The sequence below is a fragment of the Haliaeetus leucocephalus genome, unplaced genomic scaffold (assembly GCF_000737465.1).
Source record: "Haliaeetus leucocephalus isolate CR32 unplaced genomic scaffold, Haliaeetus_leucocephalus-4.0 Scaffold206, whole genome shotgun sequence".
NCBI classification, from domain to species: Eukaryota; Metazoa; Chordata; class Aves; order Accipitriformes; family Accipitridae; genus Haliaeetus; species Haliaeetus leucocephalus.
This window is the reverse complement of record NW_010972642.1, coordinates 1,480,994-1,543,060: the sequence shown is the minus strand read 5'-3', so window position 1 is coordinate 1,543,060 and position 62,067 is coordinate 1,480,994. Positions and strand designations below refer to the sequence as shown.

The 62,067-nt window shown below is 39.7% G+C and overlaps 2 protein-coding genes across 2 annotated transcripts; one reads left to right on the top strand and one right to left on the bottom strand.

Moving 5' to 3' along the window:
- Positions 1 to 2,348: 2,348 nt before the first annotated feature.
- Positions 2,349 to 19,173, top strand: LOC104831016 (solute carrier organic anion transporter family member 1C1-like). Its single transcript, XM_010566330.1, has 14 exons — positions 2,349 to 2,480; positions 4,826 to 4,967; positions 6,214 to 6,290; positions 7,601 to 7,710; positions 8,222 to 8,388; positions 8,503 to 8,601; positions 9,967 to 10,195; positions 11,073 to 11,263; positions 11,785 to 11,980; positions 13,092 to 13,254; positions 14,617 to 14,801; positions 16,054 to 16,118; positions 17,965 to 18,082; positions 18,957 to 19,173. The coding sequence occupies exons 1-14, from the start codon at positions 2,349 to 2,351 to the stop codon at positions 19,171 to 19,173; spliced, it is 2,091 nt and encodes a 696-aa protein (XP_010564632.1).
- Positions 19,174 to 31,117: 11,944 nt separating this feature from the next.
- LOC104830899 (solute carrier organic anion transporter family member 1C1-like) lies at positions 31,118 to 50,774 on the bottom strand. Its single transcript, XM_010566103.1, has 14 exons — positions 50,664 to 50,774; positions 49,899 to 50,040; positions 49,658 to 49,790; positions 48,075 to 48,202; positions 47,710 to 47,856; positions 43,038 to 43,136; positions 42,007 to 42,243; positions 40,707 to 40,871; positions 39,141 to 39,336; positions 36,674 to 36,839; positions 34,923 to 35,104; positions 33,411 to 33,475; positions 32,120 to 32,237; positions 31,118 to 31,340 (listed from the first exon to the last, which is right to left on the bottom strand). Exons 1-14 carry the CDS (start codon positions 50,772 to 50,774, stop codon positions 31,118 to 31,120), a joined length of 2,112 nt encoding a protein of 703 aa, XP_010564405.1.
- Positions 50,775 to 62,067: the final 11,293 nt, after the last annotated feature.

The window sequence follows — 62,067 nt, the reverse complement described above, 5'->3', positions numbered from 1 at the left end:
TTTCCCCCCCCCCCCCCCCCCGATGAATTTTACTTTCTTTTTCTTCTCTTCTTTTATCCTTTATCTTGCCTGGTACCCTAACCTCTGCCTCTGGATGCCTTTTTCACTGCTTAATCTCCTCTTTGATACTTGCTGCTCACACTTTCAATCTGACTGTGCTCCCTTCTTGTGCCTTCACAGTCTTTCTCTGAAACATTTACTGGGATAGCCTGCTAATATCGAAACTTCTTCAGTTATATGTATGGATACCTAACTGCCTTTCTCTTTTCTCTACTTTGTCTCTTCTTTCTATCTTCATGTTTCTCTGCCTTCATTCCTTCTCTCCTTATATTCAGATTCTAAGTCATGTTGTACCTTCTAAAAAAGCCAATTCTTTAGTCCTGTGAACTGCAATGACATGCTACCTCAGCATCTTATTGTAGTCTTTAATGTATCATAATAGCAGGGAGAAACTAATATCTTCAGATTACATGGGAATGGGTAAATTTCAGAGGACCAAATGCTCAGAAGTATTTGTGTACTACCTTTTCTTGAGCGCCAAGAATCTAATTTCATAAGCATTTTGGTTGGTAGTTGTGCAGACCTGAGGAAATTATTTCCTCTACTTCTTGTTCCTGTCTGCCTGAGGAGCCAAGGGGAAGGAAAAGCTATTTTCATCCAGATATGTGTTCTGACCCAGACTTACAGCACAGGCACAGAAGCAGTGGTATTCACATAAGTGAAGAGTGTCTGAAGCTGGTACAAGCAGTGGGAAACAAAAGGAGTTATTCATGCCAGCAGTAGTACCTAGGGACATGCTCATGAAATTAAGCCCAAGAAACTCCTAAATTGTTTAAATCTCTGTTTGTGTATTTGTCTTAAACATTCTTAGGTATTAACCCTCTTCCATTTGAGTGAAGAAAAATGTTCTTCACCGTCATGCATTAGAGCAATGCCTACCCTTTAAACTCTCTGACAAATGTTACTCTGCTATATGGCCTGTAGCAGAGCAATTTGCAATTGCAGATGGACTTTTTCCAGCACTGGAAAAGTTCATCCAACTTTTTTCAGATCCAGTCAAGCATGGAAAAGCCCTCTTTGTATGATTCCCCCCCTCCACCACCACCCCTTTCACCTTTTTCTCAAATGAGGAGACTGCTGTGAAAGGTGAAATAAATCAGTTCCTGTGAGCTATGAGTTCTGAGTTCTGACTTGGGGCCATTAGTTTCAATACTTTTATCTCCCCTGTGTGTCAAGATCTGCAGATCTGAAGAGAGTTTGTTTCAAGTGACCCATTTTTTTCCGAGGGGCTCTGCAGTGGCATCTGGATCTTCCTTCAGAAATCTGTTCTGTTTGTAGTTGGAGTTGCACAAACGGGCAAGTGTTTTCATTCTTTAAATAAACTTTGCAAATAGATACATAGGCTTCCCTTACAGCTTTTCACTGAAGTATTCTTTTTAATTGCTTACTTATCTCTCAGAAATAGTGTTTTAAAAAACTGAGAAAAGATGTGAAGTATTGTACTATTCATTGCAACAAAACCAAATGCAACTTAATCATGAAACAAGGCTTTTGACAATGAAAAAATATGTTATACTAAAGAAGGGGTAAGATTTGTCCTCTGTGGCTACAGGGTGTTCTTTTCCCAGGGGAACTGGAGCAGTGCTGCTGAACTGCTGAGTTGCAGATGATTTCATGCATCAGGGGATATAGACAGCACTCTGCAAACAGGAGCAGATTAGGATGCCCTGTATACTATTGCAAGAAGAAAAAACATATAATCTCCTTATAGAAGGTCAGGTAGCTAAAATAATCAATTATTTTGTCATTAACAATTGTTTCCAACAGGCCAGTGTGAAGAAGTAGGATGGCACAGTGTTACTACAGAGATTTTTCTTACTAAAAGGACGACTGGGTCCTAAGCCATGTGGCCTCAAATTCAGAGCTTCACTAGGGCTCTGTGTGCTTCAGCACTGATGTTTTGTTGACCCTTGTAGTTTATTTCTGGACAGAGACTTTGTCTCTTACTGTTTTGTGGAAATTGTCTTTTTAGCATTAAAAGTCATTCTAGACTGAAAAAAGGGGGGGGGGGGCGGTAGGGAGCAGGGGGGGGGGGGAAGACCATTTCCCTTGAAAAGAAAGATGTGAAAACAAAATACTTCAAATTTAAACAAATATATACTTTGAAACACCCAAGTCATTGAGCCAAATCCTTTCCAATGAAAAGATTCAGTTTCAACACCTCAATGTTTTCCTGTTAACTACTGTTTAATCAGAAAGGTCCTTAAGCAACTCTATTTTGGCATATTTGCTTTTGTATTTATTATTGTTTTCTCTTGGGTTCAGATCACTCAGTAAAGAAGTCAACCATGACAGTGGAAACCGAATCCAGCAATGTCGATGACTCAAATCAGGAAGCAGAACCTGCCCAGCTTTTGGATGATGAAGCAAACAAAAATCTACCGGTCAAAAAGAAGACTTCCTGTTGCACAGGCTTGAAGGTTTGGTGCCTTATCAATATCACCACAAATTACCGTTGTCATATGTTAAGAAATGTTGTTCAAGATAGGACATGACAAATTACTTCATTCCTGTTCCCTCTACCTTTTCTGGAACTGGATACACACTGGAGGTACAAGGAAGGGTTGGATCTTGTCTTTGTCCTAAAGAAAATAAAAAACCCTGATTCAACATATTTCCTCTCAAGTTACTCATAGGTAGATCCCCTTTTTGGAGAGAGGTAGCAACCTCCAGTGGAAGACTTGAAGCATCCTAAAATAGACGGCTATGATACACTGTTGTCTGCAGGTTGCTATCACCACCCATTCTCGTAGGCCCAAAATAAGGTGAGGTGAATTGTATTCCAGGACTTTTATCTAATCCAGGGCTGTGTGTCAAACAGTCCACTGATTCCCACAAGCATCCAAGCTTTCAGGAATGCACAAGAAGAATTGACGGAACAAAGCAAGTAAACTAATGAGAATTTTGCTTTTGTGTTAAAGCCTTGGTGTTTATTGCTTCTGGCTGAGCTGCAAATACTACAAGGGCAAGATTTCTTTTGACAGTGATGTGTTCGGGTTTATGTTTTGACTACCTCTTCAGCCAGCTTCATCTCGGGTTAAATTCCATAGGCCTGATGGAGTTACAATCAGGGACACATTTCTTTCTATAAAAAGGTCTGTAAAATGAAAGATTAATGGAAAAAAACAGGTAATTGCAAGCTTCTCAAACATCCAAAATAGTTTGGCTCAAGTATCAGGCAAAGGTTGTTCTATCTTTTTATTTTATATGACTCACATTTGCCACCCATATACACCTGCAAAAATAGAATCTGATTTCTCTGGGAGACTCGCAGGACTAACTTCGCCATCATGTATGTGGGCAACGCTGCACGACTGTGGATCTATGTCTAACTTTATGGCAATTAGAGTTTAATAGACACAATACCTTGGAGGTACTAAAAGACAAACTGTTATTCTTCCTCACCTTCCTGTTAAATGTCTTGTGGTTTACCTGGGGATTGCATTTTCAAACCCAAAATATCCAAGTCATTTTTGTTTGTGTTTTCATGATTATCAGGGGTTTGTGATTTCAGCCAAACCCCCCGAAAGCACTGTTGGCATAGCACAAGAAAGGTGGTTCTCACAGACTCTTTGACAATTGAGATCAGGAAATACAAACCATGTCAGGACAAAGCCCACACTTGTGAGATTTTTCTCTTTGTTCTTAGACAAAAAGAGAATAAATATACCTATTTTCAAGCTTTTATTTCCAGTATTGGCTTCATTCCTTACAGTAGATAGTATTGCAAAGTCTAAATCTATATTTACTTTTATTTACTTACCCAATGTTGTGTTGTATCGGAACTTTTACCTAGTGAGCAATAAGTCTATTTGTTTTTTAGACTATGTTGAAATAGTTGGATAATATTTAAACAAACTTAGTTTAACTTTTTATCAAATACATCTTTATTTGCAAAAGCCACAATGTGTGTTGATGGAAGCAACTATAAAATTATAAAGAGTATTAAGCTTTCCATTATGAGGTGTATGATATACAGGCGACATAGCCATGATCCACACATTTCAAAATATATCATCTGAGACAGACATGAACTCAACCAGTCTGTACCACCTTCCAGATACTGGGACACCATAAAAACTTGCATAAAGCCTTTGTTTTGAAGCCATAGCTATCTATATATTTGAGTTAGAACCAGTTATGAACTGGCCTAAAATAAGTGACATGTGACCCAAGCAGAAGTTAATTGGGGCTAAGATTAATTTTAGGTTGGACTAGTATTAGTACATCTATCCTGATTAGGTATTTTACCTCTGGCAAACTTTACATTTCTGCAACATCTAGAAATCCCACCATTTTTGCTGCCCAACACGGGGCCTCAGCTTTTTAATAAATTTAATGTCAGGATATAGGTAAGACAAGTAGTCCCCAGTGAGTTGTTTGCAAATTTAAGTTCCACAGTCCATAGACTTTCTGCTTTGGAACACCTCTGGCCAGCAATGCAGGGAAGATCAGGCTTTCTGGTCATTAAGACAACTATTGCAAACCTGAACCCTAAAGCAAGCAGCTGCCCTCAGTGCAGCACCTAGCACCAGCCCTCTCCAGCAGGGAAAACCAGAGCAGGAGCAGACATTGCTGAGAGACCACCCTGGCGCTCCATAGCATTAGGGTACATGAAAATTCACACAATGTTGTCACTGCAATTTGAGTAACAAACCTACCATGATGATGATCGATTGCTCCACACAGTTTTAAATGTATTTGATCCCTCTGTGACAAGTTTCCCTGCCTCTACCTCCCATTTTCTGTCTTAATCTTTCCTCAGGCATTTCTTGCTGCTTTATCATTCAGCTACTTGAGTAAAACTTTGTCTGGCACGATTATGAAAAGTTCCATCACTCAGATCGAACGAAGGTTTGACCTGACGTCATCTACTGTTGGTTTCATCGACGGGAGCTTTGAGATGGGTAATTGATATTCCATAACATGCAGAAAACTGTTCAGAGAAATACAAGGCACAGCACTAGGCACTAATTTTCGTTCATTACCTTCCAGGAAACTTGCTGGTGATTGCATTTGTAAGCTACTTTGGAGCTAAACTTCATAGGCCCAAAGTAATAGCTGTTGGATGCTTTACTATGGCTTTGGGAAGTCTTTTAACAGCAATGCCTCATTTCTTCATGGGATAGTAAGTACTAATTAAGATTTATTTGGGTAACCTAACATTGGAATTGGATACTGCTTTCTGGTTTTTGAATGAAACTTGGTGTATATTAAGTCTTAGATTTCCAAAGGCCTATCGAGCCTCACCTTGATGTGCAATGAATCATGCTTGACACACACATCACTGTTCATTAGATCTGGTTGGAAAACTATGGCTCCTCTGAAGTAAAATTTCAACTTCCCCAAAAAATAGGAAAATCACAGTGCTTTAGTTTTCAGTCAGACTTGTTCAGAAAAGAGGCAAGGGAGGAAATTATTTTACAAAATCATTAGAATTTATTTTTTCAGGAGGAAACATCTATGAAAATCTTATGAAAATTCAATTTTCAAACAAAACATATTGTTCTTTCTTTGAAAATCTTCATCTGTGCTACTATGCTGGTGCTATTGCTTTAATGAATTATTTACTATTCCTGAATGGCAAACTGTAAGAACACCTTATTGGGAAAATCAGTGTTAACCTAAGAATGTGGCATCATTGGTTGCTAACAGAGATGTCTGGATCATATAAGCAGGAAAGCCAAACCATTATGAACCAGAATAAAATTATGAGGAATGTAGAATTCACGTATGTGATTTCCAGAATAAGTTTGTACTGTTTTCAACAGGATCTCAAAGCTCTGAGCAGGTAACTTCATATTGAGTGATATCTCTACCTGACTGACTTTATAGTAACAGGTAACTCTCATGTAAAATCAGGGATTCAGAGCTTACTCTGTGAAGAAACCAACCCACAAAGATCCTCATTAGAAGAAATGTTGCTCCTTGAAAGAAGAAACCAGAGCCTTGTTGTGTAAGATGATGCATTTTGCTCTCCTGTGGCAAACAGCTGCTCTTCACACAAAGCAGCCTCTCAGCTTCACGCAGAGCCTGCAGATGGATCAGTGCTGGTAGAACTGACCCCAGGGTTTTTTCCTGTTCCAAATGCACATGGCTGGTTAAACTGATTTTCTGTGGCTGGTTAAGCTAATTTTTATTCATCTTCTCCAGGCTCAAAGAATTACCGCATGTTGCTTATACACAATAATGTTTCTAGCCATAGCTTTGATACAGTGACAGCATATAGAGTAAGACATATTTCTGTTGCTCTCTTAAATGTATTAGAGTAATTTTAGGTATACAACTGTAAAAAGAAAACTGAGGAATGCTTTTTATTATGATAGTGGACCTTGTACTAGCATCAGACTTTTATTTTCCACTCCTTAGGCCAAACTATGTATCTTGCTCACCTACATTGGGAAACTCACAGTTTCTCATGAACCTGGGCCTGAATTTTTATGAGCAAATTGTTCTGCACTGTATCTCCTGATAAATGCTCTTTGTTTCAACCTGAAAAATAAGCCTGCTTGGTCTAACAGAGCCAGCCCAGTTCCTAGAAGCAGAATGTGTGCTTTACCGTGTTGTTCTGCTTAAGCTAATTGTACTTTGCACCTCAGCAGGGCTCGTATCTGGGAAGAGGATCATGCTAAAGCATCTGAAGAGCTACCAGCACATGAGCTGCTCAGCTGCCTCCCTGCAGCATTGCCCAGCTCCCTGTAAATACAGCTAAAGAGTGTCTTTTAGCCACTAACTTTATCCCCCCGCTACTATACAACAGCTCTTTCTAAAGCCAATGCCAATTAGCAGGCAAACAGGTACCACCTGAGGATGGCTTCGCCTCACTCCTCTACTCCCCCACCACCCCAAAATACATATAGGGGACTTCCACTCACACTCAAGAGATTCTTCTTTATCGTCTTGACTGTGGGGTCAGCATAGGGAGCTCACTTGGACCTGACCCGACCCCAAATTTTGACACCAAAAGTTCAATCCTATCTGAGTTACTTTCAAAAGCCCTTTTGAATTTTCCAGCTTAAAATGTTATGTCTTTTAGACAGATGATTCCAACTTTTATTTGTTCTTCATTTTAGTGTTTTGGTTTTCCAAATGTGCTTAAATAATCTTTTTTGCTCCTTCAGTAGCAGTTTGTATTGATATTTAAACAAAGATACTTTTCTGTTTAGAGAAACAGCAGTCAAGTGGTTCCTGCCCTACTACTCTAGTATTTCCCTAGTGCACATTGCTTCTAAACCTACTATTGTGTGTTTTCAGTTATAAGTATGAGACAGCATCACATACAGCTCCTTCAGCCAACTTAACATCAAGCATAAATCCCTGTTCCCTACATCAAGGTGTGAACAAAACCTTGTTGGAAGTCTCCCAATCTGGTAAGGAACTATAATTCTAAGTACAAATACAGGAGCTAGTTTTATCCTTGGTTGCAAGTGCAGTAAATCATTGGCCTATGCAAGTCACTCGGTTATATTTCCAACTTCAGTCTCTGCCTGTCTGGGAACACTACCAACACTTAAATGCACTTCGTGTATCTCTTTTGCAGAAGAAACATCCAGCAAACACAAATTATAAGGATCCAGATCCCCCGTTTCCTATGTTCATACTTCCAAATTACAATAAGATCTCCCTAACACTGAAGGGGATGCTGAGACGGTGTTCGAAGGGATTCAGTTGCCCAGGACCTGGAGTTAGGGATGTGCAAGAGATAGCATACAGGACACGAAAGTGCATAGAGTTAACTGGAAATAAATGGAGTTTTCTATGATCTATCTTACAATATGGAATACAGCAGTTTTACATGTTGCTTTGCATGGGACGTAGGTAGTAGAGAAAGAAGCAAGCTGTGCCCCAGAAAACACCTCAAAATTCTCATGTTAAAGATATATGTTACGTGCCAGGTAATATATTTATGACAATGTCAATCTGCCATTTTTTTTACATGAGCATTTTTTCTCATGGCTGATACCTGTATTTTAGAAACTGAATACAGTGGAGGTGGAGGAAAGTGTTATTAAAAGATTATTATAAGGTATAATGAGGTCAACGGCCTTTAATTGATCTAAGGAAAATGCTGTTAATGCCTTAAATACTAAACTATAATCGTTTTATGTGCTGAATTCCCTGTGATTTGCACTGTTTCCCATTCAACTATTCTATTACAAAGATGTAAACTCTCACCTGCAGGCTGTGAGAAGGAGCCATCATCATATATGTGGATATACATCTTCCTGGGAAACTTGTTACGTGGAATTGGTGAGACACCAATAGCACCATTGGGCATCTCTTATCTTGATGATTTTGCTAAAGAAGAGGATGTTCCTGTGTATGTAGGTAATCTCAACATGAAGTAAACTGAGAGATTTGTAGTATGAGGTGAATGATCCTCTGCAGAAGAAAATGTTCAGCCATTAAAATGTACTAGTATCTGCTTCGTTATATTTTCAGCATGTTTGCACACAATAGCCATGATGGGCCCAATGTTTGGTTTCCTGTTGGGATCTTTATGTGCAAAACTGTACGTGGATATTGGATTTGTGGATTTAGGTAAGCAAAACAGAGGAAAAATTAAATTAAGCTAACACTTGTTCATAACAGGTTCCTCTACACAGTTGCATAAGTTTTTATGATATTAATTATGTTAATATAATTTATATGTCATTTATATTTATTTCATTAATTTTATTATATACTTTTTTGCAATTTAATTAAATTACTGGAAGATTTTAGGGTAAAGGCAGAATTAGACAGGGAACATATTTTAGAACTGTGTTTTAAGATTAAATGATTAAAATACATGTTTAACTTTAAAAGTTAGTTCTAAGAACTCTCACAGACCCGAGATGTTTTACTAAACTGGGATCTTAGTGAAAGGATTCTTCTAGCATAGCCGTTTTACAGTTTTGGTGGATTACACACCCTTTCAACTGAGAATTTTACATTATTTACAATTCATGTAATGTTTGCAGTACATTATACACTTTTTTCCAGGCCTTGTTTATTCAGGTGAAAACACATGTATGTGTTCACATCTGCAAAATGCCAGAGAGGGCAAAGCAATCCCCATAAGTGGTGGCCGCGGTCCTTCATCCTGTTCCCTTTCACTGGAAGAGGCAGGAGCCATCTCTGAGGTGGTGTTTCCTGGCCAGCCCACCTCCCCGCTGCTGGACCAGCCTGACGGGGAGTCAGGCAGTATGGACTGGTGATGTCTTGCTCAGGAAAAGACCCACTGTAGCAGCAGCAGTGGATGACCCTGTTTTACTAGCAGGACGGAGAAGTTTTCAGATCTTCAGGATCCCGCAGTTAGATAGATGAACTATTTTGTGTTTGCCCTTTGTTAAGCTAATGTTTGATTTCACTTAAGCATAAGGACAGTGAGCCAATTCTGGTCACGCAGTGAAAAGTCTTATAGTGTTGGTCCACCACCAAACATGCCTGCATGTAACAATCATAAAAACATAACCAACTACTCTCATCTTCCTTGCAATATAAAGTTTAAAGTCATGGCTAATCTCCCCGATGCCACAGAGAATGCCTATATGCTTAATAGCAACCTATACAATTCAGGTTAGCAGAGGATGGTCTCAGTAGAAATGTATCAGCCCTAAAGGGACTCCACGCTTGGGGTCTGTCTGCCACCCATTTGGTTTCTTATGTGTTGGGTAAGGACCTCTGCGTTGCCATATATGCCACAAGACAGCAGTCAGCATAAGATGTAGAAAGGCAGATGAAACATATCACCATTCAGGGTATGATTCCTGATGCCTTCATTGCGTGAACAGTCTCTCATTAGATGATTATCATTGACACTGAAAGTCAGATGTTGTAAAATGTAGCTATTTTAGTAGATAAAGGGTGGGAAGGTTCAACTTCTTCATTTAGGTAACTTGTATCTGTTTCCCTCAATTCTAGGAAGCATCACTATCACCCCGCAGGATTCCCGCTGGGTGGGTGCATGGTGGCTTGGTTTTTTAATAGGTGGAGTAACCAGTTTCCTAGCTGCTATTCCATTTTGCTTCCTACCGAAGAGTCTGAAAAAGCTGGAGGAAGCCAATAATGACAAATCTTCTCATGGTCTCTTGGAAAACATGGGTGCCACAAGGAAGAAACTTACTCCTGCAAAACCTAAGCCAAGGAAGTGGTCAGTAATACTGAAAGGCAAGTGTTTTGCATGTTGTATAAATGTGAAAAGCAATAGGCACAACGTACACTGGGAATGTAACAGTTCTGCAAAATATTTTGCCTCCCCTGCACTTCAGTCTAAACCAGTTAGCTATCCCCAGGAAAGGAGGGGTCTGCTAAAGATTATTAGAAGTCAAAGAGCTTGTTCAAGACTGTGAGGTTCTGCATGCATCACCTGCAATGATTGCCTGAGTGGCACCTACCTCTAAAATTTTGTGCTAGAAGAAATTTGAACAGTGGAAAAGTTGTTTCTGTATCAGGACCTAAAGAAAATATTAGAAGGCTCCTTTTGTGATATGGAAAGCCAAGTTATTCATCTGATCATTATACAGCTCACAGAGACTCTGAAGCACATTGCTGCCTGAGGAAAATACAGCAGGCTTGAATATCAGCTCTGGTTGTGCAGTACTTAGGCTAAGAAAGGGGTGGAAAAGTGGTGGGAAGAGATGGCTTTGCATCATTAGTCAAATTCTCCTGTCTCTGTTCAGATCCCAGGGGAAGACATTGGGCATCTCCACAAAGGTAGCTCTCACTTAGCCTTGAACCTGTGATAATATTCATGTTAAGCTGAAAGAAGTTTTTGCTGTGTGGAGCCCTTTTAGTCTTCATGTGCAGATCTCACTAGAGCACCCAGGCCCTAACCCATACTTCCGTCTTCTTTTAGGAGTCTCTTCCTGTATCTCAACGTCTGGTGTTTTTCAAGAACATTATTTTGCTTTCAGATACTTGCATGCAAATGAAGATCAGTATGACTTGCACTTGGACAGCTGAGAGAAGGATTTTGCCCTAAGTTTTGTTGATTGCTTACCAGTAATTATGCCATGCATCTTTCAAAGCCAACTCATATATCCCTTTCTTTCAGATTTCTATACCTCCCTGAAAAAAGTATTGAGTAATCGAATGTACTTTACATTTTTGTGTTGCTCACTGTTACAGTTCAATAGCTTTATTGGTTTCTTGACTTACAAACCAAAGTACATGGAACAGCAGTATGGACAATCTACATCTAAATCTAACTTTCTAATAGGTGAGTTACACCATGTAATGACTGCTTATGCTATAAACAGCGCATGGGGATAAGTTCTGGCATGCTTTTTCTGGGACTGAATTCCTTGCAGAACAGGCTGATGTAAATGGCAGTCTCTCCTGAACTTGAACTATATAAAGGCAGCATACAAGCTATAGCTTTGGTGCCTATGGGACCAGAATAAACTATTTATATTATATTATATTATATTATATTATATTATATTATATTATATTATATTATATTATAGCAAGGGCACCCCAAATATGCAATAAATGTGAAGTGGGAGTTTTAATTGCTGCAACATCTGACAACCACCTTGCGATGGAAGTGGGGTTTGAGGGTTAGGCACTTCAGAAATAGTATATGCAACCCAGGGATTGGGCTGAGCACAAAGCCACTTAAGAGTCCTCACAACAGAACATAAAGCTGCCAGGGACATCAGCCTGAGGACAGACTTTGGCTCTTGAGCCCATTGTGACTCTTTTATTTTAACATTCCCCTTCTATAATCTCTTTCAGGATTGACATCCTTACCTCCTGTAGGTGTTGGGATTTTCCTAGGAGGGCTCATAATGAAAAAATACAAAATGGGCATCATTGGAGCAACCAAGTTTGCATTTACCATGTCATTTTTGGCCTACATCTTCAGTCTCCTGCAATTCTTTGTTGGCTGTGAGAACCATGTAGTGGCAGGAATTACAGTGTCCTATGAAGGGTGAGTATAAAATGAAGAGGAGTATGTTTTTCTCTGTGGCAGCAATAGTTCAAAAACTGTACAATGACATCAAGGCTAAATGAGGAACATGCTTTTGCAATGCTTAAGAGAAAGTGAACACTACCACGTGTCATTGTGATAGTTTTGTTGGTCAGCAGAGTGTGAGCCTGCCAAAGCACAACACTGGTTAAAGATTAATTAGAAATATATTAGCAAAATTGCATCATTACCTCACATCCAGCCTGCTTAGAGTACCTCATGGCTAGTGTGAACCTGTCTGCATCTCCCTGAAGACTTACCCACAGTTCAATAATTTGTCACTACGGTTCATTTATCAAGCCATACTGGTTCACAGCAGAAAATGTGGAACTCAACAGGCAGGATGCCAAGGGTGTTTGTATTTGTTGGAACCTAAGGACTAATTGTTGCTTGTCCTATACTCTGCAATGTTTTCACTAAGAATGCAAATGGTGGACCAGGGAATATGCTTAGTAAGCACTGAGATGAAAGAGATGGCAAGCACATAAGCTTAACTAACCCAGAAAGGAGAAGCTAAGGGAAGACATCACTCCTTGTTACAGATCTCAATACCCAAAGGATGTCTGAAAGTAGAAGGGAATACTGCATTATCCATATCCTCTAGGAAGAGTTAGGCTAGGCTTTAAGAGAGCAGTATTTTTTTACTGTGGAGACCAGGAAATCTAGTTTCTATCATTGGTGCATTTTTACCAACAGCTAAAGATGTACTTGATAAGACTGTCTCAACTGTTGCTAGCTCTCCGTTCAGTTAGGGGGTAGTCTAGCTGACCTCTCAAAACCTTTTAGCTTTTTCTTTTTCTTTTCTTTCTACACCTGCCAGCTAAAATGAGTTGCAACATTTTTATTTCTTTTAAAATTCTTTATAATCTAGTAATCACTTTAATAATATCAGTGAAAGTAGGATGGAATCTCAAACAAACAGACCAATACTGTAGAGACTCAGCTATGAAAGTGTATGTCCTGGGCATATGAGGTGGGTTTCAGGACAGCAACACTGTCACACAGAAGGGACTACACTGACCTCAACACTGAATTACAAATTTCTTACACCTGTCTGAATTTAACTTCCAAGCAAACCCATTCCGTACCATGAAAATGCCGTATTTTCTGGGTGCCACTCTAACTGCAAATGTGCCTCCAACGTGTGGGATCCTGTGTGTGGAGACAACGGACTCACATACATTTCGGCATGTCTAGCTGGGTGCACGACTTCGGTGGGACATGGAAAGAATACAGTAAGACTCTGTTTCAGTTTCTGAGGTTTTCTACTAGCTTATTTTCCATGTAACATCAGGGATTTAGTAGTATAGTGCATTTAAGGAAAGACAAAGTTACTGGGGACCAGTCAGTAAAATATTTATGATTTCTGGCTACAAACAGCACAGAAGACATAGAGAATTCTTTGAGTTACAGCACATTAAGCAAAAAACCCTAGGTCTTTGTTGTAGATATTGATTTTCATGTTTTGTACATTGAACGCAAGAGGGGAAAACAAACAGATCAAAGTGGTTACATGTTGCCTGAAGGTTGTCCATGGCTTGCATTTCATAAAACTCATTTTGGCTGCCCTGAGGTTTTAGCCAGCAGTTGAAGTACACTAAGATAGGGTAGTATCTTCCCTGATGCTGACCATTAATGTGTAGGTATGAAGAATGATTTGAGGGGAGGCAGCTTGGTTCCTCAGTGTGAGACTCTGGGATGGCAGGATACCGCTAATTTTTCTGGCTGACTAATTTCTGCTCAGCACAGAGTGCTGGGGATAATGCACAGAGTCCCAGAGAGGAAGCTCTAGTCCATGGATATAAGCCTTCCTTGGACTGTGTCATTCCCATGTTTTCTGATGCCAGATGATCACTACAGAAGGTACATGGTCTGGAGCTGTCTCTTGCACCCCAATAGTTTTTCTCTCCAACAGATTTTTATTTGTGGCTGGTTTCTCTCTGCTGTGTACAGTCATCTTCTCCAAAGACATTCTTTGCTTAAAATCTTAAGGTGGGAGACAGGGGAGAAGGGCTCAGCAGCATCTGTGACAGTAGGACTACTGCCTCCCACGTAAGTCTGTCTCTGTAGAGGTTAAGGTTTGTGGCTCACAGGTCCCCTTACCTCAGCACATCCTCAAGCCCCTGAAGCCCTGGCTAAAAGCTATTGCTCTTAAGCTATCAGCACACCCACTGCTGATCTCAGGGGTCTGCATGAGCTGTGTCTTGACAGGTAGCTGCTGTTCAGAGCTGTGAGGTACCTCTGATGGATGAGCGTTAGCAGAGAGGGACCAGTGATCCAGGTGCTTTTCACAGAGACAAATCAACTACCAGGTGGTGTCACCTAGCAGCCAAAGGCACAGCTCCTTGAGCCTCACTTTTCCACTTCAACTGCCCTCCAGGGACACAAAGGCTGAGGCCAGCCTCAGAGGTCATGCAGGTACTCCGAGCATCTTCCAAAAAGGGTTGGAAAAGAAGCAGATGCTGTCCATTGCCTCAAGAAAGGCAAATAAGATAGGAATGGGATGCTTAGGAAGGCTTCAGGCTCTGCCTGTGTCCGAAGGCAGGATTCCCCATGGCATGAGCAGTGCCCTATCAAATCCGCTTCATGTCTTCCAGGTCTTCCATAACTGCAGCTGTCTTGAAGCCAGCAGTTCATGGACAGGAAATAACTCTGCCACCTTGGGACAATGTCCAAAAAGTGAAGATTGTTCAAGGAGGTTTGTTTACTATACAGTAATACAAGTCATGAGCGGCTTTTGTTACGCTTTGGGAGGCACCCCAGCATACATGATTATGTTTAGGTAAGTAAAACTAACTCTGTACCAAAGGTTGAGGCTTCCCAATGAGGGGATCAAAATTATGTTTAGGTTCCTCTCTTTCCCTTAGGAAAAAAAACCTCTCTTGCAGTATAACATGCTTTCTTTAATGAGTTTTGTTATTTGTTTGTAGCTGTTAGCATCAAACCTTACCTTGCTGCTGTCTGTAAGTTGGTTCTAGTACATTGCTGCCAACTACTGCAAAATGGTTTCTCTTATGCCTGTCATACGCCCAGGTTTTCCAGAACACATCCTCTTTCTCTGCTTGGATATTCTGGCTGTATGGATTCTGAAAATGCCATGCATTTGTCAGGATTTCTGGATGTGGGGTTGCCCTAACAGACTGTGCTTATCAGATATCTGGAAATTCAGGACATCTGAGGGCTCTGTCTGAGGCTCCTACGCTCATGTCTGTTGAGGTACACAGGTGCAGGTGTACCAGGATGTGATTTGGAACCACGTACACAAATTAGCACATACTTTTCAGTAATCTGAAGAGAAAGCTCACTCAGTAGAAAAATGCATTAATGGTAAATTTAATGGTAGTCCTAAGGGCATCATATCATCCTAAATGAGCATGGAAAACAGAATGCGAACTCCCCTCCCTTCCTCATCTCTGTGAGACGTCTTTCTGAGCGTTGACTATGTTAATATTTGTAAGGAGATGGCAGAGGCTGGATATATAATGGATTCAAGATCAGTGCCCATTTCTGATGCTAGTAGTGTGGTTCCCCATGAAACAGATGGGCATATTGCCAGACAGCTTTGTGTAGTTCAAGAAGTGGTGTTATACAGAGGAATGTCATTCAAGAACAGAAAGATGCCTTACTAATGCAGCTACTTGCAACATTTTTGTCTTAGGACAATATGATATTTCCCATCAAGTGAGTAAGGTATATCCCATCAAGTGAGGAAAATGTATGCCAGGGAGTTAAGGGAGTTAGAGAGCCCATTTCAATAAAATTAGAATGGACCGTGATCATGACTTTAAAATTTCACTTCTTTAATTGTCCTTAGTGAATGGACTTCCCAGGAGCTATGTGATGGAAAACAATAGATTAATTCACCTTCTTTATACCACTTAACATGTTTTCAGCAGATGTAGGAAGGACTGTTCTTCCAAAGCGTGGCTTTCTGTCATTAGGAATATTAAATTTACGGTAATTAACAGCAGTTTAATAGGCATGTCTAAGCACTAGATAGGCAAATACTTCATACTTATCTGTCTGTCTTTCAGATGCGTTCAGCCAGAGTTGAAATCTCTTGCAGTTGGTCTATACACACTGGTTATGAGAACGCTAGGTAAGAGAAATCATTCTGACTGAGGTGCTTGCTCATTTGGCTTTAAATGACACCAATGCAACTATCATTTGTAAACCAGATGTATCCTTGAAATAGCTGTTAGATCCTGGGCTGTTCCTGAAGATCCTGCTTTTTTCTGAAGGTCCAGTATTCAATCAAGAGTTTATTGGGACACCAGCTAACACAAGTCTGAAAATCTTTGACCTGCTGATTAAATACTGTTGCATTTTGGGAGCCTGGTGTTCCAAAATGGGAAGATTTTCTAAGAAAAATTGAAGTATTATCTTGAGTTTCTAAACAACACTTCAAGCTTTCAAACTTATGATTCAACCAATGCCTTATTGAGATAGAATGCTGCAAAATCAAATAGACATGTTCTAGTAGGACTTCATTCAACACTAATACGACTCTGCTCATAGTAGAGTGTTTTCTTCATGTTGAAAATTCACTTTCCTTGTAGACAGCTTAGATTTCAAGTCCCTTTAAACATGCTGCAATGCTCTTTTCCCCTCCCTTTTTGTTTGAGAGTTACTAATGAGATGGTTGATTAAGATGCCTAGGCAGGCAAGAAAACACCTCTCTGTTGCCTTTTGATCACTCTGTCAATGGAATAGGAATACCTGCATTTCAGAAATGTAGAGAAATGTGTGTAAAGAGACTAGCCACATGGGTTTGCTATAAATCCTAAAAATTCAACAGCTGCTTAAAAATGTCTACAATCAGAGCTAGGTTAGGTCTGTAGTCTCAGGATTGTGATGGGACATTTTGAGATAGGAAGGTATATCCACACTTTGTCCTCTTCTACTTTTCTCATCACACAATGGAGGGGCAGAATTTCTCTCCCTGCTCTCAGGACAAGCAATGCCAAGGGGATTCCTGGAGCAATTTCAGCCATAGGAAATAAAAAAAGCATTACTAAAAAAGAACTTCCCCCTTTCTATAGGCTTCTGCTTCAGCACATTAAGCCAGCATGCTCCTTCCATTGCAAGAAGGGGTAGAGCCACTGTCACTGATTCAAAAAAGCTGGCATTTCTCTTCAGTGACTCAGAGAGCAAATCTGATGTACTCCTGTCTTCCTCTAAGGAACCTCCAAACTGAGCATTTGTCCCTTCGTACCCTGACTACAGCACTGATGATTGTAATACACAGGCCTTTATAGATAGATTACTGAGTTCAGAATCTCACAGGAGCCCTAGAGTAGAACAGACTAAGACTATACCTGTTTTTTGCAAAATAAATTATTTCCTATATAAGAATGCAGGATGCTCCTGTAGGAACGAAGATAATGTGAAACATGGTCCTGTACATGCTGAAACCTGGATTCCTCTGAAGTTAATACTTGCCTTTACTTTAGCAAGGTTAGGATTTTGTCCCATGTCTGCCATGTTTTGCAGTAAAGTGTAAGCTCATATCTGGGCAAGTCACACTAAGGATTTCAACTGCTTTACCCTCATTCAGGCAGAAGGGACTATCAGCCAGTGTAGATAATTTAGGCTACGCATAGAAGTGGGAACTATGCATCAAGTTGAGTGCTCCAAATGCACAACCAGTCCAGCTCTCCCTTGCAAGAGCTGAGCATGCACTGGAAACCAGTTTGAGAAACCAATGTGCATGACTACAAGCCATCCGACCACATTTCCTGGGGACTGATCATCCCCAGGGCATGGAGAGGGTGTCCCAGCTTAGAGTTACTCTGATAAAGGAAAGGAAAAACTCTCCATAGTCCAACCCACCTATTGCTGCTGTTGCAGCATGTAACTTGCCACTAAGAAAATATAAAGGTCATTTCTAAAAAGATGTCTTTTCCTGTGATATCTTGTGACATTTTTTGCTTGTTTCCTTGCAGCTGGAATTCCAGCACCGGTTTATTTTGGTGCACTGATCGACAAGACGTGCTTGAAATGGGGAAGCACAAGCTGTGGGCAGCGAGGGGCTTGCAGGCTGTACGACTCCAATGCATACAGGTAGGCAAATTAGGGCACAAAAAAGCCTCACGCATTTCCTCTCTACAGATAGACGTGCTTTGTTCTGTTATGCTGTATTCATGAGGCCACTGATCAAAAATTATGGTTAAATACTCACTCTGGACTCACATTTAGGTAAGTCCATAATTCCTGAAATTGAGGAATCTTAAGATCAAATCTTAAACTCTTAGGGTTTTAGTCATCCTTTATGTTGTGCAAAAATAATTTAATATCAATGGCAGAGATTTCTGGAAATAATTATGTATTTTTAATATGCTATGAGTCAATTTAAAAGACCTAGGATTGTATAATTTACCGTCAAGAGGAAAGTTACCCAAATTTACCTTATTTGCAGGTAGTTTGTTCATACTGGTAAGAATGTTAACTTTGTGCATTGGTGACATTTGAGAGAAAAACAAATGAAAGAAAATCATACTGAGCAGCTAAAGGTATTGGTTAAACACAAACATTATCAGTCTCCGGGAGGAATATTCCAGAGATTTTTCTCAGTTTCACCTAAACCTTGGCCACTTAGATGTGTTTTTTTATTTTTACATATAATAGCCCACCCTGGCAATCTAAATATATTTCTAGCCCTAGAAAGTCTAAGGCCTTAAAGGGATCCAAAAATCTTCAGAAACAAAGGGAAGATGATGGAAGTTTTGCTTTGCAACTGCCTTCATAAGCAGAAAGATTATTATCAATTGTTCAATGGAAGTTTTTGCAAGCAAAAATGTCCAGTTTGTGGTACCATTCACAAAGAATGAATTTCAATGTTTTCCCCTAAGCTTTTTTTTGTATATATGTGATCCTTAAAAACCATTAAAGTGATTTTCTTCAGTGCCTTTGAAATCTTCTATGCTCTATCCCACAGGTATGTCTACTTTGGTTTATCAGCGGTGTTAAGAGGTCCTTCCTACTTGATTGCTATCTTGTTTTTTATATTGGTAAAGAAACACTTTCAAAATAAGAACTCCAGGCCTATAGAGAATGGAGGAAGAGAAGATGCTCCTATGAATAAAGAAGATAATTGCAAGACCAAAGAACGTTTGCCAGGTTCTTGTGATACAGAGAATGAATCATGTATTTAGAAAGCCATTTAGACCAGTGTCACATGAATCAGGACAGCTTCTTTTAGAAACAACTTTCACAATCTTATGAGTAACTAAATAATAAAAAATAACACTGGTCAGAAAGTAAAACTAATAGCAAACCTGTGATCAACAACCAGAAAAACTAACATACAAGTATGGAAGTGCCTTACATGTACCTGGTTACAAATAACAGACAGAACAAGTTACGTGAACTGAACCGAATTCTCAATAAAAGAAAACCTCTCTTGGCATTTCCAATAGAGCCAGTCTGCAATTTTTAAAGGGTCAGAGATGATGGCTGGCAGAACAGCCACATGCCAAAGGCCCGCAAAATGTGATGTTGATCCTGTACACAGATTCATGCAGTAGACTGTCACAGGAATGACAAGCTCAAGGCTAAAAGTAGCTTTCTGATTTCATCAAATTCAATCAGAATTCACAGTAAAGCCAAAGCCTTTAAGCAAAACACTTTCACCTTATCTAAACGAATCATTGTAACAATTTTCCATCGCAAAATTGACAAAATCAGTATTTTTCCAAAAAGCATTTTATCTTAGCTCAGCTGAAAATTTTATGCCTACTTAACATTACAAATAGGTTGCCATAAAGGAAATAATTGTTTTTTAAAATCTCAGCATTGTAGCATTTCATTAAAACCTTTTTTTTTTAGTTAAGTGACTATGAAACATAAGAAATATTCTGAATTTTGTAGTGATGATGTTTTCTAAGCAAAATCCATCCAACATATGCAGGTGGGTTTATTGCTGTGCCATGTACTGTCCAGCAGAGGACACTCAAACAATAACATTACCCCTAGGACTGCTGCAAATACTCTACATATTTGTCGTGTTCAGTCTTTATTGTTCTGGGAGAAGTTCATCATCAGGCAGGCAAAACACTCATCTGTGTTTTCATGCACCTTAAAACTTTCTCAGCTCAAGCCTTTAGCTCATATATTCAAAGCTGCTTTTGTGTATATGTTGGTTTGTGTTTATCACATATGTGCCACTCGGAGATTGACAACTGTTGTTACTTTAAATAAAGACATGTGTAGTTGTGTACCATTTCACAACAGTGATTGAATTCTCCAGTTGATATTTTAAAATAGATGCTCAAGGCTTAGTGGGATATAGTTAATAGACATGTTCGAGCAAAACGCTGAGTTGTTCTGAAATAAGCGTTGTCTGTCATGACAGTCACTTAGCAGTGATTGCAGCAGCTGAAGGGTAAAGACAGGATTTTTTTTTTTTCCCAGATGAAGTGATATTTACTGAAGGCAGAGATTCTCCATCTAGCAAAACTGATATGACTCTTTCTTGGTCTTGTCTTACAATTGCATTTGCAAATGTTTTGACCTATCCAGATACAGCCATAGGAATGACCTGTGGGACCTAAAGGAACGAACCACCTTATTGAACTACTGAACTCAGGAGTGAGTTTTTGCAGGGAAAGCTTAGATTTTTTTTCATTGTTGTTTTTGAGGGGAGAACAATTACTCGGTGGAAAGATGTGCATGAATGTGTTTCAGCAATAATCTGTCACTGCAGCCGCAATTTTTACACAATAATTAAGTAAAATTAAATGCCTACATCTACTCTTTTATCCACTGCTGTAAATATACCCATCACAACTTTTGCTTAACTCCTTGGAAAGGCAGGCTGATTTTATTCAGGTGCCTCCCTTTACACACTGAAATTTTGAACATTGGGAGCAATGCCTCTAAACCCAGAGAGGCATAGTTTACAATTCACAAAACTGGAAGTTGTTGCAACAATTTGGGTGGGGTGAGGAGGCACTTGGTTTTCTCTCTGTGGTTTGGGGTTGTTTTTTTTCCTGAATAGGTGGGGTTTCCTGGCAGAGAGTGTAAGAAAAAAGGTTTTATCTTTCACATTCAAAATGCCTTTTCAAATTGCCGATTTGGCCCAAGCCAGGCCAGGTGAGACCCCTGCAGAGATGGCCTCAGCAGCAGTACAGGTAACTGTCAAGCAGACACCTCCCTGTGTTTCCAGAATGAAAGCTTACCAGCAGCATAAGTTTCCTGCAAACATTAAGCTCTGAGTTTCATAAAAGAGCATGAAAAGGGAGCAAAATTATATATAATGCTCTTTCAAAGTAGAACGGATGCAAGCAAAGAAATAGAAAAGCTGAAAGCATTTGCATTATGAGCTCTGGGAGAGCAGGAGCAAATCAAAAATTTGATTAAAAGTTTAAGAAATTATCTTCCCCTGCTAAAAGAAACACAGCAAAGCTGACATGTTATGAACTGCAAAATAAATTTACTGTGTTCAGTGCTGTGCACCATGGGTGAGAGAAAAAAAGTGCAAAAAGAAGAAAAGCCTTTTCCTGTCTTGCTACTTTCTGTGCCTAAAGCAGGCCAGGGAATTATTTTTGTCTTTTCTGATAGTGCACAGGGAAGTAACTATATTGAATCTTTCCCACTTATTAATAAGTACCTGATTTCCAGAATCAGTATAGAAATACTTCTGGAGATAAGCATGCTTGGCTTAACGTGCTTTTGGGTGAATGTCTCCTTTTCAAGACAAAAGCTGAAACACATAAAAGAAGTGGTTTTCCAAGGCTGTGTGTGGTGTCATGAGCTTTATGTCTGAATCAATGCAAAGCATTGATCATTCAGCTTTTATGTAGTATATGCTACCCCATGGACATTATCGTAGTTTTATTCTGGAGCAGGATCTACAGGCAATAAAGTACATCGCAGAAATATGACACAAAACAAAGACAAAAACTTAATCTTGTCAATTTTATTTTGGTGACAGGTTATCTATTGGTGCAAATCCACCCACTGTGAATAACTTCACTTACATGTCCAAGCTGGCATGTGGGCTCATTAGTGCTCAACTGAAACAGTGTTAAAGATTAGCTCTTTTTTTTTAATTTCAGAATTTATAAAAGATTTCTTCACAAAATGGCTGTCTGTCATCCATTTTATCCAATGCAGCATAACATCAGCTCATGACTTTTAGTTTTAAACATATGAATTTTCTTTTCTAATAAAATTTCTAATAAAATTAAAAAAAATACCATTAATTAATGTACCAGTGTGAAATATTCTGGAGTAACGTGAAAACACAAGGGACACTCTACAGGACTGTGCAAGCCCACCCTGAGTGCCCTCTTGGATTAGGGTCACAGACCTGACCAGGGATGGACCACTGATGTGTTCTACTCACTTCAAGGGTAAATGTCTCAATGCAGTCAGATCTCTCAAGTCTTTCAAAAAGTGAATGTCAAATTGTTTGCTACATTCATCCAGAATCTTAGCAGTTACTCATTATTTTTAAAAGATGGTTGCTAGTGGCCAGTAAGAGCACTAGTTAGTTTTCTTAGTGTACCTTCTCGTGCATGCTTTCTGGAATTTCTTACTTCCACACACACTAAGTACCTGCAAGTATTTACTTGCAAAAGCTTCTTAGTCTCCAATTATTCGTACTATTCTATTTTTTTTCTTCTTGAAAACATATTTTGAAGGAGAGTTCAATAGCTGACTCATTTCTGAATCATCATTAATTTCAGCCCACCAGTCTTTTTTTAATCCTCATTTTAATACATGGGACTTAAAGTTGTTTGTTGTTTTCATTGACTTTAGGAATGCATTGAGTTGCTTGAAAAGAAGCATTATGGAGGGTAAGAAATGTTTTTGCCATCCAGGTCTCATAACTGCCCTTATTCCAGCTCTGTTCGACAAATCCTCCAGGGCTATAAGAAATTCAACAGCTAGTTCTTAAGGTCATCCAAACATTAGCAGGACTAGAAGACCTGCCATTGGGTGAGTTGTCATTACCTCTATATTGATGATGCTACTAAACAAGGGATGCACTTTGCTAGCTTATAGTCAATTTGAACTTGCAATAAATGCCAACATTGGCACTCATTGGAAAGCAACAGCAGACAATGCATTGACCAATTAGACTCTTGTTGTTCCCCAAAAGCTTCAAGAGGACTGAAGGTTTCAACAAATGTAAAATTGCAAGACAAAAGTGCCTTAGCAGCAGGTACTCATGGATGGATGGATGGGCAAACATACAAAATCAGAATAAAAACATGTCAAATCAATGTACTACCTAAATTATTTTATCTCCTAAACTGGCTGAATTAATTGGTGAAAACAGTTGTCATAATACAGTGCAGATAGTACATACAGGAAATCTTTGCAAGACAACAGCTTTTAAGTGTTATTCTGAAAATTGAATTAAGAGGGAAAAGAAAAAAGACATGAGAATACAGGGAATAGGATTGGTTACAGTAACCAGACTGAATTGTCTGGTCCAACTTCTGCCATTAACAAAGCAAATCTGCAAATAATCCAGCCCAGTTGATCCAGGCGACCTCTGGGTAGGGTCTGCGTGCAAGGCTAGGATTGTTTGTGTTGATGCAGGAGTCAATCCCTGCACTGTGCAGTTTCAAGTTGAAGAAAGAGAAAATCATGTTAAGGAGTTATTCTCCTACTTGCTGTCACCTCTTTCCAAGTTGCCGCAACTTACTTACCTTCTACAATGACAGCTCAATGACCAGCACTAGCTATTTTTGTTCCTTTCTGTTTCTTCAGTTTTTCTCTTAGGTAGTGTCTTCTGGGATCTACAGAAACAAATGGAAATCATGGTATTTCCATTACAGTTCCCACTAGTATCTTCAGATCTTAGATCAGTCTTCATCGGCGCTATGTAGTTAGAGGAGAATGGAGGAAAACTGAGCTGGAAATAACTATTATATTACACATAAGCAAATGAATGGTCTGACATGAGGAGTGTTCTTTACCTCCCCAAAATTCACTAGATAATCTGTTACCCTCACACATGAATTCAAGGTAGCCATTTTTTGACACACTGAAGTCGAACAGACTACCTTGGCATTTGGGATGTCTACATTCACTTCCTTGCTTTGTTACAGCCTTATTTCTTTGGCCAAGAAATGCAAGCTTGGGAATCATAGATAAAATAGCATTTTCCAAAGCACTTATAAGCCAAACTTCTAAGTCAAAATTCTGTCTTTCAGATTTCTTTATAATGGCATCCCAACGGATGCAAACTCCCAAAAGCTTAACTCACATTCAGTAATGAAACAGGACTGTGTAAGTGCTTTGAAAACTTCCATTTCAATGACTTGGATCACATTAAGCATAGCTGAAAGGAAGTGCTTCAGGAGATATTTCCTATTCTAAAAAGATATAGCCTTAAAAGCTAGAACGTTATGTTCTTCATTAACAGTTATTAAGTTGCTCCTTGGATGAGCTTTCCATGTCTGGAAAGGATATTGTAGCTTATAAGTGTTTTGGAAACATGATTTTATCTGAAGTCCCCACCTTTTCATTTCTTAACCCAAGAGTAATTTTTGCCTGGAGATAACAGCCCTGCCACTGGAAGTTTAACTTTAATTTGTTTAGCTTTGAATGACAGTAGTTTTGAACAGATCTTTGCCTTCCAGCTTTCAGGACAGGGTTTTGGCTTTCAGTCCAAACACTTCCCCAGAAACTGTAGTGGGTTTGTACAGCCTGAGCAGAAGTGTCTTCTTCACCACTGTAAGAGGTGGCAGCTGGATTCAGTAGGTTAAGTTCACTCAGCTGTGATCATACCTTTGACTGCAGTTTAAAAGTCCTCTTTTTTTCTATATTGCTGGATTATAACATCATGATCTAGCCATTTTACTGATCAAAAATCAGGGCATGTATTTGCAGGCTAAAGCCAGTCAGGGATTGGTAAACAGCCATTATCTTCAGAGAGGTTGAACCTGTTTGTGTGCTGGCTCTGAAATGACACTTAAAAAAATTCCTACAAATTATAACTTCAAATGTTTTTGAGATGTCCTGATTTTTTTTAAGAAATGTATTATTCAGTGAGCCCAGTACTAGATTTTTGGAGAATGCTAAGTACTAATGCCTTTAAACTCAAAATTGTTACCTAAATTGCCTAAAATAGGGCACCCCAAAATGGAACTCTCCCTCTAAACTCATTATTGTCTTTTGAATATGCAGATCAACACTTTTAAGTATTGATAGAAAACTTCTTCACACTCTCCTAAAACCATATTTAATCAATTCTTCTCTTCAGTTGCAATTTTATTCATGTGCTGATGTGTTCCTCTTTGCAAAGCAGGTATCCCAATGAGCCATTCTCCAACTGATATAATATTATAATTGGCCATTATAATCTTGTATGAGTCATACCTTCCGCTGGCTATGAAGAGTAGAATTCTATGTAAAAATCTATCTATCTGTTATGCTTGGGAGACTGATTTCTCATCCATGCACCTGCAGCTTTAAAAAAAGTTTGAAGCAATCAATACATAAGACCCATGAGGAGCTCTTAGATATTTCAGGTCACATCATCATTATTATTACTATAACCTGTTATTAATACTGGAGTAATATTTCAGGTTTCCTTGGTCCTGCCAGGTTAAGTCAGGACTCAAGCACAAACTCTATGATTATATACATTGCTAACATATACCGGCCCTTGCTCTAGCCTAAGGAGAGGTCAAGGGTGTCTGGCTTTCAGCAGAGATGGAGCCAGCTCACCTGAAGCTATGCTCTGAAGGCCGTGCAGATATAACCAGCTCAAGCTGTGACTCACAGCTGTGGCAGGGAGGCTGCTGGCCCGAGCAGCCCATGGGATGCAGAGAAGAGGACCTGCACGTTCGGGCAGAGCTGTGCTCTCCCACTGTTCATTATGAATGAACGCTCCCTGTCCGGCCACCTCACAGTGGGACATCAGGCTCCAACCTCCCCGTGTGAGCGAGCCAGGCTAGCAACCCACTTCTGTTATCAGGGAGACACATCCTGAGGGACGCAGTGAGTAGGGCCACCAGCAGCTGCCGGGGACAAGCCACGTCTCTCTCCCACACGGTTGCATATGGAGCCTCTGTAGAGAAGCTCAACAGCCATGGCTGAAGGTATATTGAACCACCTAAAAGCAGGGTATTATTGCAGGATGCCTTCTGGTCCCATCTGAAACTGCATTAATACCTCACCTGTGAAAACGCCATCTGAGCTACAGGAGTGGCAGAACTCAGTAGGTGTATAAGACATCCAAGTCTGAGATCTAGTATAATACTAATTTTAGAGATATGAGCTCATACAAAAAAATCAGTGTTCCATCGATGAGATGATAATAAAATAAATATACGTTCAAATGAGATTAATTCATTCATGTACTATTTTTGCAGATAACAGGAAGAGCATTTGTTCATTTATGCAGCAATATGTCCTACTGAGAAACATGAAATTCCTCCGATGATTTCTTACATGGTGATTTTGGAGGAGAAGAAAATGCTGCATTTTTATATAAATGCCTTATAGTGTAGCATGGATGAGGAGATGAATTATTTAGGTATGACAGTCACTGACTCAGAAGGTCTCTGGTTTAAGATGCGGATCTGTTACAATAATTTTAGAAATACTTGTCAGATTTTTTCCCCTCCATCACGTAAGTCTTACTCTGACCAAATCTTAGGATTCCATAAGAATACTTAGTCTCCACCTGTATTTCCCTTACAACAACTTCTGTATAGCTTCTCTTTTAATTTCATTCCACTGATCTACTGAAATCTGATGGCCTGATGCTGCCTGGTAGTCTTGATCACTCAGGAGTTACTACTATTATTTTATTTTTTTTTTTTCACTAAATGTGGTAATCACTTTACAGCACCTTTAGAAGACCCAAGGAAAACCACAGCACTTCCATCCCATTGGAAATCAATCCCAGGCTTTCTGCTTCCAGTCCCACACCACAACCACTAGGCTATGTATCAGAGACACCCAAAAAGCAGTCTGCATCCAATGGGTGGGCCAGGCAGGAGCTCTTCCAGCACGGGGCATGGGTCAGCGGCTGCATAGGAAGTTCTTAACCATCAGCTTCAACCTCTTGGGCTTTCCAGTCTTTCTGGGTGGATCCTTTGTTCCACCTACACTGGTGGAAGTCAACCCCTGGCTCAAGCAGCTCATCCCATGGAGAAGGGACAAGTCCCAGGAACTAAACTGGGACCATAAGTAAGTGCAGTGACACCATGGCTGGTCTCAGAGGAGATCTAAATTTGGTCTCACATGCAACACACAGCCTGTCCAAACCCACACAATAACTCCATTGTGCTGCATTTGGTTGTGCCATGGGTGCCATGCCCAGGATTTGTTTGATGCTTAAATGTCCTGACTGCACGAGGGAGAAACTGTGTCCTGACTTTCTTAACCTGAAACTGCAACACTGTGTTTTCAGACCTAAGCTAAGGGGCTGCCATCTCCTGCAGGTTGCTGTTGGTGCATTAGGCAGGACTTGGGCTCAAGAGTCCACCCCGTCCATAACGCAAATCTGGCCAAAGAGAGGGACAAACACCTTAGGACACATATAACATGCTTGCGTGTTTCCCATGACCACTCTCCACCCTCCACATCCACGGCCATACACAAACAAATTATTTACCTTCTCTAAAAAGCAGTCTCTGCCCTTACAGACCACTTTAATATTAGTGCAGAGGGGTCCAGTGAAAGAATCTGCTCAGCCTAAAAATTCAGGTGCATTTGTAGCAGGATTTTTTTTTTCTTCTTGGCTGACTTTTTAACTGTGATTAAGTTACGCTTTAGTAGCTCAGAATAAAAATACGAATTAATTAGGAAGTAAGATATATAAGTAGCACCAGAGAAAATAACATGTGATTCAGACCTATATTAACAGTTTCAGCTAGAAAAAACTTTGACTATATTCCAAACTAGAGGTAGGCAAAGTGACAATATATTCCACAGTGAAAAATTGGTAGACTAAATCTAATGTTACTTTTCTACTACATTGTTAAAATATTTGAAATGCTTTAAATTCAGTTTGACAGCCTGAAGTATTTTCTGTTTATTCTGCAACCACTAGTACTCTATTCCCAATTTATTTTTGTGCCAGAATAGACAGGACTTGTTGATAATGGGGACACAAAACCTGTAGGAGGGCTTGGCCTTTGAAGGGTACATGATCCTAATGCGTACGGAAAACTGTGGGTTTAGGGCTGCTGGGGTTTTTTCCTCTTTGATAAACAACTAGAAAATATCATAAAACCAGGTAGTCATAGGTCATTACGTCTGCTTGATTATATATCTAAAAGTAAAGAAATGCCAAATAACTGCACTGTCTTCTGGGGTAAGGCTCTGTCTTCCATGGTTATTCTGACAGAAGGACTTTGTTAATGCCATTAAAGGGCTTTTTGATAGCCTCAAACAAGACTTGGGTAAACATAAGGCTCATGGCCTTAAACCTCCCACAGTATGATAAAAATTCTCTGGTTTGGCTATTTCTTCATTGGTTTCAGTGGAACTACAATGATTTATGGCTCACTGAGTTGTCTGTAATGATCCCTAAACTACCTGGTTTGTCATCTTTATACAAAAGCATGCCTGACTTGGTGTAGTTGCAAATTTGCCTCCAAAATAGCTTTCCTGGTTAACAGTTTCTCTTGCCACCTTAGAATACGGCAGGTTTCTCTTCCTTCCTGGAGGATCTTCCCAGTGATGGAGCTCAGAGGTGTCAGAGCTAGCTCTGAGCATGCTGACACAGATATCACACAGGACAAAGATACCAGTTTTGATCCTAGAATCAAACGAGAGTCCCAGGGGCCTCTCTGCATCTCTGTTTGATGAAACCTTGTCTTTGGAGCAGGAGGAATTAAAAGTGAGAATGTCTTTATTTCTTCTTTGTTGTGAGAGGCAAGGGGATAAAAAACTTTTGGAAAATGCCATTCAGTTAACCACCTATTTCATTTTTATATATTCTGTGCTATTTGCATGTTGAAGAACAAATTATTCCCTTGAAGAAACTTCTACCTGCTGTTCACAGGAGAAAGCTTAGACTTGCACAAGAAACAGTGCATGTTGAAAACATAGGCAAGTGATATAGCCTTGGAGTTGGGAGTATACTGAGCCAGAGGCTCATTTAATACCACCTGTGGCAGTGCTTATACTATTATCGATTTGGGACTGTTATGAAGAATGAAGTTAATTCTTATTTGTTTGAAAAAGCTCAATTTAGCAAGTTGCATCTGGGGTAAATATCTGGACATGAATCATCAGATCTGACCAGAATCTCATTTCTAGTCTGACATCAATTGTCAACATACCCTTTGATAAAACATTACCTCCTGGGACAATCAAGCAATAGGTGTAAAAGATGCTCTCATCAAAAAAACTGTAATATAAAAAACAATGAACAGAAATAAATACCCAAACAACAGAAGTAAAAGGGAAATTATGTTACGGTATGAGTCACCTGACTGAGTCTATATGTCTAGCACAGATCAGGAGTGTTTCTAGAACTGCCAATATATTTATTCAGTGTTAAAACACTGTTTGCAGAAGGCGAAAGAAACACGACTATTTTCTCTGTGTAAAATTCCTGGGGTTTCTGGAACTTGGATTTTTCTTTTATTATTTCCAAACTTAGGTGCAATATTGATATCATCTGTACTAGAGAAGCTTTCATTCCTGTTCCTTTATAACACACACTGCTTCCCCTTATCTGCTGGCAGTTTATAATCAGAGCTGTGATTGTACAAGGCAACGTCTAAATGTGCTGGTCATTGTCCTTAAGCAATAAAATACAAACAACTCCATCCCCAAGGCCAGGATATGAACAAATTCCTTTTAGTGAGTACCACATCAACCCTTTTCCCATTCCTGTTCTTGCACTTACACAGGCCAGATGGTAGAAAAAAAGTCAGAAGATCACTCAACATGGAGAGTTCCTCTCTTTAGCCCTCTGATCTGCTACTTTCTCGAATAAAGAGTGGTAGATTTTCTTCATATTCATGCAGTGGTCTCTTCCATTTCCCATAGAATTTTAAGCTTAGGAAAGAAAGCTTGTTTACTAGTTTTAGGCTTATGCACAGGACTGCAGAGATCTGAGATACCCTTCAGAAAAGAAAGCGAAATAGCTGTGATGATGGAGACAAAACCTGCAATATCTTACTAGGCATGTTTGTTCCCCTTGTGAAGATACATCATGAAATATCACACACCAAGTATTTTTAGAGACTTTTTTTCCCAGTAATGACTGTTGGAAGCATCCTTTATTAAAGATTCTCCCTGGACTAGGCTGTCTGTGGAAAGCTGTGAATTTGCAAGTTTTTAGCACTGTATTTCAAGGCTTACTGGAGGTTCCTTAAACAAGAAAGGAAACCTCTATACATATGGTATAAATGCAGTGGTCATTAGGATAAAAATGCCCCCCCCACACACACCAAAAAAAAAAAATCAAAGGAACTTAAACACCTGTCACTTTCTTGCATCAGTTCAGAGTCATTTTACTCAAACCCAATACTGAGATATGCTGCAAAATTAATACACCACTTTCTTATGTGTGCAATCCATTTTGATTGTTTAAAGTGTTCAAGCCAAACCCCAGAGTCACTGTGCAGTTCTTGTTCAGGGAGTGCTCGCTGACGGCCCTGGGGCTCTCACCTGAGCATGGGCCATGGGACCCAGTCGGAACAAAGAGCTCTGGCCATGAACCGCGCAGCAAAGGCCGTCAGAGCCACTGGGCCAGTGTAACTTGATTGGCCATTGAGAGCTATAGGCCTAAGTACAGAGCAAGAGGACTTGAAATGAAGTCTGTGAAAATGGAAAAGCAGCTTATTGTGGATTTCTTCTTTTTAATTTTTCAATCATAATCAAATTTATGACACTTGAAAAATTTTGGCTAGTCCTACTGTTGGTCTAGAAAGGGACTGAGAGCAAGAGGATGGGAGAGCTCCCCAAAATTTTGAAAACCTTTTCCTGCTATTGTTTCAGATGAGGAGAAGCAGAGGATAAGGTAAAGCAAATTAAAAGTCAATGTTTCAAAGACATTTTTTTGGACCTCCAAAATGTAAACTAGCTGTTGAAGCCAGTAATTAGACTCCTGTTGTGCTTAGAAAAACTGAAGCATAGGCAAAGTTATGAAAAGACCTTGTTTCTTTTTTACATACAAGTTTCCTCACTCTCCTCTGAGGTTCTTGCACCAGGAAGAATTTCTTTTCTGTTGGCAGTATCTGGTTCTTTGCTGGTTGATCTTTCTGTATTTTTAATATCTGTCATCTCTTTGCCATCTGGTTTGAAGCGTTTCATTATTAAAACAGAGAGCACTATGTATAAGAGACAGCATCCTGCCCGTAGTCCTGCAATGAGGCCAAGATAGACATTTCTAGGAAAAAAAAAAAAGGTGCCCAAATATGTTTATATTAATAAACCTTGCCAATTCTGAGTGGAACCAAGTAAGATATCAAATATACTTTGGCAAAACCATCTATTCTCAGCCAGGTATTGCTCCATGTTTTGAGAAGTAACAGAAAGCAAACAACCTCATGATATTTAGCCCCAGGCAGGTTCTAATCAGGTCCTATACTCCTAGCAGAAATGCCTCCTGTCTGAAGGGTTCTCCCCTTCAGCTGACTACATTTTAGAGCTGGGACAGGACGAGCTGCACCAGCTGGGGCTTTTCCCCTGTTGTCCCAGCCTTACCCCAGCCCCTCACTGGCAGCACTCAGTGCCCCTGGCCACAGCTCTCCATGCACCACCAGTCAAAATCCAAGTGGATTTTGTGAGGTGTCTTATATATTAGGAAGCAGAGAAATAAGGGATGAGGAAGAGCATCTTCGGTGCTACACTTTCTCCAACTCCACGTTTTTTTCGTGTCCCACAAAGCCAAAGCATCGCAGAGTTATTCAGTGTGCTAAGGCTTCAATAAAGGAACAAATTCTGGTGATGTAAGGCAGTGTACTGCAATGTCATATGTCAGATTGAATCAAAATTATTTGGCTTATTTGATCTATTAAGGCCTAGTCAAAATAAGGAGCTTTGGTGCTTTTAGTATCCTAATCAGTCTATTGACAATTGACATGGGCAAAGTATACCTTGTTTCTTGGTGCCCAAAGCTGCCTCAGAAGCCAAATTCCCTAGCCCTTACCGAAGATTTCAGCTTACCTGAATGCTTTCGTGTCGTATACCCGGCAAGATCCAGATCCCCCACAGTTTTTTGTCCCCCATTTCAAGCAGGTTTTATCTATCAAGGCACCAAAATAAATAGGGGCTGGGAGTCCTCCTGCAAAGAAAAATCTTATTACGTGATCACAGACATGAAGATCTCAGTATTTAATGTCATGGTAAAGAAATGAGGAAATGAATCTGAGGGTTTCTGAATTATGGCTGCATAAGACGGGACTAAACATCCAGCTCCAGCCATGAGATTCCAAGAGTTGTGAAAATATTTAAGCAAGTACCTAAATGGAGTTGAAAAGATGGAAGATTATAGCATTATTATATTCAGCAAGGGAAATGTTAGTAATTCTACTTTAATGGCATTTTTATTACAGTTATAACTTCTGTTGTTTAAAGAAATAATATAACCAACATTTCTTTTTCAGCCCCCAGTGTGGAATTATGTGCCATGACATATTAATATTTATGTATACTAATGTATCTATTCAGGTATTACACAAAAGTTTGCCATTAAAAATGGTTAGCTGATTGCAAAGGGCTGAAATTAAGCACTTGCTCACAACTAGGTAATAAGTGTATTACTTATGTAGTACTGAAAGAATTCCTTTTAGAGAGTCATAATGCTTTAATATAATTAGTAAGCTGTTTCAGGGATAATGTGCAGTGTTGTGAAGAAAACTATTTCATAAAAGCACAAAATTGATTCTCTGCAGCATTCAGCTAAAATACAGAGATTAGGAGAGAGAGACAAATGACTGCTTGCTTTGTCTGTGTGGGGAAGGTTTCAAAAATCAGCAAACAAATGAAGATAAGGCAAGGTTTGCTAGAGGAAGGGCAGACTCCACGTCCAAAGACTTGAATGATGATTTATTGCAGATAAACAAAAGAAAGAAAGTAATAGGCAGAGTACATGGTAGCTGTAAGTGAAAAATGGTCAGCAAAAGGGAGCATAGGTGTTAAGGACATCCAGACTGATCAAGCTCAGATAGTTGTGTCCACGAATCAAAAAAAACCCAAAGTACAAAGAAATTTCCTTCCTTTGCCTGATTCCTTTGCTGCATAGAAAAAATTCTGAAGGCATAATCATAATATGTAATTACATAGCAGGAAACATGTAGCAAGCTCCTCCAAATATTTTGAAATGCATAGTCTGCTTACAAAGACAAATTTTGGAAAATTTCTTTTGTTCTCATCTGGAGCAAGGACATTACAACGTCTAGCTTTGGTCTATTGCTTTGACTACCTACTTGAATCCCACAAAGAAATGAAGTTTTACCTAGTACTCTACCACCTAAAGTTTCAATCCCAACAGCAAAAGATTTCAGGTCTGGTGAAACAGATCTAAAAAGGAAACAAAAATAGTATATTGTTTTGGGGAACAATAGAATTATGTAGCTACAGTCATGCTGTGAACATCAGCACGTGCCCCATTGCAAGAGTACTGTGGTGTACCTAGCATAGCTTACTCAAACCCTAATTGAAAACTTTCACCAAAGTTAAAGTTCAGATGTAGACCCTCCTTCCGTTGATGTCAGTGGATGAACTCTCAATGAAATAAATGGGAGAATCTACAGAAACTGATCTTGAATCCAAGGAGAACAGATTGTAAACACTTTTGGGAAAGGATGCATGGGAAAATTAAAGTGAACCAACTAAAAGTAGGCAGTTCATGTCCGTAAGTTAAGCTCCAAGAAGCTGCCTTGTTTTAGAAGGGGCTGCATTGTGCAGTGGTGAACAGAGGGAACAAGGGTGTGCAGTCCTTGCTAGCTACATGCAGGTAAAACCCACTTCTGCCGCTAGCATTTTGCAGAGAGACAGCGAATGTGCATTACCTGGCTACAAAAGCACCTCATTCCTACCAGTGGAGAAACAGCCTGTGTCCATCAGATGAACTGGAAGCATTGACAAGAAGCAGAGGGGAGTACTGAGCTGGCACAGGGGCAGGAGAGAGACTTGCTATGGCCAGCCTGTTTCCTGAACTGGAGTTTATACATCAGTATATTGTCTTTTCAGCATTAACACGAAAGGCTTCTTATTAAACACATTAGTGTTCTGAAAACTGCCCAGCAAAGTTAGCCTTGCCCATAATCCAGGCATGCGTTAAGAATGGGGGCACTTAGAAATATTGCAGAAGAATCAGCAGCTTAGCCAAGAGAGTTATCTAGTCCTGTGCACTGACTACTGAAGATTGTGATTCACCCACGAGCATGAGTGGAAAGAAACTTCCATGCAAAAGGCACAGAACATTGTCTTTTCTTCTGAGTGTAAAATAGCAGTGCTGCTTTAGAACTGAAGGAGCAAAAATAAAAAAAAAATTGCTGCTGACATAGTTCTGTTTATACAAGCCTGACAAAAAAATGGGAGTATCGGACTTCTCACAACACAGAAAAACATTGTGAGGCAAAAAGACTTAAAGGTGAATGTTTTTATCCCAAGTAATGTGAACAGCATAGTCACCTTGGACATGGCTTAGCACCACATCTTATTTCAAGTTCTCTGCTCTGTTAAAAACATCCCTGTCATTGGAAGTGAAAACTAACGTGCAGGATCAGCGTAAGGCCCACCATTTCATCAGCAAAGTACCTACTCAGCCTTAAACTGGAATTAAATTGGTGGACAGGCATTTTGCTGTGCCTCTGAACAGAGCTGGATTTCAGAGTACAGGCAAAGACTCGGGGCCCCAATTTGATCAGCATGCCATTCCTCACAATAGGAATGAAATAGTAGATACCGTATTCTGTTTCTCTTTCCCCAAGTTTTATGGTCAAGGTAAGGTAAAGTATTTCACCTAAACATAATCATGTATGTAGGAGTGCCTCCTAAGGCTAAAATAAATGCACATGCAGTCTGTAATGCTAAAAAATAGGGAAATGCTTTGGTACAGCTTTCTCTTTGGCATTGTCCCAAAACTGCAGAGGAATTGCCAAGCCCGTGCCCTCGTCCTTCCACACAGCTGCAATTGTGGAACACCTGAAAGGAGAAGATGAGAAGAAGAATTTATTTAATCAGAATTCAGTGGCACAAAACTATTTTAGTAGCTAGATTTTTCACTCCCCGTAACAGGCAGGCTGTTGTTTACATCGAAAGAACCTCCCTAATCATCTTTGCAGACTGATGGCCAAGCTCGTTGGTATGCTCCAGCCACTCTGAGCGGCTCCAGAGGCACAAAGAAACTGTGACTCTAGTTTCAGCCACGCCATTGCTAGGACAGAAGGTGCTCTGTGTATGCTTAAAATGGGTCAAAGCTATAAAATTCAGACGTGAATTGTTATCCAGCCATTCTGCTCAGGAATCCTATAAAGTGGATGAGTAACAATAAAAATATAGATGTGGACCCAACAATGCAATCATGTGTGTTTATTGTTATGTATCTAAAACAGCATTTGGTGCTGGATTGAGAGTGAGCTGTTTTTACAGCCTTTGAAGTTAGCAGGAGACATGGGTTTGAAAGCCAATTTTCCTGAAGTGAAGCAAGAAAATAGTGCTGGGTTATATGGATATAAGCCCGAAAATGTTGCTTCTCATTTTCAGTATTGTTGCATGAAGACAATTCTGCTTCTGCCAGAAGACATGACCATTTGCACACACTTCTGCAAGCCTTCTGTTTTTAATGGTCTTGCCCAGGTAGGATTGTTTGAAGTCCTGAAATGGCTTTGCTGCTGATACACTGAACAAAATAGCCAGATGTATATTTATGGGACCTCTTGGCTGTATAATTTAGTGTTACAACTTTCTTTCCTGAGCTATGGCAACTCAGGAAAGCAGGCAATTCCAGCATAATCTGTAACAGTTTGTGAAACCAGCATTCACAGTTCTATACATTTCTGCTGCATGAGTTAACACTACAGGATTTTGCTAGTATAGCAACCAGACTAGTAAAGGTCTTCTAAAGCAAACCCCTCTTAGCTGTGTTGTACCTACACAGTAAGAGATCTACTGAGAAACTGAAAGCCAAATTTATGGTCATCTTGCTGAGAAGAAAATAAATTTTAAAAAATCAAAATAAAAGCATTCAATAAATGTATGTTAAGAGTCTGAAGTTTTCATTTCTTTCCTGAATAGCTCACTTACCTTACTCCAACTCTTAAAAACCCTTCCTGCAACCTTGCACTCACTCAGTTTCTACAAGGTTAAACCATATAGAATGGACATTTGTGTCTACAGGATTTCTTAATCACAAAGCCAAAAAATTAATAGATGGAGAAATCTAGCTATACCTATAATCATAGAGTCATAGAATAGTTTGGGTTGGAAGGGACCTTTAAAGGTCATCTAGTCCAGCCCCCCTGCAATGAGGAGGGACATATTCAACTAGATCAGGTTGCTCAGAGCCCCGTCCAGCCTGACCTTAAATGTTTCCAGGGATGGGGCACCTACCACCTCGCTGGGCAACCTGTTCCAGTGTTTCACCACCCTCATCGTAAAAAATTTCTTCCCCATATCTAGTCTAAATCCACCCTCTTTTAGTTTAAAACCATTACTCCTTGTCCTATCTCTACACGCCTTACTAAATAATCATCTATCTGCCTATATATTTACCATATTCTTTCCTATCCCAGTCGATGATTTACATCCTGCAAAGCAGGCTGTCATGTAAGTGATCCCATTATCCCCACATACAGGGTCCCACTGATCCAGCTTGCAGCTGCAGTCAATATTGCAACTGGCCATGAAGCTGGTTTTGGGGGAGGAAAGATGCTTTAGTCTGGAGGAAAATAAAAAGAAATAAGAGAATTATTTAGTCGAATTATATAGTCAAACAAAATATCAGGGAGTAGGCAGGAAAAACATGGAGAAATTGAAGCAATCAACATGGACAGGTATCTGCTACCATCCAACGGACTGTGAAGTTGTTATATGGAGACTAAGCTAATTTCAGCTAAACCAAAGTTCTTGAGATTTTTCATCAAGCATTAACGTTTTTGTGGATTGTTGCTGAAAAGTCATGGAACTTACAAACAAGGTATTCTTGTCTGGGAGGGAATATTTGGTATTACTTTTTCATTTGAAAGCTCAACCCAAGAAAAATAAAATCATACCTTGAATCTCTTATCACCTGTAGACCGGCCATGCTTTTTCCTTAGCAGTACCATGTCTGGGTGCTAGAAATGGTGACATAAAACTACAGCAACAGGATGTCCTTGACATTTTTTTCACTGGATTAGAGCCAGTTAGTAGCAATGAAAGTTGCATGAGTCTGAGTGAGAAGTGCTGCTTCTCTCCCAGCTCTGACCCTATTCAACAGCAGCAGTCCTGCACCTGGGACTGGCTTGAGCCCATTTCTTATCAGATCTCATTTCTTGTTGTATATTTTCATGGACTTTCATAGCCTCCACTTTTACCAGCATTTCTATAAGAAACATCAAAATAAGGCCCCAAGGAGTTAAACTAAGTGGACAACAACTAGAACTGAGAATTTAAAAAGTGGCCAGCAGCTCTGAGGGCATGGTAGCAGGGCTCAATTTTGAGAAAGTGTTAGGAGTCCACCATCTACAAATCACCCCTGCTTTGAAGTAATTCAAAATATGAAGGAAAAAGTGTTCAAAATTTGCCTTTTCTTCCTCCTCATACCTCAAACAAAACACACCTCAAGGGGGCTACGTTTCTCCTGCCTTTTAGAAGGGAAAATAACTGGGCCCTCGTTAGGCTGTTCCTTGTCTTCAAACTACAAATTGTTAAACAGGTAAAACAGTATGTGAGCCGCTTAACTAGAACAATCCTAGCACATGCTAAATTCTCCAGTATCAGTTCTCCTGGAGAAACTGTAATTGCTCTTTCAGTATTTGCTGTATTTGCTGTCTTGATGTTTCTGCTTATTTTTAATTCACTCTACAGTATCAGATGTTGCACTCAGCCAGAGTTATCTCAAAGTTGAACTCAGTGCCAGGTTTGCCAAGACAACTTAGATATTTCCCTGAACATAGGCTCAGTTTCAAAAAACACAGGACTGAGTTTCTGTCTGAATTGAAAATCTAGCAAGACCTGCTGGATTCAGTTTAATCCTTTAAAATCCCTTGAAATTTGTTGGACCAGTCTGAGCTAAATTTAAACAGTAAGCAATTGTGGCAGGCTGCTAGAGTCAGCAAAACGTTCTCAAGAAAGCATGACCATGGTCTTGGTAAGGGAGGGGGAACGTCCGTTTGGGCGGCACACACTCCTGACATGACCACTTTCTATCTCCCAGCTGAGAAAATGGATGCAGGCAGGTCAGCAGCTCCAGGTACCAAGGGAGGCTGGTAATTCCCCATGCAGGTTGATAACTACTGATCTAGAGGATCGTCCCTTCTACAGGCAGAGCTGCTGGGGGACTATGGGGAAGTCACTTTCAACACTTTTTTTACATCCCACTCCCTACATGGTAGGAAGAGACCAGCTTTAAGTTAAAGCTTTGAAATAGAATATAAAAACTTAATTTGCCTGTGATAAATTTCATCTTAATTAGTAATTTGCCAGAATAGAGGTATATTGTCAATATGCAGCAATAAATAATTTAGAAAAAGAAACGTTCAATTTAAATGAAATTTGAAAAACAAAATTGGGATATTCTGCCCATTCTCAACACTAGGTATCATTTCAGCCTGACAAGTCTATCTCAACATCTAGGATTTTCTTGCATGTAACACCACCAACAGAGCAGTAAAATGATATAATCACAGTAGCTGTGCTCTAGCTGAAACCACACTGATTGACACTAGCAGATGACCTAATACAGGTCAATTTCAATGAAAATTTGTTGTCTTTAAACGGACACATATATTAAATATTTTTATGCAAAAGGATATAGCAATATGCTACAGTAAATCAACAGAGAAGACACATTTCGGAACTGATCCAAATTCAAATGAAAATGTTTTCTAGAGTAGAAGGTTTGTAGCCCAGATGAGATTACACACCCAGATTAGTTTGCGAGAATAGAGGAATACAGGTGCATGCCCCATGTTCTGCACAGGGCAGGAAGCAGCCATGACAAATGACACGACCAACACAAACCCAACGGGATACAAACCCAGAGTAGGGTGCTGTCAGTCCAGCCACCTGGAGCACCTCACAACTACACATAAAGTACAAGAGGTTTAACAAATATGCTACTATAAAGGTGATGCACGCAAACTTTGCCATTTCAGTTATGTGAAGTTTGAATTTCTTGATCAGAAATCCTCCTAGAAACATCCCCAGGATTGTGATGGGTAAAAGTATCACACCTGCAAATAGAAGGTAAGAAAAATGTTAACTGCTGTCACTTGCATTGACCCTTTTTAGAATAAATATCTTGTTCTAGTAGTTTCCAAAAATATCAGATACTGACCTATTTTCAGACTGATCCTTTGAGGTTCTAAGACTTTTTGTTACCTTTAAGTAATTTTGCTTACTTTCTCATTTTCTTTCAAGTCATGCTATGACTTTAAAAAGCTTAGTTCCTCAATATTCCCTACCTTTTTACTGTACTGTTGTTTGTATGTATACTGATACAATAAAACCTATACAGGTACCTGTTAGAAACTGGAGTAAATGACATAAATGTATTAGCTCATGGGCACTCCTCCATCTAAAATAAAACATTAAACTTCCTGAAAGTTACCAAAAAACAATCTTCAAAACAGAACATGAAAGGAAGCAGCGTCTGGTGTTGATTGGATTCCATTTTGCTCTGAGAGTGAATCACTGAAAGATTTGCACTTAGATTTAACCCATTCAGCATTTCATAAACTCCAGCCCTAATATTTACATGCTAAATAGAGAGCTTTTACAAGGTTTTATTGTGAGGGGTTTGCCTTTCTCTGTGGGGTTTTTTTGGTTGGCTGTTTTTTTTCTCATGTTGTTATTGTAAAACTTTCCCTGCATCCAAAAGAAGATAGGAAAAAGAAAGTTCTTCCTACATTTGTACCTGACCTACAGCAAAGCAAAGTGCCTTCAGATTAAAGTAATGGAATATCAATTTTGCAATGACCTCAAATACCCTGTTTTTCTTGCCAGGCTATGAGACCGTATTAATCACTGTAAGACTAATATAATTTCAGCATTCTTTTTTTGTAGAACACTACAAAGAACTTATTTTTTGAGGGGACTAGCAAATAAAAAGAACTTTGAGCTGAATGAAATGAGTCAAAATTTTACATCTTGGGTTCTTATTGCTTATAAAATTTGTATTTGTAATCAAAATGGAAGAACTTTTATACCTAGATGTTATTCTGAAAAGGAAAAAATCACACATTTCATTAGACATTTTCTAAATTAAATGTTTTTTTTCTTTTAGTTGTTACTTAGTTGCAGTTTATGTGTGGTTTTTGTTAATGAAAACAGACACATTCATAACCCAATTCTCACTCTGAAGATAACTTCAGCCAAAAAAAAATCCACCCAGTTCTAGTAATCCTCTAGCTCACTAAACACCAGGAAAATTAACACTAAAATTAACATCCATTTTCAAAATATGGTACGAAAATTAATAAACTACTACATACTTCTTTTTAACCAAAAAAGTTCACAGAAGCTCTTCCTAAAAAGGAAGGTGAAATAACAAAGAAAAGCTTCCTTTTTGACACTGGAATTTAAAAGAAGGACAGGTACCTACCAATTAGAAAGATGGCCCTTGCCACTGATACATTAAATTGCTGCTCCATAAACTTCGTCTCATAGGTTATTAACCCAACAAGGGAATTGTACTGCAGAATAGTGAGGAAGATGTACACCAGGAAAATTGGATTTCCAAACAGCTTCTTCAGAGCTGGGAAGAAATCTGCAATGGAGAGGTATATGCTGTACACCCTGCTAAACACAGAGAAGAGTGGTTTTGACATCCTTTAGATAATAAAACTAACTTTTTAATTACTGGCTGTGTTGCAGGTCATAACTCCTTGCCTACCAAAATATATGCTTGCTCAAGTGAGAGTTTTCCTCATTGTCAACACATGACTTAAAGGAGCAGCATGGCTGAATGGCACAGTGGATGCTGAGCTGGGAATCAGAAATCCTAGATTATCTCGTGTGTGACACAGGACTATTCATCAAAGGCACTGAGGCTTGCAACACTGATTCTCAATGCCTGTACAGGAGAGTGTCCCTACAGGAGCATTAAGACTCTATAATATACCAACTGAAAAGTTTGGTGCCTAAAGCAGGAGCCTTCACAAACCACATGACAGCCCCACATGAGGCTGATATTCAGAGGAAGGCCCAGCAAAAGGCTGGAACCTTTCCTGAGACCCTTGATTAGAGTATCTAGGTCCATGAAATTAAATTGAAGACAAAAACCTGCATTTAGACTGTAGTCTGGCTGTTGGCACACTTGCCTAAAAGATGAGAGTTCGAAACACCTCTGCCATAGCCATGAAGGGGTGCACATGCATACATACATACAAATAAAACACTTGGGGTGTCCAGCAATGGCTAGTTGAGTCTGATATTGTCTATATGAGGTTAATTTAGCATCACTGAGCTCAAAGACAGGAGCTATGAATCCAGTGAAACCCCTCCAACAGCTAACATAATAGTTAGCCCCATGTTTCCCTCCCACATGTTGGCCTCAGTGAAACAGTAACTTGCCAGCTGTGCATTGGTCATTAATGAGGGATGGAACATTTTCCCCCCTCTTCCTTCATAATCATAAGATTATAGCTGTAATACATCATATGACAACTACCGTGTTGCACTGAGAATGTCTGGTGCTCAAAGCAACAGCATGGGATTTTTCCAGCTGTCTGACATAAGAGAGGACTGAAACACACCCTTAGCATGTTAAAGAGAGCATTTTTGCCCATCATTTGCACTGCAGAAACATGCATTTTGCTGAGCGTTGTGCAAATCCATGCTCAGCTCAGAATGAACCCATGAGAGGAAGTTCACATGCAAACATTTGGGCAATAATCTTTCACCTTTTACTGCCTCTGAAAACTTTAACTGTGGCTGAGCTGGGGGGTCTATTTTACAGTGATCTCCTTGAACAGGCAAATGACTAATCTTCAGGTTTTCATTCTCTCCTTCTTTTGGTAAGGAGTAAGGCAAAAACCAGAAAGGCAATGAAGCAATGAAGTTGACTGCTCCACAGATAAGCAATCCAAGCCACCAGGCACCAACCCAACGGGTATCCTTGGGATTTATGCTGATAGCATCTGTAAAATACAGAAAGAGAGGAAAACAGATTAAGTATCATGCAGAGCAATTAAACTGACTAGGTATCCTTATATATACTATTTAAAGACCAGAACAGAGATGATTTATGTTTCCTAAGAAGAATTGAAATGCAGCTTGTATCAGATCAGTCCCATGTACTCAAAAATAGATGTCTCCATTTAGACCCATGGTGGCATTTCCTTGCCACAATCTTCCAACACTTGCTGTGCGAATGAGTGCAAGAGGGCCCTTCACCACCCAAAAGGAACTCCCCTTTCTTAAATTCCCATTGTCCCCTCCTTCTTCTATCCCCAGACTCAACAGTTTTTCCTTGAAGTTCCTCAAATTTTCCCTGGGATTAGAGACTTGAAAGTGATTTGAATAATGAAATTAGTTTTCATATGAATCTTTGGTGCATGCTTTTTAAAAGAACATAATTTTTGACAAGTGTCCATGAGCAAAGGCCTTTCCCTGTTGCCTCAATGTGGGGATGGCTTTTCATTTGCTCATTTGTTCTCAGCTGTGCAGCAAGGGTGTAACAAGTGCATGTGCAAGCATAAAAAGAGGTGCAACATTTTCCTACAGTGGGGGCAGGGGTCTTGCATCAAGGGCTATTCCAGTCACACTACAATGCTGCTGATATTAAAGTGCAAATAACACCAGCTTTTGAGTAGGAAAAACTCTCTAGAGAGCCCTCCTTTTTGGAGTAGTAAGCTGGGAAGGTGCTTCTTGGCATGCAGGTTCCTAGACACAGCCATCTCCTCAGTTAATGCACCACTCCACAGTCTCTTACCCATATCCACAACGCCGACGTCAACCCAGAGGCTGGCACAGAAAGATCCAAGCAGGAAGCCCAGGGTTGGCCCAAACATGCCCGAGGATCTCACCAGGCCTGTAAGAGATGGGAGGCAGCACAGGAGAGTGAGAAAAATGCTGCATGGAGAAGCAGGCCTTCTTCTCTGCGAGCAAGGAAAGGGGAGAGGAAGGAGGAGACAGAAGAGGGCACAGCCCGTTGGGGGATGTCTAATGGGAAGCTTCTGAGCAGCAAGAAAATAAGCCATAAGTTGCCAATACGCTAACTGTGATGTGGAAGCAGGCTCCTTCAGCCGCACAGGGCTTTGCCGAAGCGAGTGCAGTTTCATGTGGACCCCCACATGCATTTCATTGGCAAGATTGGTGTCTCAGAAGGAATAGGAAGAAAGAGAATAACATTACAATGATTTTTAACCCTCCTCCTCCTTACTTCTCTTCTTAGATTTTTGTAGTTGTGTTGTTCAGCTTGTGGCAGATAACTAATGAACGTACAACTCTAGGCCCATTGGAGTCATAGTAAGTCTACCTGCAACTCTATTTACAGCTTGTACGATGTTCTGCGATTGTAGAAGTCAAGCCTTTTCCCTGTACTATGTGTTCAGGTCCCTAGTATAATTTTAAGTAGCAGTAGTTGATCTGATGGTGTGCATCAATATAAGAAGGCACATCTTTGCAGTTTGGAGTCACATTAGGATGACAGGGACAATAAAAGTTCGTACAGGACCCCAAGAATATTTTCAGTAGGTAACAAGGAGATATAAGTGTCCCTGTGTGTGGTCAAAGTTCATTAGACAGAATTTTTGTTGATTCATTCAGCGCTAGAATGAGCAAATAAGCTAACTGTTGTGTTAATACGTACTTATGTCGCTGTAAAAAAAATAAAGAAATCTAGTGATCGAGTAATAACCTCTTTAAAAGCAGCTTTCAGTTTTGCTACTGGCCTCACTAGGGCTTCAATTTCCAGCTCTGTCTCTGCTTACAGAGGAGATAACATGGGATCAGAAGAAGGCGCGTTGCCCCTAGGAGCAAATGAATAAGTTGTGAAGGCTAGCAGAAACCTAGGAAGCTAGGACTGCATTTTGCTGACTGAGTATGTAAATACAGCACAATATGATTTTGGTGACCACTGCTGACAATCAACATAAAATAAAAATATCCTAAAAATAATTCAAGCATAGGTCCTCACATTGTCTTGTCACTTGTGTCGATCTGTTGGAGTTTAGTTGTGAGGGGGTAACAGTTTCAAAAAAAAGTTCAGTGGTTTGGATTTCTGAATTCTAGCATAGAACTGCCACCTGAGAGCTGTTTGAAGTTGCAGAAGGCTTAATTCTATTAGAATAAAAGGAATTCTTGACCAAGTGCCTGTCAGTTCTTGCCCACATTCAGCACTAGGCTCTGTAAATCCTACTGTGTTGTTCTACTGCAGAGATTTTTCTCCTGTTGGTTTTGCAAATTCTCTTCTGAATATAGTGATTGCTCAGCTTATGATCAAGGACTTCTGCAATAAATTCTTACAGCATAATTTAACCATATGATTTTTCATCTTTGCTTCATTGCTCCAATTGCATATTGCTTTCATTTAGTTCTCTCATTTTACTTCATTGGAAGATCTGGCCTTTCAGACTAAATTCTGATGCTTCCAAAATTACTGACTTCTGCAGAGTCAGAATTTTGACATTAGAAGCCAGGAATTAGCTCTTTATATTTATTTATCAGTGAGTCTAAAGTAGAACTTACTATTCAGAGCTATGCAAGCTCATGTCCAAAGTTCAAATACTCAGCGGCAAATTTCTAAAATAAACAGATAAAAACCAGCACACCGACACCAATGGCATTTGTATGCAGTATATTTCATTAAGATACCAGAAGCTAGCAGATAAGCTAAGAAGCATAGGTGCAATAATTTTGCGTAGGTATAGTTTTTAAATTAAATTTCACATTTGCATACCGTTTAAATTAAGAATAACTTCACTAAGATAATATGCTTGTATTGTGATTAAACAAAACTAAATAAGTTCACTGTGATATTTTCTTAGCATATTTTTCCTTTGTAATATTTATTCTTTGTAATTAATAAACAGACTAAACCACAAACAGTAAAGCATGCAGACTTATCAGTTAATCAGCTGCTGCATATTGATATAGCTCAGCCAAACCCTTGTATTGATGAGTAATTTAGCAAGTAACAGGTATGAAAGTTTACAACATACTTTGGCTTCAGATATGCTTCCATTGAAGCCATGGGCTCAATAGATACAAGATTATATGCTAGTGTTCAACTCAGTGATGAAATTTCATTCATTCATTCATTTAAAGCCTCTGCTTTGGTGAGAAATCCATGGAAGTGAAGTACTCCTCATTAAATATCTTTAATTGTCTGTTACTCCTCTTACATGGTAAGTCTGATGGCTACTGCCATTAATTAACCATGTCAATATTCAGTTTCAAATAAAATCAGAAATTAATTTTAAAAGTTGGCTACTGAAAGCTTATTAGTATAGGTGAAATCCTCATATGTATGTTGGCAACTCTTCTATAGGCACCTGAACAGAAGTGAAACACCTGAAGACCATAAAACACAGGAACAAATTAGGCACTTAGCATGGGGGAGTATTTATGAAATTACCTCTCAGTCAGAGCAGTTGGCCTTCAAGGTCACTCCACCAAAGACCCCTCTCAGAACAAAGCAAACCACTGAGATCCTCATATTCCCGTCTCTTGACAAATGCCAATTGCATGTAGAGACAGAGGGTCAGATCATTATACCTTACAGTCATACTGAGTAGTGATCCTAAGCAGAAAAGCTTTTCAGGACTGTATATTGTGTGCAGTGCATTGTACCACCTCAGGACCACACTGATGGCCTGGTAGAACTACATAAATTAAAAAGGTTCTGTAAGACTCAGTCTAAAAACTATAGAATTTCCTGAAAAAAAAAAATCAGTTTCTCACAGAGTTCTACAGAAAAGCTACCATCCTCTATTATACTCTGTAAGACAGCTTAACAAAACCACTGATTTTTCCTTTTCTGTTCCTTCCTGTGGCAACTCTGCTTTTACTGCTGTCAATTATCATCCGCACTACAACTCTGCCAAAAAAGATTTTAATGCATTCTCTTGACACTTAATAATGTATTCTATTGACACTTAATAAAAAGCTGTCTCTGCCTCAAAATAACTTATTTTCTTACTCAACAAAATATCTAAAGGCAGGAGAAAAAGGAGAGACAGGAAGGTGAAACTTCTTGCTCAGGGTCAAATAATGAGATCAATGGTCAAAATTCATCAGCAAGGCTTGACTGACTTCATTATAGGACTTTTTTTATTATTTTACAAAAGCACTGATCATAAATTGATTCAGTCAACTTATAAAAAAATCAGATATAGAAAAGAATTAAAGTTGGTAAAGAAAGGAATTTCAGCTCTTTGGAAAAGACTATTTCAACATTCACTTTTTTTGCAAATTGCATCAGTCCATCAAAATGGAATAAGAGACTGAAAATTGCTATTCAGAATGTTAAAATAAAATATTTTAATACTCTGTAAATGAAATAGTTTATTTCACTTGCATGACCCAAACAAATTTTCATTTTGGTTGAATCCATACTATTCTCTGCATCTCCTTTATATTTGTAAACTCACTTCCCCAATAGCCTCCAACCCATCAAAATCTCTCCCAGATCAGATTCTGACAAGAAAAAATTTCAGCTGAACTTTTAAAAATATCTTTAATCAGAATATCAGAAGCGATTATAATAATTTTGGATAACTGCTGAGTGGAAGTTTCGGTTTTGTCATCTCACTTCACAATACTTCCATTTTCTTCAACCTGCAGATTTCCTCATCCCAAAATGAAGACATTTGCAATGGCCTTCCCCTGTAGCATTACATACTGAGCTCTTCCTGAAACTGTGTCTTACTATCGTTATGACCAGTTCAACTTCACAAAGTTTACTTCAGGCAGCAGTTTTAACCTCCCTCAGCCACACAAAGACTCCATGCTACTAAATCAGTTTGGCAATAAATTAATTAGCTTGGGTGTAAGTCTTTGTGTCTTGGGCAATAGGCTATCTTCCATCAAAACAACAACAAAATCCCAATTAGAAAGGATTTGTTACAACACCCTGGCAAGGATTTAGTTTTTCCTTTGGTAACTAGTGACTTTAAAAAGCTTTCATCAGGAAGCGTGAGCTGTATGTAAAATTCAAAAAGTCAGGTAAAAGCTTCTGAAGCACGTTTACATTACTGTGATTACTTTACTGATCCTTACATTAAGGATCATTCTCTTATCTGTGAGACAGTGATTAGAAAGAAATCTATCCTCTGAAGCTGTGGTACTGAAGATGATATGCCAGATAAGACAGATATGACTTCTCACTTTGGAGAAATGAGTATTTGATTGTCACAGAGAAATATTGTCACAGAGAAAACTGGCATGTGTAGCAGAAGCCAGTTGGGGAAAGCAAAAGGAGCATCTGGGAAATATCCTTCGAAAATAAATGTGAGATCCCTTTTGCATTGCTTTTTTATCTCTGTACAACCCAAAATTATCCAGAACAGAACAGATAGATTTTTTTTGGTGAGTATTTGCTTGGCTACAGAAATGTTAAAGAAAAGAATGTTTAGCATAAAAATCACTCATTTGCATATTACCTATGTAAAATGCTGAGTTTTCTTCTTTAGAAAAATCATCAATATATGAAACTCCCAGTGGCATAACTGGTGCTTCCCCAATTCCACGTAAAAGGTTCCCCATCAACACAAAGAGCCACAGATAGGAATTCGTTGTTTTCTCACATCCTGCAGGCCATAAACATTTACATTTCTGTGAACATAATTCTGACAATACTTTATTGCAACAGAAAAATAACATAAAATATGGTTTTTTACAATCATTATAGGGTGGGTTTGTATATATCATGGTTTCTAACAGGGGTTTTACTGTTTTCCAGTAAAAGAGCATGTATAAAATGGGGACAAGCAGAAGAAGGGAACCCATCATCAGAGCTTTTGCTTACCGAAATTTTTCATTGCGCTGGGTGTTTCTGTAGCATCTGTGACTGGATGGCTCCCAGACAACGCTGGGGAGCAAGCTGATACACTCGTAGAGTTGTCCACAGTAACAGTTATTCTTTCATAATTATAACTGGAAAACAACTATGTAAAATACAACTGACACACGAAAGACTCTGCTTTGCAGAAAGTGGGTATAAGCCTTGCGTTCATACATGTTCATTCCTGTTACATGCAGGCAAAGTAGAGGGGCAACCCATTTCCAGTGCTTTCACTTAAAAATAAAGATAGGTATCTTCATACTTTTTTCAAAATGCTCTGACCATTCTAACCCCAATATTTTCTTAAGCTAAAGAGAAAAAAAGCTGGTTCCAGGGCTTAAGAGATCATTCTTTAGACTGAAGGACAGAGGCAGAGTCCATCCACATCTGTCTACGTACAACAGCGCTGATGTTTTACCATACTGGCACTGGTTTCTTACCTATGTGACAGACTCGTAACACAGAGATTGCTGTGCTAGTTTAAAATTAGCCAGCTAAGGATCTAGTAGTAACCTATCTGTGTTTATAAAGAGATTAACACAGGCTGCAAAACACATGTGCCAGTTTGTCTGTATTTAGGCAACCAGGTGCTACCGCAATTCTGCTGAGTAAATTGAAGCCAGCCTGAGTACCTTTATACTACATCGGGATAAATGGAAAGCAGCTATTCCCTCTGACTGTGCAATCAAGTGGTAACATTTAATATTGTGATGGATGACATGGAGGTCCCCATGGCCACTGGGTTTTGCCTGGCGTTGTGAAGAATGGGTAATCTTCAGAACTTGGCTGTGAGTTTGGGTTAAATCAGAGATTTCCATGGCTCTGCTTCTGGCCTGTGCTGTCCCCTGCAGTGCAGGTTCCCAAGCAGAGTAGTGGCTGTGGCTACTTTCCATACCATGGTCCCCAGATATAATTCTTTCCATACACCCCTTATCACATGTATTTGTCTTGGAATTAAAGAAGATGCACAAATAAATTTTAATTTTTGAGAGATAGAGGGGTTTTATTTTCAACTACTATTCAGTAAGGATGCCGAAGGATTGGAGAGGTGTGAACTGCTTCTGACAACTGTGTAAGCACTAAAGCTTAGATGTGAAGGGATATTTAACTCTCCCTGAGTTCAGTGGAGACAATAGATACATATCTTCATAATTTTAAAGAGCTTAGCATGGATAGCCACCACGGAGAAAGAAACCTTTTCCATCAAGATCTCATTACAGTTCATTTAAGTATAAGAAAAGGAGAACAGCGAAAAAAAAAAAAGTATCTATATTTATCCATCCCAGGTGAAAAATTCAACTCACTTTATCCCTAATTATGTATAAGTTCTGTAGAAACCTGAGGTTTCTCTCTTACTTACCTGTAGAAAGAGGTAAGCTTTCAGAGAGGAAATCAGAAAGAGAATACTAAAGATTCCACCTATTAAAACCTCTCTGTTATCTGGAAGAAACTACTGTTGTCAAACTTTTAACTCAGGTGTATGATTAAAAAACACTTTATATAGTCAAGTTCACTTCGTGCCCAATGTGAAAAATCTCCATATTTACCGTCCCATTAGGAACTGAGGCATCACTGACAAAAATGCTCCTAAGGACATGATGAGACATCCAACAGCAATTACTTTTGGTCGATGAACTCTTGGTCCAAGGTAGCTCACCAACACCATTACCATTAAGTTACCTACATCAACAGGAAAAAGAACCAGTACGGTTACAGAAAGAGGGGTTTTTTAGGGGAAAAATGTATTAAGAAGCAGTATTTATCCAATTTCCAAGAAAGCACACATACCTATCTCAAAGCTGCCATCAATTATGCCAACAATTGAGGATGAGATTTCAAATCTTCTTTCAATTTGACTGGACATGCTCTTCATGTAGCTTCCAGAAAATCCTTTGGCAAAAAAGGAAAAAGATAGAGCTCCAAGAAATATCTGAAAAGAGAAAATAATTGAGTTTGCAAAGAAACAATTTTTTGTTCATGGCTGGATGCCTGAGCAACCTGTTCAAGAAACACAAAAATCAAATGCTTTGCTTTCTAATTGTCTGTGAAGGGATTCTTCCTATCATTTTCATTACAACAGAAGATTTTTCCTTCTCTTTCAGGATGGCCTCCAAAGCCTCTTCTACCGCAAAGAAAAAGAAAGTTGACATTGACTGTGCGCACCTTCTACCTTTCTACCACATACTGGTTTAGCTCTTTCCTTTCTTAGGGAAAACTTGCAGCATAAAGTTGTTCATCACTGATACTATTATTATGGCATGTCTTATTACTCCTACTTCTCCTGTTCTAAAAAAACATGGATGAAAATATATAGCTGCAACTACCACTATGGCTATAGCACACCTCTAAATGATTCATTATTAAAATATGGCCTCACTTTTTAACTTCTGAACACATTTATTGACTTCCATGTGCTTGGAATCACAACCTAGAGCATTGTTTCCAACACGTGCAATGTCAGTGTCATACAGAACTAACTGAATTTTGATAGAACTTCAAATTGCCATTTTCAGTATTGCAGAGAAAATATGTGGTGAGGGCTCCACTCCATACCTTTAGCTTTGAACAAATATGGCACACACTCTTGGCAGGAACTGCGCTGCCATCGCTGTCCTGGAAGAGTGATTTGTCTTTAAGTTGGCCAGCAGTGATTGGCCTGTCCATGGTTTTCCTCCTCCAGATGTGATATGTAGGTTTTCCTGTTTGGAAAATAGCACTATTATTAACTATTATCTGCATAAGAATAAAGGTTCCAATGTTTTTCAGACATACTAGATGGTGAGACACTACTTGACATGTCTACACATTAACACCTTTTCTCAGGAAGGATGTTAAAGAGTGTTCAAAGTGTCATTGTAATGAGTTAAGGATTGGTGCACCTCCTTTGTGAAATCTGCTTTCCAAAAGACTTCGGTACTTTCTTGGATAGATGGAAAATTCAAAGGGAACTTGCTGACAGTTTTTAGAAATCTTTGCAGAGAAGGAAAGTCCCTAAGCAGCAGGAGGCTAGGACAGTATGTCAGAGAAGCATCTTCACCATGCTCGAACCAATTCTTATAGTCTCTTTTAGATATCCGCATTTCTTCACTGTTCCAGGCTAAATGGACCTTTGGTATGATCCAGTAGGCTCCTGATAGTATTTTATATTCATTAGGATTTTCTCTAATTGTGTAATCTATGAATTTGCAGAAATACTGAACACTACTCTGTACCATTCTGTCAACATTCCTATGAGTAACGTTATTTATTGGATAAACGTTTGTAGAGTCAGACCTTAAATGATGACTGAGGAGAAAATAGGGTAAGACATATGGTAGGTAAAGATGTATTAGGGAAAAGAGGGCACTGATTAAAAGAAATTAATAATGACTATCTTTAAGTCCACAAGTCTCCACAAGTTCCTGCAAGACAGATGATAAATGTAGCTATTTTAATGAGACTGCCAAAGTTTTTCATTCAAAAATTGGCTCTGATATAAGGAGTCATCTTAACTACGTTGGTTGATGTAGATTAAGCAGATCAGGGAGACCAGCTAATACAGAGAGATCCAGAATGATAACAAATCAAAAAGAGCTATTGCCAAGTTCTTCTGTTGGAAAACTGGTGCAGTAGTAGTGAAATCAATTAGTTAGCCCCGATATACATTGGCACATGTATTAGAGGAATATAGAGGAATATAGGTCAAGAAATTGGCCTGTAACATCCCCACACACACACCCCCGAGACACTGGGATCTTAGATATCCCACTCTGTTTAATTCCCCTGGAAACTTCTCAAAGTTCCTCTCCTGCAGGCCCCACAGGCCAGCTGACCCGTGAGTGGAGGCCATTTAAGTGTTCTGAGATATTTTCGACTCCAGGGGTGGTAGGGCTATGGCAGGGTCCCTGGCTAACCCACAAAGGTCACTCTATTCCTCTGGAGAGCTCAGTTCTCCCAAGCAAATGCCCAGGAGCAACTTCAACTCCCTGAGAAATGTCCACCCATGCCCAGAAAGGACAAGTCCAACAGCCCCCCAAAAGTTATTCCTAATAATTGTGAAAAGGCACTAATGTCTAATAAAGAGATATAAAGCCTCATAAGCACTCTAACTTGAATTTTGTAGTTTTGAATTCCAAATTCTACTCCAGCAGGGTCCACGAAAAGTGGCTGTGAAAAGCAAACACATGTATATTTCAGTGATCCGCATATGAAATTTCTAGAGGGACCTAACCTTCCTTAGACCATCTTCAGCAGCTCACAAATCAAAAAAACATTGAAAAAAAGAAGTTATAGGTAATTAAAGTCTGGTGAATTCTGATTTACCCCACTCTTTAGAGGATGGGAGCTGAAAGACAGAGTTCTCTAAAGCAAATACATTCTTTATTGATTTGTATTTTGCTGATGATTAACTTTGTGAAACACCTGACTGTTAAATAAACAATATTTAAATCAGTGACGTGGTTTTCTTTTCACAATATTTAATGTTATGCTGCCTTAACAATCTACCTTAACTTATAGAAAATGTTGAACTGTATAAACACTTCTCTTATGCCTAATGAAACAATAACATTTTCCATAACCACTCTATAAAAATCTGAACTTTGGCAAACCAGTGAATCGTTGACACCAGTGGTATTTAAGAGTAAATGAAGCAAGAAAAATAATGCAAGATTTAATTTAAGACAATTTTTTTAAATGAATTAATGGTAATGAATAATTTTTGTATGGAGGGATAAAACATCCCACTGTCCACAGTGCTTATTCTTTAAAAAAAAAAAAAAAAAAAAAATTGGAAAATTTGACCTTTGCACTTTACATAATCTCTTTCAAGTTTAGTGACACTGAGATGTACAAAAAGCCCAGTCTGTCCTGCACTAGCACCTAACAAACAAACAAAGAAACAAACAAACAAATAAAGGGAAAGAAGCAGGAAGGGAGGGTGGGGAGAGACAGCAAGAGGCAGAGAGAGAGAACTTACTTTGTGTCACTGCGACATCAGGCTGTTTCTTTCCCGTGCCCTAGGGCTTTCAGGCTTGGAGCCAGAGCAACGTCACAGCAAAAGCCCTGCCTACTCCAAGTGGAGCGCTCCACCGCATTTTTTTAAACCTTGGATTTCCTTCTTACCATGGTTGCAAAACTTTCCCACAATCACTGATACAAAAGCTTTGCAAAAGAAAGCAGGTTTCTTGTGTTGTCATTACTTTGGCAGTCTACCTGCCAGCATGCTAGTGGTGCCAGCCTCTCCCAGGAGGAGCAACTTGTTTTCTTCACCCTTGTTTTTTCCCCTGAAGTCTAAACACTAAAGCTGCTTCTATCAATCCTACAAAGGGGACTCCCTACCACCCAGCCACCAGCCACAGAGTGGCTCGGCTCACACACAAGAGCCCTGAGTGAGCAGACTCAGTTTTTCGAAGCGTCTTATCTGCAGCCTGAGTAATTTGCAGTTCTCGGTGCCTTTGCTGAGGGTCAGCAGAGATTCTAAGGGATGACTCAGCTCCTTAAAGGGCATGAATTGTATATTGACATCTGCCAGTTTTGGTATGGGCCCTCTGTGTCACAACCCCAAGGCAGAGCTGCAAGAGGGCTACCCTCGTGGAGATCTAAAGACAAGCGGATGCCCTCGGGAAATCACAGCCTCCTGTCAGACCCCCTGCCTATTATAAATCAGAATTATTTAACACAACCACAAGCAGTTCCTGCAGGTGCCAATAGGAGATGTGGAATGACACAGCTATCCCTCCAAGCTGACTACAGCCAGGCCAAACAAAAAGAGTGAGCATATTACCCACAGCTAGCCCAGCTCTTGCATCTTAAACAACCACAAGTAGAAAATCAGCTCACACATCTAACAGGGCACATACAGAGCGCTAGCTCACCTAATTCATGTCTTCTCTAGAGCGGAACTCTCCAGCACAAGGAAAGATCCTGACCCAGAAGTCATTCCAGGCATTATCAACAGAGTCTCAAGAAACTGGTTTTGGTCATCTGGTTGCATGTAACAGCACGGTGCTCGCTTTCGCAGAAACTTAAATTACAAAATCACATCTAATTAAAGGACCTTTCTAGTGACTTCAAAAGATAGAAAAAAGAGGTTTATGACTCAAAAACTTCGAACCCAGGAAGGAAAAAGCATTCTCCCACCATCCCCTTTCTGTCCAGCAAAAGGTAAACTCCTGAAATACAAACTTTGACAAAGTTTGTATGAAAAGGCTTGATTAGCTTTTTCTGTGTAAAAATCCATCAAGAGATTTGCTAAAGATTAAATTAACTCAATGAAATACATGGAAATGTATTATTTAGTCATGACAGTTAAAAGAAATAATAAACTTGCTAAGTCCATAAATATGCAAGTTCTCACTTTCCCCTGAAGCTTGGTAGTTAACTGCAGACAATCATTTTATCTGCCATATTGACATTTGCTATTGGATTTTGTTTGATAGAATTTTACAAACTTTACTGTGATTATTATATATTTATTGATTTATTATGGGTCTTTATGTGAAGTTTCTTTTTTTTCTATTTTGCCAGCAGGACTCTATGCTATCACCAGATACTCAGTGATCAAATCAAAACACAGCTCATTTCTACCATTTAGTAAGAATATAGGCAACACCGAAAAATGTTATTTTCTATAATGTTTTTAATTGTGATGTTCCTGCATTAGTCTTTAAATGCTAACCTCTTGTTTAATTAATTTAGTTTTAACACAAGGGAATAATTTACTTATTGGAACTTTCTTTCTCTTAAAAGAATTCAGAATACAGGAAATACAATCAGACCTATTCTTCAGATAAACTGGTCCATTCTTATACTTTTACTTAGGTGAAGAAGAGTTATCTTTGCCTAGTTCTTAATGTCTTAATTGTTTGTTTTTTTTAAAAAGAATTTTTTAAAATGCTTAGATCCATTCACCAGAATATCACTAGAATAAATCAGTATTTGTTTCATCTGATAATTTCAAATTTACATATATTACAACCTGCATTTAGACTGCTTTTAACTATGATGATATTGCGAAGTTTGAGGAAAAATATAGATGAACATTAGCAATGGGTCCCCTACTTATCATTGCTGTCAGCCTGCAACCAGGTGGAAGAACGAAATCTGTTGGAAAGGTAACTGCAAGCCCATTGTCTGTCAGGAAAGCAGGCAGAGTTCTCAAAATGAGGCACCCAGAAAAATTCCACCAGCACTTTGATAAATGTATTTTAAAGTTGAATACAAAGAAGTTTATCTATAGAAGGCATGACACTTCTAATTGTCACGCATAGATGGTAGGATCCACTTAGAAGGCAGCACTGCTTGGATTCAGTGCAGACACTTCCAGATGAGCCACTCAATTCGTTTCTCTTTACAGAGGAGGAAAAAGAAGCATTTCCAAAGGTGTGTGTTGTCTAGTCTATTTTAGATACTTACTGTTAGATATGAGATGAAATGAACTCCAGATATGGCTGTGAAAGAAGGCTAGACAGCAAGATCAGTTTTTGACAAAGGAAAGTCGGGAGAGATGAATCCCACCAGAAAAGACTTCAGCACTCCCATAAAAATAGTCTTCTGTAACTTTTGCAAACTGAGGTCCGGTGTCTGTGACAGCATTTGCCATCATGCCTGTATGTGCAACTCGGTTGTGATATGGCAGCTGCGAACGGATGAGGAAAGGGCTCTTGTTATGGAAGGGCAGTCCTGGAGAAGCAAGCCACAGCTGCCGGCTCCTGGCCAGCCCACTAGCACATGCTGGCAGAGAGCAGCATCAGCAGCACACAGCAGTGCCTCTCCATCAGCCACGGCACGGGCTATTGTGTCAGCCACCAGCCAGACAACTGGCTGTACGTTGGCCTTCCCACTGGGAACCTGTTGTGCAAGGTCTGTGGTAGCACGAAACTCAAAAACGGGAGAGCAGGTCACCAGCGAGGAAATGTTTGCTGTTGCTGATGAAGCGTCGCCGTTTTCTGTGTGACCCAATGCTGTCTGTCTGCGGCAGGCTGAGCGACAGCCTTCATGTCTGGTAGTGGTAGACGCTCAGAGGTGGGTGCAAGAGCCCCTTGCAAACAGCCCCAGGAACAGCTCTAGGGGAGGGAGCTGCCTCCTGAGCCTGGCCAGGCACTGCACCACATAGCACCACCAGCCACCTTCTCGCAGCAGGACACGGTGTCCCTGGTGTGATGCACCTGGCTGGCTGCACATCAACACCCTCGGTGTGTTATGAACCGCATCAAACGGGTGCAAGATATTCTGTGGCTGAGGACAAGTAAGGACGTTCAGAGGGAGCGGGTGTACATTGCCATGCTCAACCGGCTCCTTTCTCCAGGAGGTTATTTTGTGCGGCAGTAACTTAAGAAACTGCAGAAGTTTTAGGCTTGACCTCCTGCCATGCAGAGGTAAAGCAGATGGCAGGTCCCGCTCAGGAGGCTGCCTGTTCAGAGCTGCGTCTTGTTCATCGGTGGAGGAAGCATTGTGCAAGGGGAACCTGCTTGTCATGGCTTTAGTTGCGCTCGATTGCACTGATTGAGCTTTAATGCCAAACAGAGCCCCAGCCCAAAGCAGTACAATCCCAAGTGCCAAGCCAGCAGCCAAAAGATCACATGGCGATGCCATGTCAGGGCTGACGTGGCTACAAGACCAAGGCTCAGGGAGCTCAGGCTGCAAGTCACATTGTGGGTTTCCTCAGGAGTAAGTAGTAGCAGAGTGTCGTGGTTTAACCCCAGCCAGCAACTAAGCACCACGCAGCCGCTCACTCACTCCCCCCCATCCAGTGGGATGGGGGAGAAAATCAGGAAAAGAAGTAAAACTCCTGGGTTGAGATAAGAACAATTTAATAGAACAGAAAAGAAGAGACTAATAATGATAATGATAACACTAATAAAATGACAACAGTAGTAATAAAAGGATTGAAATGTACAAATGATGCGCAGGGCAATTGCTCACCCCCCGCCGACCGACACCCAGCCAGTCCCCGAGCGGCGAATCCCTCCCCCCCCCACTTCCCAGTTCCTAAACTGGATGGGACGTCCCATGGTATGGAATACACCGTTGGCCAGTTTGGGTCAGGTGCCCTGGCTGGGCATGAGAAGCTGAAAAATCCTTGACTCTAGTCTAAACACTACTGAGCAACAACTGAAAACATCAGTGTTATCAACATTCTTCACATACTGAACTCAAAACATAGCACTGTACCAGCTACTAGGAAGACAGTTAACTACATCCCAGCTGAAACCAGGACACAGAGGGAGAAGGGACGGGAATTCTGATAGATTGTTCCCTACAACTGCTGAAATGTTGAAGGACAAGATGTGAAAGAAGGGGGGGGGGGGGGGACTTACCTCTGCACCAAAAAGAAAAAAGCTTTTAGAAGCATGATTTGTACCTAAGGTGTTCAGTCTTTTTCTTGACACCAATTTTTCACCTGCGGAAAGGTGCACAGAGGATTTGGGGTTGTTATGCTAAGCTATCATGTGTTCTTATTTTAGTAATTCCAGCTTCCCAAAAGAGAATTAATAAAAGAGTCCCAAAGAGAATTAATAAAAGAGAAAGATACAAGTGGTAAAATCATTTTGGAGTGCTCTTCTATGAGAATTTTCTCCTGTAAAACTTAATTTGGCAACTGTTCACAGGTTTCCTGCAAAATTGGTGCAATCTAACTCTGCAGTAAGGGAATTTTCTCCTCAACGATGGGGCCCCACTGAGTACTCATATGTAAAACCTTAAATAATAATAGTAGTAGAGGAGGAGTGTTACTGATCTCTTCAAACTGTAAGACAGATATTACGTGTGTGTTCATATGGGAAACAATACTATTAACATTGGAGGAATAGACATAAAAATTATTTCAAGTCATATCATTTCTTGGTAAGATGGGCTGCATGTGCCTTTGAATTTAGATATAATTTGTGCTTGAATTAATTAGTCTTCTGAAAAAGAAAAGGGTATCTCAAAAAAAATCAAGATTTTGTCAGTGTGAATGCATGACTTCCAGCCTGAATCTCCAGCACATGTTGGAACAATGTTTTAACTGGAATAAAAGAACTGTTGTTTAGATAACACTCTACACTTACAAATAAAACATCACAGGATTTGGACAGCCCGAACAAACGTGCTAGGGATGCTTTCAAAGCTGCAAAGGAGAAGTCTAACTACCACTGACAACCTTCAGATGAGTGCCCACCTTCAATGTATGCCATTAGAAATCACCTTCTACAAGTATCTTGCATGCAAGTTGTATTAAACATGAACCTAATAAACTGATGGGGAAATTTAGCTTCTAAACATCACAGCCCTTTTTTGCCACAGAAAGCTTGTATTAAAAGAAAGTAAGCAACTCTACAGTGGAATACAATACAGAAGTAATCTTCAAATACGTTACTACTGATGTATTCCTCAGGTGAAGATCTCTGCTGACCTCTCCAAGCTCCAGCTCCGAGTGGGAGCTACCCGCTGCCTGTGCCAGCTCTGTCAGAGTGCACCATGCACCAGAGCCGGAGGGCGAGGAGCCAGCCTCTGCGCACCAGGGAGCAGGATCACCAAGTGCGGTTGTGCCTTCATGCACAGAGTGCCAGTGGAGAGAAACCTTCCACTTGTAAATAGTTAACTCTGGGCACTTCCAGTAATATGCCTACACAAGGAGTGCATTTGCAATCTCATCTACCTGTGGAGTATAACCTGAAAGCACAGGAGAGATTCTCTGCTGGCAAAACCAGTGCAAATCCCCTGGATTCCAGTAAATTTGACCAAAGTCATAGGGAGAACTCTTGCTAGGGTTATGATGGACCTGCACCGCTTTTGCCTATCAAAGTGGTTGGTCTTTAAGTGCTAGCTAACTCCTGCATTCAAAAGTACAATAATAACTTAGAGTATTGCTAAGTAATTCTCAAATAGTTTCCACTCTGTCCTTGGTGGGAAACGTAGGAGGAACATCTCAATACCGATTTGTGTGTACATTACCATGTTATAAACTTACCTTCACTTTTTTAAAGTATGAAGAAACCTTAAAGTACCTTTATGTGCAAGACTGTTATTACTTATGCAGCTTAAGGTGGTTTTTTTACTACTAAATAATGTTTTAAAAGTCACTAAAGAAAACTTACAAACTTTGCACTTTCACTTAAAAAGTGCTAGATGTGGGAATCTTCAAGGAAAACATTTCCTAATTTCTCCCCAGATCAGTATTTCTCCTTGCAGTTCCAAGGAAGGTTGCTTTTCCAACAGCTACATTTTGAAATAATATTTTATGTAGAGTTTTATTTTTTAATGAAATGAGGCACTAAGGATTTTTCAAGCATTAGTTGCAGTAATTGGTTTTGAGGGAGCTGGGTTTTTACATGAGGAGTAACTAAAGCAAACATATTGTGAACTGTCCCTAAAACTATTGTGCAGAATAATCTCAGGCAAACAGCCAATGGGAATTTCTTTCTTCTGCTGAGCAATGTAAAGATATCCTCCTCTACAATCTGTAAGAAAAGTCATAGGTAGCATCGGTGATATAGTTGTAAACATTAAACAGGCAGTATACTCACTATTTGGTGTTCCACTCCAGGCAGCAGCGTGGTGACCCATGTTTCCTTTTTTTCATTGTTGGCTTTGGAGGTTCTGAAAAGCAAAAATAGGAGTCCCTGAAACAACTTTCTGACATTCAGTTACACAGGGCCAATGCCAACACAGTTTACGAAAAATGGTTCTTTGCTTTTTTTTTTTGGTAAATGGCACAAATTATAGAAAAATCTCAAAAGTAAGAAATCCACACAGTATCAAAATATAGGAAGACCTTTTTCAAGGCAATAAAGCAATATGCCAGTCAAGAACCAGTTTTCAGAACAAAAGGATGTTCATTAGATGAGCATCACACAAACTTCATGCATTCTTGGGACAAATCATAAGGTGCTCAGTACATGGGGAAGGTACAGGCTTATTTTAGGGAGCTTGACACAAATAAATATCTGAAGAATGTAAAAACATCAAAGAGAAAAAAACCAAATATTAAATTGGATGAGAAATTCTATATTAAAAGAAAAAATGAACACCACAGGATGTCTGTGACATACTGGGAAAAGTTCCAAGACAGTAAAATTAACAGAGTATAAAACAGTCTCCAGAGAAGTAACAGAAGCCATGCCGTCTATATTTTAAAATTAGACTTGACAAACATTCGTAAATATGTGCCAAAAAATAATCTTTTATTTGTGGTAGAGAATGTAATTTATTTACTGTACTCAATTTATAAACTCGGAAGTGCTAAACCAACGCGACCAGGACTAGAATTAGAGGCCTAAATTGTTCCCATCTGTTCGTTACTGTCACTGCCTACATTCTCTAGCATGAGCACTTTATAAACAGGCAGTAGTTTGAATCCCCTTTGATAGCCCGGGGGTTCTCATTTGCAGCTTGTGGTGCAATTGTTATACCTGAGCCAGATGCACCAGACGCTCTTCCCCCTGCCGCGGCGGCGATGCCGGGGATGTCAGCCCCAGCACCCTCTGCTTATGGCCCTCTCTTTGTAGTTACCACAAGCAACACTCTCTTATCACAGAGAGTTACCTGCCAGCCCCAAACTCTTGGGAAGTAGTTTTTCCTCTCAAGCAAAGCCCAGGTCACACTGGAGCTATGGAGGATCCCACTGGTGCTGCAAATGCAAGGGGACCGAGGCCAGCTCATCTCGCTGCAGGACACGCCGGCATCTGGCAAAGTGTCTAGTGAGGGACAGAGGTACGTACTTGATTACAAAATCAAAAGCAAGAAAAAGGTTGCCAGGCACATTATTATAATTTACATGATAGTCTAGGCTGATGCACCGTTTCTTTCCATAGCGTTGTCTGGATTAAGGGATTCTTTTAGCACACGTTGCACTTGCTAAGTGTTATGTGCAGGTATTAATCCTTGGGTGTGTCTGGCCACCTAAGGTCTGATTCCCACAGCAATTCCCACCTGCCTGCCATCCTATAGTACATAAACACTGAGTAAGGATCACTGTGCATCCTGGAGTTATCTGGATCCCTTTCCATGCAAACAGAGGCTAAACAGACCCTCTTGGTACCTCTTCTCCCTCCTGTTTCATTCTTTAAACTAAAGGCACATGCAGACTGCTCTTGGTGCGCTCTCTTCCTGTCACTTTATTTAAAGAAGATAGTGTTTAGTGAGTTTGTGATGATAAACATGCAAATGAGCATTGGCAGCTCAGCTGTCATTTTGGGGCATTCGGGCCTTCTGAATTTCGCAGACTACTTCCCTGTTAGTCATCTCCGCATCTGGAAGACTGACTGAACTGCAGTCCAGTATAGACTCCTCTTGGTATTAATTACATACGCTGTGATAAGACGCATATCAGAAAAGGGGAGAGGGGGGAAGGTACCAATCATACCAGCTATACTGAATGATTGCAATAGCTCACGCTTAGTATTAAAGCCACCTAAATATATGGCAGAAGGGTTTTCTGTGTGATATGGATTTCTTCAGGAGTTATCAGCCTATAGTAGCAAAGCAAAACAGCTCTCCCACAGCTACCACACTCTTCATCTCTCCATACTTTTACTGAAGTCATAATTCTTTTTTAGCAGTAGCACTGTCTGCTGCCATGGAGGGGTGTAGTAGCAAGTTCACAATGTCCATACAAAAATAAGATTTGAAGAAATCTAAGCTCTTCTCTACATACTACTACATACTCTACACTACCTTTGATAATTAATACAGGAAAAAACTGAACTGGACCTAAAGCTCTCTGATTGTGAGGAAAGTTCATAACTATATCCAACATCTGTCTGACCTGAAAACATAGCAAGATAAATTAACAGAGAAAGCTGGAAACAATGAATAGTTTTGCGCTTGGTAAATTTGAATTTAGAAATAACTTCTCTAACACCCAGGACAGGATTTCTGAAGCCAGACTCCTACATAAAAAGAATTAAAATGGAAGGAGAAGCCCCTTACTAGACTCTGTCTGTTAAATTGTAATGCCTGAAAAATAAATGAGTGCATAAACAGTACAAGTTGT

Bases quoted from the DNA above. Each gene is read 5' to 3' on its own strand.
- LOC104831016 (XM_010566330.1), top strand. From the start codon at position 2,349: ATGACAGTGGAAACCGAATCCAGCAATGTCGATGACTCAAATCAGGAA. The intron at 14,802-16,053 runs GTAAGTAAAACT...TCTGTCTTTCAG, and splicing joins GCATACATGATTATGTTTAG to ATGCGTTCAGCCAGAGTTGA. The intron at 16,119-17,964 runs GTAAGAGAAATC...GTTTCCTTGCAG, and splicing joins ACTGGTTATGAGAACGCTAG to CTGGAATTCCAGCACCGGTT.
- LOC104830899 (XM_010566103.1), bottom strand. From the start codon at position 50,774: ATGGACAGGCCAATCACTGCTGGCCAACTTAAAGACAAATCACTCTTC. The intron at 50,041-50,663 runs GTATGGAGTGGA...TTCTCTTTTCAG, and splicing joins ATATTTGTTCAAAGCTAAAG to ATATTTCTTGGAGCTCTATC. The intron at 39,337-40,706 runs GTAGGTACCTGT...TTCTATTTGCAG, and splicing joins AAGGGCCATCTTTCTAATTG to GTGTGATACTTTTACCCATC.